Raw genomic sequence first — 72,089 nt, 5'->3', positions numbered from 1 at the left:
TTATTTATATAGAAGGTGCGGGTTCAATTCCCGTTGGCGGCATTTATTTTTACTCGGGAAATATTTTCAATATGTATTGATATTTCAGGCGACTAATAATTGCTTATAATTATTTGTTATCCTTTGTGCTATGCATAAAACCTTGTCTTATAAACATTAGTTTATCATTAAAATTAGTTTATCATATAAAATGCTTGGTTTCGTGCTACGTCTAAGTAAAATATTCAGTAATCCGCGTACAATTGTAATGTTATATTTCGCATTAGTCAGAAGTACACTGGAATATGCATCGCCTATTTGGAATCCGCAATATAAACTTTACATAGATAGTACCTATAGAACGAATCCAAAACAAATTTATAAAATATATTACCCACAGATTCAACAATAATTTTGAGTGTACATTTGAAACTTTGCAGCGAAGACGAGCAGTAGCTGACTCAATATTTATACACAGAATTTTAAACAATGAGATTGACTGTTCTGAACTTCTGTCCCTTATTAACTTTAACATACCTTTGAGACGTACATGACATACAGTGCTATTCCACACGCTAAATTATAAAACAAATGCAGCATCTAATTCAACAATTAACCGAGCTCTTCATACTCTAAATAATATTTGTCTTAACTCTAGCATTGACATTTTTTCGGATTCACTGCCCAAATTCAAACATGGCATCATGTCAATAATTTAAAGAATTCAATGCGCATACATACAGACACACACACACACACACCCTCTCACACATACATTACACACGTCACACACACACCTATAATCTACACAAGTCACCTGGTAATTAAGGAATAAACATACCACTTAGCAGACATTACAAGGAAACATATCATAGGTACCCAACATGAAGTATCTTATTTCTGTATATTGTTTCATCTCTGTAAATCATGTACTGTTTGTTTCAATAATATAAAATAAAAAATAAAAAATAAGACTACTTTTCGAGTTTTGCGAGCGCAATCATACACAGGCTGAGTTTATATATATTACTATCTGACGTGTACCCAGCGTTTCTGGGGATTATCCTTAGGAGATAGACATATACTGTGACAGACTTTTCTGTAGGCCTTTTTAAGATCTACAATTCCGCAGTACATTATTTTGATGTATCTCATAAGGTTTAGCCAGCGTTACCAATGTAAGCGCCCGAAAGCGACTCTTTTATGTGACACCTCATAAGTGCGCCCAAGACTGTATAATGTAAAGGCAGGATAGCTATTTCGCCACCCAGTTGGGCAGCTTTGTGAGGCAGGTTAAGATAGGGATTTTGATACTTGATTACAAAATATCGTCTTATCTCTACTATCCATAAATATAATACGCATGTTTATTATATATATATATATATTTATAAAACATGGTCTATATATTAAACATGGATTTGAAGCTCCATCTCCAATAAACAAACAGTTTTTACAAAATATACAAGAGAACTGAAGTCAAGCCACTGAAGTTTGTTAGGCATTGAAATTCTTCTGCATTCTTCATCTTCATTGGAAATGAAGTTTTAATATCTTAAAATTAATTAATGTTAGGAAGAAGGGGAGAGGAAGAGGAATTTAGGAAGAGGATAGGAGATGCTCCCGGTACATTCCATACTCTCATATAAATAATCGATCGTACGCACTACTTCATATCGATATTTCTTTAGGTTATTACCAATAATGTCAATTAAGTGAAATTTTGTATTATATTGTGCGCATACACGAGGAATTGTTTTACACGAGGGTACATACAATAAATCAGATTGTCGGTTTGATCTATGCGGAGTATGAAAATTTATTAAATTTGTAAGTTCTGGTGAGTCCAGACCATTGTTTAGAATTTTAAACAATAGGATTTGATCGAAAATAAGACGTCGTGTTTGGAGGGAGTTGAAATTATGAAATTTAATGGATTCGGCTAAGGAGGTTAAACAATCAGTTTCCTCACACAGCCGTCGGGAAAGGGTGGGTCCCTTCCAATGGTCATACTTAAGTTCGAGTGGTTATACTTTATAAAGTTATCATATTTATTAGATATAGTTTTAAATTTCAAGTTTATGCAACCAATAATATTATAACCTTCTATGGCTGTTAATAATCAGTTTAGTCAATTTCAGTTTATTGGTAAGGTTTTTACAAACACGATGGTTAGTTAAATGTGCGAAATTTACATCATGTATATTAGAGAGGCTGTTTGTGTTTCATAGTTTTATACCTTGTGGCTGCCGCATTTCGAGCCATTTAGACATTGTTTGAAGACTAGCGATGTTTGAATACGCTAGTTAGTATAGAGGGTATAGGTGCTGTTGGCGCAAGGGTCGACTACCACTTTACTTTCGGGCGCGTCGCGTTCTCCACGCGTTGCAGGTTCTCCACGCGTTGCAGGCTCTCCACGTGATGCAGGTTCTCCACGTGATGCAGGTTCTCCACGCGTTGCAGGCTCTCCACGTGATGCAGGTTCTCCACGTGATGCAGGTTCTCCACGCGTTGCAGGTTCTCCTCGTGATGCAGGTTCTACGTGTGATGCAGGTTCACCACGTGATATTGCTCACCCCATTGGGGCGACTCAAACTTTTCCCACATACTTTGTTAGATAGTTCACAGTAAAATTATAATCTATATAAAAATATGGGGTGCAATACTGCACAGTACTAATCCTTCTCAAGTATGCACAGATGTCACAAATAAAAATTAGTATAGACAAGGTATTTTACGCATAGCAAAAAGGATAACATATTACTTTAAAGCAATTTTTTTTTTTTGATTTTATGGATTCTTTCGTAATCCTCTAACTAGCTAGCGCTTATAGCAATACCCTTTCATGTTTCTAGCTGACTAGTACTGCGGCTCACTTGGCCTTATTAGTATCACCATCTGATGATTGTATTTACTTGACTGAATTTATGTTACATTAATGAGTTTTATGAGGAAAAATTCTTAACTGGATAAAAAACCTCATACAAATGACAAGAAAAAGAAAAACAATAAGTTCTGAACTTTTTACGCTGTTTTACCTTTGTGATTTACTGAATGTAAATATTTCATTTTTTCATAATTTGGCTGCGTCCTTTTCGCTTCGATGGTCCTGCACATCTACCTGCGGGGAGAAAAACATTTAGTTATATTAAAAAAGGATACTTTACGCTAATAATCATCGTCCTCTTCTTCTGATTCTTCACTGGCGCTGTCGTCATTCTCATGGAACTTCATGATGAGGTGTTTGGGCATCCTATGTTTGTAGTTAGTTTAATTAACGGATTATCCGGGTTCAGAGTGTTGGTGATGTGAGTTGGTATGCGTGCTCCTGTAATGTGGGTATATCTTCTCGTTCGTGTAGCCTTTTGAGGTTTTTCAAACCAATAATTACTAGCCTGTAACACCTATATAGAAATACAACCGTGCCGCCGACTGGTATTAAACCTTCCGATTGCGCACCTGACAGGCAAGGCTACGAATTCTCTTCCCGTCAAATCGGCCGCATGTATTTTTTCTAGGAAGATTTTTCAAATTATGTTGGTATTTCAGTCTACTTATTATTAGATAGAAAATATATATTCGATGAAAATTCATAATCATTAATCAGGCCAATTACTTCAGACCATTGATGTTAATTGAGTCTATGCTTCATACATAAAAAAATGAGACGAAAGAAAATGGTAATAAAGTAAAAATAAAAATTCAAATCTCCATTTTGAAATCGCAAGTAAATAATTTATTTCTCTTCAAAAAAACCTGAAAAACAAAACTCAAAATCATTGAACATAAGCAACTATTATTATACTATAAACGGAATCATCAAACTGTTGTTCATGTTCTTACAATATAAAATAATATAATATCTTCACCCTACAATACAAACATTAGTCGAATCGACTACGCTTAAACATATTTTTATATTTGGCGTCTAGTGCAAAATATTGTTTAACTTTTTTTCTATTTTTTTTTTTTTTTTTGGTTAGTGAGAGTTAGAAAATAAGTCATAATTTGCTCTTTGATGGCACTAATTTAATTATTTTTGGAAAAAAAACACTTCATGTAAGTTTTGCTTTAAAATATTGAGAAGAAATATTTGTTTACGTATGTGCATATATTTGTAATAGCTCCAATAAGGAAGCCCTGAGGAAAAATAAATTCACTAAGGTACAAGGCGATGGGTCAAAAGTTCACGCAATAGATGGGAAGACGCATCCGCCGCCAAGACCTTGACAAACCTTACCCCATAAACCTGGGTACCCCTTCTAAGTCACCAAACGTAGCGTACCACAAAACTCAATTTATTCAAGACAGGCATTCAAATACAATATAGTATCGGTGATTCAATCCAATATTTTGTCTGTAAGCCTTTCTTGAAAGAATATAGTTTTTATACGGACAAAACTATTAATGGTGCCGACAGAGTACCTACGCTGTACGCATCATGGCTTGGCCTATTTCAGTATATCACTCGCCACACAATCCCAATGAGAATATATGACGAGTTACGCTAAAATAAGCCACGCGACGTGGATATAGCGCGCTTATGGCGTGGTCTGTCACAGGATTTATTCCAATTCACGTTGCAGTATGTACTGGCGCAAACAAACAATTCTCCTTTATGTTTTGAAGCATGTATAATTTAAAACACGCGTCGTAAAAATGACGAAGATACATAAAAAGAGTTCATCGGTTAACTCGTCAAAATGACAATTCAATACACCTTTAAAAAATAATATAAAGTCATGAAAAGTGATGACATATACACTAGGTTAAATAAGTTCCGTAGGTTAGTTTTTTTAATCGCTTCTGATGACTTTGTATCACATTTTAAAGGTTTGTTGAATTGTCATTGTGTTGAGTTATCCTGGAACTATAACAAGTACATTATAAATAGCGTGTCTAATCAGGATTCAACGAAAGGATTTGAATCAAGGCATCCCTCTGTAGGGGGTAGACTGTCGCGGCCGTCCAGAGGTCCGACGTCCGTTCTGCCGCGCAGTGGTCCGTTGTGGGCTCGTCTGTATAGCTGACAGCTCGGGGATTACTGTCACCGCTATCCAACACAAGTATATTAGCATTAGAGCACATTAACTTACAAACATTAACCCCACAGTAACCGCATTGCCCAGTCTATATAATTTCTCCATAACAGAATTGAACACGAAGTCATTGATGTGAATTAATATATTCCATATAGTATGTTTCGGAGGTACATGTAGTGATACCAAATTTATAGTTACATTCAAAACGAACGTCGATCGGTAAATGCACCCCAGATATTTTCAACAGAATTCTCGCAAACTTTGAAGGCCCTAGCAAGTGCCTTGCTAAGCCCGGGGTAATTTATTTTCCCTACCGTCACCTTTTACTGCGGGCAGAATGCACTGTTTCAACAATCACCAGGAACAGGATTATATGGAGATAAATTATGGACTCGCCGAACGTCACAGCAGTGCTGCCAGGGTCTCTTATCTGTGTGAGGTGTCCGCGCTTTACTAGCAGCAGACACATAACTGGACTGTGAAAAACCTCGTGCTGGCCCTGTTGGTGGACGCGATAGACTCTCTCGCTGCAGCAGCTGGTCCAGTTTCCTCACAACCTAGGATTCTTATTGCAGAGTCTCCATCTTCTATCTTCGTGCCATCTGTTCCTGTACTTCATCTTACTTAACATAAAATTCACTTTATTTGTGTAGTATTTATATTTTTTGTAATACCTGCATCAACTGTAAATCGCCCCTGTGGTGATATCTAACAAAAGCGGCGCTATACAAATTGTCCAATAAATAAATATGTGATCAGGAATCACCGGTTAAAATCCTTCAGTGCTAGTACACCTTGAATATAAATATATTCTAGTTAAGACTGGTTCATTTACCTTTTGTGGCCGGTTCGAAGGTGGCAATCAAATCGGATATGAAAGAACTATGTTCGAATACGTCGGTGTATAGGGCCAGCTTGCTGGGGGAGCACGGGTTGGAGAGGTTGGTGCTGCGCGGAGCGTTGCTGAGCACGCCGCGCAGGTACCAGGTGGGAGCGTCGCCCGCTTTGCGCACCAGCGGGAACACCAGCCCGCCGCCTCCGTCGCCCGGGCAAACTGCCGACCCTGGAAGTAACAGTAATAATAGTGTAGTTTCACTACGTCTTACTCAAAATACATAATACGGGGCAGTAAGAACGGGTTAGTAGAAAACGTTACTCATAATCACGCCCATGCGCACTGCGTATACCGGCCTTATCATGGCTGTATTAGTATTTTACAGATTTTTAAATCACCTGACCCCCAGGTATAGGAACGTATTACGATGGTTGTAAGATGAAGGTGACGGTCTTTGTTAATACTCTGGTTGATGTGCTTAGACATACGATTGACCTTGTATTTAGTATTTATAGATCATCTGTTGTCCCAATGATCCCAAGTTGGATAGGGTTGAATACAGGTAAAATAGAAGTAACTTGATAAAACAGTTTTTCGAAAAGTATTTCTGTGAAATCAATACATTAGGTAGGATTAAATTAGGTAAGGTCAGGTTGGGTAAGGTTACTAACCATTTTTGAATCCTGCGCAAATCTTGTCACTAGTGATGTACGAGACATAGTTTGGGGGCATCTCTCTAAAACAGTCCGGGTCCGAGACCACTGGAATCGTCGTGATTCTCAAAACCTGCGCCGCCTCTGGACTGCCCCACACATTTACCTATACAACAAACAACTTGTCACTAGTGCTGTACGAGATATAGCTTGGGGGCTTCTCCGTCAAATATTCTTCCATAATAATATTTGACAAGTCAAAAAAATTTCACCTATAAATGAAAATATAATATGTCTCGACGCCATCTAGTGAAAAATTTTGCAATAATAAAGCCTTTCCTATTGGTTGAGGTTGATTAGGGTACTAGTACATATTGAATTAGTTGGCGGGTTCGAAATAAGCCGACATAGCTCAGTGGTTTCAGAGCACCGGACCAGAAAACAGAAAGCACGGGTTCAATTCCCGTTGGCGGCATTTATTTTTCCTCGGGAGATATTTTCAATTTGTATTGATATTTCAGGCGACTAATTATTGCCTATAAATAACAGGTTGTTCTTGTTCTTGAAGCCAGTGGGAGATAATATTAATGAAGAAGATATAAAGGAAAAGAAAATTACCAAGGAACATATTTATAAACAAGAAAATCAGATTTAAACACGTTTCTATGGCAGCAAACAAAACAAGGATAGCTTTAAAGGCCTTACACATCTCTCTACAATTGAAGGCGATTCAGGGAGATTGGTGGCAGGGAAAAAGTTGGCGTCTTCTCTACACACCCCCCCCCCCTGCCACAGCGTGAAACTGATCGTGCAGTTCGTCGGTCAATATGGCGCCAACACACTCATCAGAAAATAGGAACTGCTCAGGCACTTTCTTTCCAACCTGACGATCGTGGGATTGCCGGTCCTGACTTAGAAGTTAGTGATCAAGGAAGCGATATTGCCTCTGATTGTAGGGAAGTGTTTAGTGTGGTGTAAGGCTTTTTAGCTTCTGGCGCACCACGGGCAATCCCAACAAGAGACAGAGAGCAGTGGGACGGGAAAATGGTCCTTCGAACCCTTCACACACTCTTCGAACACACGCACAGACGTGATGTTATGAAAATAGTTAATTTAAACATAACAATTGTAATCAGGTACTGATTATCACTTCAATTATTGTCTATGTGTTTTTTTTGACGGCCACATATGAGCGCAACATAGGAGAAAAGGAATTATTCTTGCGTTTTTTGGCACTTACCCACAGGGCCCAGTTGGGCTCGGACTCTGAGGGAATGTCAAAGTGCCAAATGGATAACGATTGTGAATTTTAAAAGTCGAGCGAAGCAAATGCTCGAATAATTTGATCCAGGCATCCGATCCTGAAACGCGGATTATTGCGATCATGGGCAACATCGCGAGTAAATACGATTAATTCACGATTTAAATCTGAACCCGGGACAGTGAAACGCGGTCAATGGACACCGGGGTGCGAGATTCCGTTTCGAGAATAATCCTCAAAAAGGGCGGCAATCCTCACTCGCTTCGCGTGTAATACCCGACAGGAGCAGGCAGTAATTGACAATTTATCGGTTGTGTATCATATTTGAGAGCAGAATCGCCTATTTTCCGCCTTACCACACACGCCCAGAGGCGGATTTGCCCTTAGGCCTATGTAGGCCCGGGCCTAGGGCGGCCAGATATTAGGGGCGGCCAATCGTGACAAAAAAGTCACAAATGATAACAAGAAGTAAGAAGTAAGTACCTAAATATTCTACGTACGAAATAGCGATATGCAAGAGCGTGTTCACACACAGCGCGCCCCCACGTCCCGCAGCCGCCCTCGCCACACCTATCATGCTCCGTCGCTCGCCCGCTCGCGTATTTCCAATCCCTACCGTGATTCAGTTGCGCTAGTGACTGAACCGCGTTAGGTATTGTTATGCATAATAGCGTGTTCACACACAGAGCTATAATATGCGTGGGATGGCGTATTTCAGCATATCGCTCGCCATACTTTCCAATTTGGAATGAATGGACATACGTATGAATACATCCCTCCAACTGCGGTGCAAGGTGATGGGTCAAGATAGTCCGGCTGGAAAAGTCAAAAGGCCTCCCTCACCCAGTCTCTCTCGATCCGGCCCGCCACGCAGCAGGTGGGCAGACGTATCCGCCGCCAAGACCTGGACAAATCTCACCCCATGAACCATGAATGATAATGGCAGGAAAATTAAAACGGTTTTGACCCTAGGAACTTACTGAAAAGTTTGGATACTCCTGGTCAATATGATGGGTACTGAGAAAGGGGCGGCTACATGGTCTGGGGCCTAGGGCAGCCAAGACTACAAATCCGCCTCTGCACACGCCTTGCGGTCTTCGCGAATACTCGGACGGATGGTAACCGGAGGCCATTGCAGAGGAACTGATAGTCCCTGGGCTGGGACTGAACGAGAGACGGAGCTGGCGGGCTGGTCGCCCGCGCTGAAACAGTCGCGGACCCTTGAAGGAAGGCGTCTCCATCCATCCTCAGCATAGCTAGTTAGATAGGGTTTTGGTTTACGGTCTGTGATGGGGGTAAGTTTTATATAATATCTTTTCTGTAAAAACCACTTATGTTTGAAATTGAGATTATTGGTCCTATCTGAGATTGGCTTTCATTAATACTCATCAGATCTGCTTGCAAATAAGCACCCTATGCCCATCCCTGGAGAAGGGTTTGATGTGTCTACCACAGCGCTCGGCATACTTTGTCACTCAAAGTTTGGCGTCCTAAGTTTCCTACGGAAACAAACCCACGTATCAGTGACCTCTATGAAGACGGTAGGAATGTGCAAAAGAAACTTCTGAAGAACTCTGGGGACTAAGTAATTCACTCACTGAGAAAACTACACTGAAAAAAGTGTAAAATAGTACCTTTCCGAGGAGGCCGGGACTGGTCTGCCAATGGTTGAAGTCCCAATCCACCAGATCGAGGCAGACGGCGCGCACTGCACTAGACAGGGTGAAGTTGTTCTTTAGGATGACCACCGCGATATCATCTTGCCAGCTTCTCTCACCCCCTCCGTACGCATCTCCGATGTGGACGTTAAGTACCTGTGCAGATACACAACACGAGGGATTAAACTATATTTCAGTATTGATGAAACTTTAAACCACTTTATTGACTTATATAGGTCGACCGGTTTCGGTTACACTTCGGTTAATATAATTATTTATACAATGATGGTTGCGAGTCGTACGACCTACAGATAGATAGGTGACTACTGTCCGGAGCCCGCGAGACTGTTGATAAGATGAAGGTCAGGAAGGACATTAACATTAGTTTTACTACATACCTGCGCTTCTTGCCTGTTGGGATCTTGGGAGTAGTACGACCTATTGATAGATAGGTGACTTCTGTCCGGAGCCCGTGAGACTGTTGATAAGATGAAGGTCGGGAAGGACATTAACATTAGTTTTACTACATACCTGCGCTTCTTGCCTGTTGGGATCTTGGGAGTAGTACGACCTATTGATAGATAGGTGACTTCTGTCCGGAGCCCGTGAGACTGTTGATAAGATGAAGGTCGGGAAGGACATTAACATTAGTTTTACTACATACCTGCGCTTCTTGCCTGTTGGGATCTTGGGAGTAGTACGACCTATTGATAGATAGGTGACTTCTGTCCGGAGCCCGTGAGACTGTTGATAAGATGAAGGTCAGGAAGGACATTAACATTAGTTTTACTACATACCTGCGCTTCTTGCCTGTTGGGATCTTGGGAGTAGTACGACCTATTGATAGATAGGTGACTTCTGTCCGGAGCCCGTGAGACTGTTGATAAGATGAAGGTCGGGAAGGACATTAACATTAGTTTTACTACATACCTGCGCTTCTTGCCTGTTGGGATCTTGGGAGTAGTACGACCTATTGATAGATAGGTGACTTCTGTCCGGAGCCCGTGAGACTGTTGATAAGATGAAGGTCAGGAAGGACATTAACATTAGTTTTACTACATACCTGCGCTTCTTGCCTGTTGGGATCTTGGGAGTAGTACGACCTATTGATAGATAGGTGACTTCTGTCCGGAGCCCGTGAGACTGTTGATAAGATGAAGGTCAGGAAGGACATTAACATTAGTTTTACTACATACCTGCGCTTCTTGCCTGTTGGGATCTTGGGAGTAGTACGACCTATTGATAGATAGGTGACTTCTGTCCGGAGCCCGTGAGACTGTTTATAAGATGAAGGTCGGGAAGGACATTAACATTAGTTTTACTACATACCTGCGCTTCTTGCCTGTTGGGATCTTGGGAGTAGTACGACCTATTGATAGATAGGTGACTTCTGTCCGGAGCCCGTGAGACTGTTGATAAGATGAAGGTCAGGAAGGACATTAACATTAGTTTTACTACATACCTGCGCTTCTTGCCTGTTGGGATCTTGGGAGTAGTACGACCTATTGATAGATAGGTGACTTCTGTCCGGAGCCCGTGAGACTGTTGATAAGATGAAGGTCAGGAAGGACATTAACATTAGTTTTACTACATACCTGCGCTTCTTGCCTGTTGGGATCTTGGGAGTAGTACGACCTATTGATAGATAGGTGACTTCTGTCCGGAGCCCGTGAGACTGTTGATAAGATGAAGGTCAGGAAGGACATTAACATTAGTTTTACTACATACCTGGGCTTCTTGCCTGTTGGGATCTTGGGAGTAGTACGACCTATTGATAGATAGGTGACTTCTGTCCGGAGCCCGTGAGACTGTTGATAAGATGAAGGTCAGGAAGGACATTAACATTAGTTTTACTACATACCTGCGCTTCTTGCCTGTTGGGATCTTGGGAGTAGTACGACCTATTGATAGATAGGTGACTTCTGTCCGGAGCCCGCGAGACTGTTGATAAGATGAAGGTCAGGAAGGACATTAACATTAGTTTTACTACATACCTGCGCTTCTTGCCTGTTGGGATCTTGGGAGTAGTACGACCTATTGATAGATAGGTGACTTCTGTCCGGAGCCCGTGAGACTGTTGATAAGATGAAGGTCGGGAAGGACATTAACATTAGTTTTACTACATACCTGCGCTTCTTGCCTGTTGGGATCTTGGGAGTAGTACGACCTATTGATAGATAGGTGACTTCTGTCCGGAGCCCGTGAGACTGTTGATAAGATGAAGGTCGGGAAGGACATTAACATTAGTTTTACTACATACCTGCGCTTCTTGCCTGTTGGGATCTTGGGAGTAGTACGACCTATTGATAGATAGGTGACTTCTGTCCGGAGCCCGTGAGACTGTTGATAAGATGAAGGTCAGGAAGGACATTAACATTAGTTTTACTACATACCTGCGCTTCTTGCCTGTTGGGATCTTGGGAGTAGTACGACCTATTGATAGATAGGTGACTTCTGTCCGGAGCCCGTGAGACTGTTGATAAGATGAAGGTCGGGAAGGACATTAACATTAGTTTTACTACATACCTGCGCTTCTTGCCTGTTGGGATCTTGGGAGTAGTACGACCTATTGATAGATAGGTGACTTCTGTCCGGAGCCCGTGAGACTGTTGATAAGATGAAGGTCAGGAAGGACATTAACATTAGTTTTACTACATACCTGCGCTTCTTGCCTGTTGGGATCTTGGGAGTAGTACGACCTATTGATAGATAGGTGACTTCTGTCCGGAGCCCGTGAGACTGTTGATAAGATGAAGGTCAGGAAGGACATTAACATTAGTTTTACTACATACCTGCGCTTCTTGCCTGTTGGGATCTTGGGAGTAGTACGACCTATTGATAGATAGGTGACTTCTGTCCGGAGCCCGTGAGACTGTTTATAAGATGAAGGTCGGGAAGGACATTAACATTAGTTTTACTACATACCTGCGCTTCTTGCCTGTTGGGATCTTGGGAGTAGTACGACCTATTGATAGATAGGTGACTTCTGTCCGGAGCCCGTGAGACTGTTGATAAGATGAAGGTCAGGAAGGACATTAACATTAGTTTTACTACATACCTGCGCTTCTTGCCTGTTGGGATCTTGGGAGTAGTACGACCTATTGATAGATAGGTGACTTCTGTCCGGAGCCCGTGAGACTGTTGATAAGATGAAGGTCAGGAAGGACATTAACATTAGTTTTACTACATACCTGCGCTTCTTGCCTGTTGGGATCTTGGGAGTAGTACGACCTATTGATAGATAGGTGACTTCTGTCCGGAGCCCGTGAGACTGTTGATAAGATGAAGGTCAGGAAGGACATTAACATTAGTTTTACTACATACCTGGGCTTCTTGCCTGTTGGGATCTTGGGAGTAGTACGACCTATTGATAGATAGGTGACTTCTGTCCGGAGCCCGTGAGACTGTTGATAAGATGAAGGTCAGGAAGGACATTAACATTAGTTTTACTACATACCTGCGCTTCTTGCCTGTTGGGATCTTGGGAGTAGTACGACCTATTGATAGATAGGTGACTTCTGTCCGGAGCCCGTGAGACTGTTGATAAGATGAAGGTCAGGAAGGACATTAACATTAGTTTTACTACATACCTGCGCTTCTTGCCTGTTGGGATCTTGGGAGTAGTACGACCTATTGATAGATAGGTGACTTCTGTCCGGAGCCCGTGAGACTGTTGATAAGATGAAGGTCAGGAAGGACATTAACATTAGTTTTACTACATACCTGCGCTTCTTGCCTGTTGGGATCTTGGGAGTAGTACGACCTATTGATAGATAGGTGACTTCTGTCCGGAGCCCGTGAGACTGTTGATAAGATGAAGGTCGGGAAGGACATTAACATTAGTTTTACTACATACCTGCGCTTCTTGCCTGTTGGGATCTTGGGAGTAGTACGACCTATTGATAGATAGGTGACTTCTGTCCGGAGCCCGTGAGACTGTTGATAAGATGAAGGTCAGGAAGGACATTAACATTAGTTTTACTACATACCTGCGCTTCTTGCCTGTTGGGATCTTGGGAGTAGTACGACCTATTGATAGATAGGTGACTTCTGTCCGGAGCCCGTGAGACTGTTGATAAGATGAAGGTCGGGAAGGACATTAACATTAGTTTTACTACATACCTGCGCTTCTTGCCTGTTGGGATCTTGGGAGTAGTACGACCTATTGATAGATAGGTGACTTCTGTCCGGAGCCCGTGAGACTGTTGATAAGATGAAGGTCGGGAAGGACATTAACATTAGTTTTACTACATACCTGCGCTTCTTGCCTGTTGGGATCTTGGGAGTAGTACGACCTATTGATAGATAGGTGACTTCTGTCCGGAGCCCGTGAGACTGTTGATAAGATGAAGGTCAGGAAGGACATTAACATTAGTTTTACTACATACCTGCGCTTCTTGCCTGTTGGGATCTTGGGAGTAGTACGACCTATTGATAGATAGGTGACTTCTGTCCGGAGCCCGTGAGACTGTTGATAAGATGAAGGTCGGGAAGGACATTAACATTAGTTTTACTACATACCTGCGCTTCTTGCCTGTTGGGATCTTGGGAGTAGTACGACCTATTGATAGATAGGTGACTTCTGTCCGGAGCCCGTGAGACTGTTGATAAGATGAAGGTCAGGAAGGACATTAACATTAGTTTTACTACATACCTGCGCTTCTTGCCTGTTGGGATCTTGGGAGTAGTACGACCTATTGATAGATAGGTGACTTCTGTCCGGAGCCCGTGAGACTGTTGATAAGATGAAGGTCAGGAAGGACATTAACATTAGTTTTACTACATACCTGCGCTTCTTGCCTGTTGGGATCTTGGGAGTAGTACGACCTATTGATAGATAGGTGACTTCTGTCCGGAGCCCGTGAGACTGTTTATAAGATGAAGGTCGGGAAGGACATTAACATTAGTTTTACTACATACCTGCGCTTCTTGCCTGTTGGGATCTTGGGAGTAGTACGACCTATTGATAGATAGGTGACTTCTGTCCGGAGCCCGTGAGACTGTTGATAAGATGAAGGTCAGGAAGGACATTAACATTAGTTTTACTACATACCTGCGCTTCTTGCCTGTTGGGATCTTGGGAGTAGTACGACCTATTGATAGATAGGTGACTTCTGTCCGGAGCCCGTGAGACTGTTGATAAGATGAAGGTCAGGAAGGACATTAACATTAGTTTTACTACATACCTGCGCTTCTTGCCTGTTGGGATCTTGGGAGTAGTACGACCTATTGATAGATAGGTGACTTCTGTCCGGAGCCCGTGAGACTGTTGATAAGATGAAGGTCAGGAAGGACATTAACATTAGTTTTACTACATACCTGCGCTTCTTGCCTGTTGGGATCTTGGGAGTAGTACGACCTATTGATAGATAGGTGACTTCTGTCCGGAGCCCGTGAGACTGTTGATAAGATGAAGGTCGGGAAGGACATTAACATTAGTTTTACTACATACCTGCGCTTCTTGCCTGTTGGGATCTTGGGAGTAGTACGACCTATTGATAGATAGGTGACTTCTGTCCGGAGCCCGTGAGACTGTTGATAAGATGAAGGTCAGGAAGGACATTAACATTAGTTTTACTACATACCTGCGCTTCTTGCCTGTTGGGATCTTGGGAGTAGTACGACCTATTGATAGATAGGTGACTTCTGTCCGGAGCCCGTGAGACTGTTGATAAGATGAAGGTCAGGAAGGACATTAACATTAGTTTTACTACATACCTGCGCTTCTTGCCTGTTGGGATCTTGGGAGTAGTACGACCTATTGATAGATAGGTGACTTCTGTCCGGAGCCCGTGAGACTGTTTATAAGATGAAGGTCGGGAAGGACATTAACATTAGTTTTACTACATACCTGCGCTTCTTGCCTGTTGGGATCTTGGGAGTAGTACGACCTATTGATAGATAGGTGACTTCTGTCCGGAGCCCGTGAGACTGTTGATAAGATGAAGGTCAGGAAGGACATTAACATTAGTTTTACTACATACCTGCGCTTCTTGCCTGTTGGGATCTTGGGAGTAGTACGACCTATTGATAGATAGGTGACTTCTGTCCGGAGCCCGTGAGACTGTTGATAAGATGAAGGTCAGGAAGGACATTAACATTAGTTTTACTACATACCTGCGCTTCTTGCCTGTTGGGATCTTGGGAGTAGTACGACCTATTGATAGATAGGTGACTTCTGTCCGGAGCCCGTGAGACTGTTGATAAGATGAAGGTCAGGAAGGACATTAACATTAGTTTTACTACATACCTGGGCTTCTTGCCTGTTGGGATCTTGGGAGTAGTACGACCTATTGATAGATAGGTGACTTCTGTCCGGAGCCCGTGAGACTGTTGATAAGATGAAGGTCAGGAAGGACATTAACATTAGTTTTACTACATACCTGCGCTTCTTGCCTGTTGGGATCTTGGGAGTAGTACGACCTATTGATAGATAGGTGACTTCTGTCCGGAGCCCGTGAGACTGTTGATAAGATGAAGGTCAGGAAGGACATTAACATTAGTTTTACTACATACCTGCGCTTCTTGCCTGTTGGGATCTTGGGAGTAGTACGACCTATTGATAGATAGGTGACTTCTGTCCGGAGCCCGTGAGACTGTTGATAAGATGAAGGTCAGGAAGGACATTAACATTAGTTTTACTACATACCTGCGCTTCTTGCCTGTTGGGATCTTGGGAGTAGTACGACCTATTGATAGATAGGTGACTTCTGTCCGGAGCCCGTGAGACTGTTGATAAGATGAAGGTCGGGAAGGACATTAACATTAGTTTTACTACATACCTGCGCTTCTTGCCTGTTGGGATCTTGGGAGTAGTACGACCTATTGATAGATAGGTGACTTCTGTCCGGAGCCCGTGAGACTGTTGATAAGATGAAGGTCAGGAAGGACATTAACATTAGTTTTACTACATACCTGCGCTTCTTGCCTGTTGGGATCTTGGGAGTAGTACGACCTATTGATAGATAGGTGACTTCTGTCCGGAGCCCGTGAGACTGTTGATAAGATGAAGGTCGGGAAGGACATTAACATTAGTTTTACTACATACCTGCGCTTCTTGCCTGTTGGGATCTTGGGAGTAGTACGACCTATTGATAGATAGGTGACTTCTGTCCGGAGCCCGTGAGACTGTTGATAAGATGAAGGTCAGGAAGGACATTAACATTAGTTTTACTACATACCTGCGCTTCTTGCCTGTTGGGATCTTGGGAGTAGTACGACCTATTGATAGATAGGTGACTTCTGTCCGGAGCCCGTGAGACTGTTGATAAGATGAAGGTCGGGAAGGACATTAACATTAGTTTTACTACATACCTGCGCTTCTTGCCTGTTGGGATCTTGGGAGTAGTACGACCTATTGATAGATAGGTGACTTCTGTCCGGAGCCCGTGAGACTGTTGATAAGATGAAGGTCAGGAAGGACATTAACATTAGTTTTACTACATACCTGCGCTTCTTGCCTGTTGGGATCTTGGGAGTAGTACGACCTATTGATAGATAGGTGACTTCTGTCCGGAGCCCGTGAGACTGTTGATAAGATGAAGGTCAGGAAGGACATTAACATTAGTTTTACTACATACCTGCGCTTCTTGCCTGTTGGGATCTTGGGAGTAGTACGACCTATTGATAGATAGGTGACTTCTGTCCGGAGCCCGTGAGACTGTTGATAAGATGAAGGTCAGGAAGGACATTAACATTAGTTTTACTACATACCTGCGCTTCTTGCCTGTTGGGATCTTGCGAGTAGTACGACCTATTGATAGATAGGTGACTTCTGTCCGGAGCCCGTGAGACTGTTGATAAGATGAAGGTCAGGAAGGACATTAACATTAGTTTTACTACATACCTGCGCTTCTTGCCTGTTGGGATCTTGCGAGTAGTACGACGGATCTTCTGTTCCGGCAACTATCTGGTACGCACTCACAATAACGGGTTGAGTATTAAATGATTGAGAGAAGCAATGTGCAGCTGCAATATAAAGAAAGACATTTCATCGATGATAGTTGAAAGGTTTTAGTGAAATGTTCGACATAAAAAACTTGCTTTACACAACACCTTTCCAAACCGATCCCCATACGGAAACCATATAAGGACCGTTATGGAAAATGTTTGCTTTACACGATTACTATTTTCATGCTTATAATATAAAGTTGCCATAAAAAAGAAACAACATTTGAGACGGTACTTAATGGTCATTTTGGGGATGATCTATTTAAGGTATTTTTTATGGAAAGGAAAGAGAGAATATTCTGAAAATTAAAAAAGTGTGAACGATGTATGAATCCATCCCTTCCAATGCAGTGCAAGACAATGGGTTTGCCCATGGCGTTTATAAGAACATGCATTTTGTTTTACTTAGGACGCGTTGTTTCACAGAATGAGTCGGTAAAGAATGGATTTTTATTCACTCGGTTTTCCGAGTGGTTATACCAAGCGCCCACCGATCGATATATTTGAATTGGGGCCTGGAGGTCTAGCACAGTCGAATGGATCGCATAGCTACCGATGATTTTATATCGATTTCCCGAGCACGGTTGCGCTGTTGATAGTCAGGCCGATATTGATAATGCCACAAATTATAAATCGATATACGCTGGCAAAACTAGCACATATCTCTACGGCTACGTATTAGTTAAAAATACTAGTAAATTGACAATGTCGAAATGAAATATTAATATAAATTTGCAGTTTCACAGAAATTGCATAGGACTTTCAAAAATCCTTAATATTATCTTTGCAATTTGATGAATTGTACAAACTCTGTGTAAATATCATTAACTGATTCCGCATAAAAGCCAAACTTCGTTTACTCCACAGTCTAGGTAGAGGGACCTATACACGAGAGACTGTAGATTTTATATTGCTAACCGAACCTAATAACTTACCAGTTATGACGACATTACTTCGCACAATGCTTCCTCCACATATCAGAACGATATTGCTTCTATTATTGTATCCTCGATCCTCGTAGATAGCCACATGCCAGGGAAACCTGTTACCAGCCACCTCTGGGCTGGCTCCCCTGACTATCGGGTCAGCGCCTTCCACCAATCCGCACTCTTAAACAATAACATGAAACAACATCATGACACAATAACATGAAACAGTACGTAGATAGCCACATGCCAGGGAAACCTGTTACCAGCCACCTCTGGGCTGGCTCCCCTGACTATCGGGTCAGCGCCTTCCACCAATCCGCACTCTTAAACAATAACATGAAACAACATCATGACACAATAACATGAAACAATACGAAGAAACAATAGAATGAAACAATAAAATAGCACAATAACACGAAACAATAGCAAGAAACAACAGCATGACACTAAAACGTGAAACAATAACAAGAAAGAACAGGATGACACTACAACACGAAACAATAACAAGAAACAACAGGATGACACTACAACACGAAACAATAACAAGAAACAACAGGATGACACTACAACACGAAACAATAACAAGAAACAATAGTGTGGAACTTAAGAAATACTAATATTGAACTATAGCAAGACCTATATTGAACTATGTATGGATAACCAACACACCTGCCATAGGTCACCTTGAGTGGTTTGCTACGTTTGATGACTTAGCAGGGGTGCCCGTGTCCGTGGGGTGAGGTGTGTCTAGGTATTTGCCCGCCTGGCATGGAATGGCACGATCAAGTGAACCAGTAACTTGATTCGGGCCGTGACAAGAGTAAAGGAATAACAGAAAAGTATGTATGAGACGATGTATGAATGAGACTTGTGTGCCAAGACCGAGTTGTATAGCGATCCGTCCTCTCTGCCTACCGCTGCGGTGAACGTCGGGATAGTTTGAATAATTAATTAATTATCTATTTACCTTTTACAAGTGGGTCCCCGGAACATGAAAGCACGAAGCACGTTATAAAGAACAGTTTGTAAAACATGTCAGCAAACGGATTGATTCACGTTTGTCCTCTTTAAATCTTCAAAAGAACTGATCTACCGATATGTAGAAACGTGTAGAGAAGGTATATATTATTAGTCTCAGGGACTTCGCTTTGGAACCGGTTCCTTTCGGAATGTTTTATATTATATTATATGACATTGTGCAATTTGTAGTTATCTTCTCGAGGTACACAAGCAAGATAAAAAATTGCCAATCTTAATATATTCTGCCTGCTTATGTTTGTGCTCGCAAAAATTGAAAAGTAGTCTACCGATATCACTGAAAATTGCAAATTTTGAGAGTGGTTTGAATGGTTGGAGAAGTCGGGGACGCCCGAGAAATACTTGATGCAGTACCTTTGCACCGTAAGTGAGTTACGGAGTCGAATTATACTATGAATTATCGAATAATATTGTGATAATCATTAATGAATGGTGAAAGAAATTAAAGAGGTACGAGAATATTCACTAGTTATTTACATATTGTTTTTTTTTATTTTATTTCGTCTGCTTTAGATATGTAACAATTTCTAGACATTTTGATTTAGAAGAGTTTTATTTAAATTTATGTAGGAGATTTATTTACTTTTAGGGTATTCTTAAAAGACTTCATAACATGCTATTTTACTGATGGCGCTAATTTCATTGTTTTCGGAAAAAAACACTTTTAGCAAGTAATGCTTTGAAATATTTAGACGAATTGTTTATTTGCGTATGTACAGACGTATGCAGATTATTAGATTCAATTATACACATACAAATCATAACAATTCTCTGAAGAAAGGAATACAATTCTTTAAATGTAGGTCCTCTTAAATTGACGAGACTGAAGCTCCGATATACAATTTTAAAAAAATAAGCGTTAGTCGTTTATTCTACACCAATCCTCAATTATGTGTATTTTTAGGTATTTTATAAAAAAAAATTGTCTAAGGAGATATTTAACAATTAAAAATCTTTCAAAATTTCACCGAATTCTTTCTGAATTTTTAATGTGAATGTTTTGGTGAAATGAGGTGACCAAATGACAGAATTATACTCTTATTTTTGGTGAGGTGAGGTGACCAAATGACCGAATTATACTCTTATTTGTGGTGAGGTGAAGTGACCAAATGACAGAATTATACTCTTATTTGTGGTGAGGTGAGGTGACCAAATGACGGAATTATACTCTAATTAGCTACGAATTAATGAGACAAATGAAATGTTCACAAAAAGAAGTGAATTAAGGCTTTTAATGGTTCTTCATTAAAATGTGAAGAAAGACAATTAATTTGAAGAATATTTTTGTTATTCGGAGCAAAACATAAGCGAACAAATAACGATAATGTTTTTGTCAAAAATAAACATTTTTTTTATATTTATTCACATTTAAACCCGCTAAACTACTTGTGTAGTTTGTCAGCAGGGACATAGAGACAACATTTATACACTCATAAGATACAATTTGAACGGTACATAATTACATAAATTGGTTACATTGCAGAAAAGTTTAAATAGCAGCATAAAAGCCTTATATAATAAGCAAGTAAAAATAAATGTATGAACAAATTAGTATTATCAACATAAAACATAAAAGCCTTATAAAATAAGCAAGTAAAAATAAATGTATGAACAAATTAGTATTATCAACAAGTACATCAATAGTTTCATAAATAGAGGTAGGTAGTCAGGTATTACAAAATAATTGTTTTTCCATTTTCTAAGAATATGAATTCCATTTCAGGGGCATCAGTATAGATCATTATTATCCAATAACCATTTCCTTAGATTATATTTAACATTAGCAGTATACATGTTATTATTTTTAATTGTCATTGGTAATAAGTTAAACATTTTGGGTACTATATAGTTTAAAGTTCTTTCACCATATTTATTAGTACATTTCGGAACTACCAGTCCTTCATTTTGAGTGAATCTTGTGTTATGTTTATGGCAAACTCTTTCCAATGAATCAGACAATATAACATGTTGACTTACAATATTATAAAACAATAATCCTCTGACAGGTAAAATATTCAGAGACTTGTATATTAATTTAATGTTACTTCTGTGTTGATTGTCATATTTATGGATTAACAATATATCTGTCTATTTTTAAATGTGTTCATTTTTATTATAATATTATCCTGGCGACAAGACTTTTCGTTTTGAAATATGTCGATCCTTTTTGATTACATAGCGGTGACTGAAAAAATTGTTTATCATATTTAAAATAAAATGACACCGCACAGTGATTTTGCAATTACTGAAGCATTATGATATGGTTATATATTATATAATATAAAATTTGTCAAAGGTATCCCATATAAATAAAAATCAGATATGTTTATCCGAGACACAATCTAGGTTACAAACCAATTCATTGGAAATTATGGATCATTCTGTTTCATGCTTAGTTTAGATTTGTCAGTATTATCTTCTTATTCAATGATAATTTATTACGAATTTACAGAGACACGTAAAGAACTGGAACTGCGGTGACAGGCCAGTTCAAGTCTGTACCATCTCTAGAGCTGAGATCATGTCGTATTATCAGTTCGCTCGAAGTGAGGTCAACAGTCAACATGTCAACTCGCTAAAGGAAAAATAATTGCTCGAATCGGCGGATTATTGTTATTTATAAATAAATATAACAATAACTTATTATATAACACGCTTTGCTTTACAGCCGTTCAGACTACGACAAGGTTATTTACTTTACTTTGTTCTTAGATATGATATAAGGGGTTAAAGTTTGTCGATTTCTCATTATCTATTAACAGATTTTTAATTTTGGGGTTGAATCTTGTGTTAACCTTTCAGTTTGCAATGTTTTCTGTGTATTTCAAATGCGCTATATACTTCTTATTTATTTCCAATTCCGTAAAAAATACTGTTTTGGAATCTAGACAAAATTATCTTTCCGGTGTACGAATTTAAAGTAAATATACTATTTCTAAATAATAAGATTTTAATATCAAAAGTAAAAAATTTTATCAAAACGCTAACTACACTTTAACTTAATTTTTTACTCCAATCCTAGAAAAATTAATACACATTCGTTTTGTTTGAGAATTTGGCTTTTTTTGGATTTTGCCAATGGCATCCATTATAAATATTTAAGACAAACTGGAAAGAATTATCATTTCTCTTTCCAAGGTCAAAAAATTACGTTTTTCCGTATGATAGAAATAAAGTTAAATTTACGTTTATATAATATGGACGCCCGGTCATATATGACCCTAAAACGTTAGAGGGGTTAAATGTGTTAGTAAAACATATAAATCACTATTTTTATTAATCTTTATAACGAATTGATGTGCATTATGGACACCTAAAAATATGCTTTAGATAAATTGAAGATTTTCCTATCGCTTCGCTTGAGTAGAATACAAATAAAAAATAAATTACTTACTAAAAAATATAAATGTAAAGTACTAAAAAAACATTTATTCAATAGAAATGTATGAACGCGTAAAGGAAAAAATTAATCAATAAAAAATATAAATGTAAACGAATAAAATATTTTTTCAATAGAAATGTATGAACGTGTAAAGGAAATATCTTTTAAAAAATGCAGTATTATAGCTAAGATTATCTGTGTCAGTTTCACTTGATTAACTTTTTTCATTTCTTATAAAATTATTTACAAAATAAGTAAAAACTAGTTTTTTGCTTGAAATCGAACGTTTCTAGACTCAGTTTGTCAAACGATTCTAATGCCTATTACCTATAATTTTATAAGAAAGCAAAAAAGTTAATCAATTGAAACTGTCACAGATAATCTTAGCTATAATACTGTACTTTTTAAAAAATATTTCCTTTACACGTTCGTACATTTCTATTGAAAAAATATTTTATTAGTTTACATTTATATTTTTTATTGATTAATTTTTTTATTTTATTTGTATTCTACTCAAGCGAAACGATAGGAAAACCTTTAATTTATTTAAAGCATATTTTTTGGTATTCATAATGCACACCAATTCGTTATAAAGATTGATCAAAATGGTAATTTGGCATTAAGCTTCGCCTATATGAGAACGGGTTTTTGAGTTCAACAGCTCGGCTGAGGAACGCTTTGCCGGCCTCTGTGTTTCCTCCATTTTACAACGTCTCTTCACACAGCATCCTCAAAGATGACATAAGATGACGGCCGGCATAGTCCAATGGTAACGCATTGGACTGCCATTCCGAAGGTCGCGGGTTCGAACCCGGCGTGCGCAAATAAATTTTATTTGATTAATTTGTGTTATTTCACAATTAATTAATTAAAATAATATATAGTATATTTGCGGCACGTTCCAGAGTGGAAGATACTACCAGTATCGCCCTGGTGTAAGACCACCATTCAGAATTGAAACGTTGCTCCAAATGGCTTTAGCCGTGTTTAGTGACTAGATCTGAATAGCCAGGTACTTCCCCACCTTCCTCTTTCCCTTCCCCACTTACCTTCAGCCTCACAACATCCCCCAATTGGGGATGCCATAGTCTCACTGGCTCCAGACGGGAGCAGTTGGAACTCTTGTGAGGTATTCACTATAAAAAAAAAAATAAAAAAAATAAAGGGGGGGGGGGGATATTGTGGGGAAGAAGAAAGATGGAATCGGGAAATATCTGAGTATTCAGATCTAGTCACTGAACACGTTTGTATTGTGGTGGCGGTCTTCACAAGGGCGATACTGAGAGTATCAGCCACTAAGTATCGTGATGATGAAACGTTAAAATAATTCAGTAAACATTGAATTCAATAAACAGTGGCACAGAAAAATAACACGACGTCACAGTTCACCGATAACCTGACCTCGCTCAGAGATAATGCAATATCGGCATTGGACTCGTTTGCATACTAATATGTTACGTACAATATTACAATATTAATATTTCAAGGTTAACCCTCCAGGCCTCTGGCATACTACCACACACATATCTCATTAGACAAATGTATTATTAACGTTTATGGTTCTTCACTTTTGTATTTCTTGTCTTACACCATTACTAGGGCAGTAGTGGGAGTATCTTACACTACGCAAATATACTATATACACGGTGTCCGGAAACTCGTAGTACAAGCGGGAAACTGGAGAATCTACACCAAATGGGGAACCCAAAAAAACATAAAGTTTTTTGATTTGAGCATTTTCAAAAAAAAAAAAAACCAAAAAAAAATATTTTTCGGCTATTTTAGGGTTAAAGTTTTTTCTGGTGTTTAGGGTTGAATAACAGATGTTTTAACCCTGCAGAGCAGAAATATTTTATGATTACACCGGGTTAAATGAAGGGTGATTTCAAAATAATGCTTCAAATCCGAGTTTCTTCATTTGTTTTACTTTCAAATAGTTTTAATTAGTTGGGTACTTTGATCTTCAGTAATAATTTATAAGAATTTGATTAAAAAAAAAAAAAATCAACTTCAAACTCGATTTACTCGATAACGAAAGCTCAAATAAAAAAAAAATATACTACAAAATCGACTCCAAATGTGATGTAGATTCACCAGTTTCCCGCTTGTACTACGAGTTTCCGGACACCCTGTATAATGGATGTTAGTCGTAGCGTCAAACGCCTGGGACATATTGTCACAGACGACCTGAAAGACATCGAGGATATGGAAAGGCAAAGAAGAGCGATATCCGTTAGAGCAGGTTTGCTGTCAAGGCGTTTTCACCTCTGCAGTACAAACGTGAAAAAGATACTTTTCAACGCATTTTGCACTTCGCTGTACACGTCAGAACTGTGGGTGGATTACACTGCATCCCAATGGCATAAGCTAAAAGTCGCTCACAATAATGCTTATCGCCAACTATTCCGCCTACCGAGATACTGCAGCGCCACGGAAATGTTCCTGGAGGGACGAGTACACTCTTTCAGGGCGCTTCTCCGCCATCACATGGGAAGCTTATGGCGCAGACTGCGCCAATCAAGTAACGCTATCATCACTGCCATGGTTGCCTGGATGTAGTCCCCTCTGATGGCCCGACAGGAGACGGGAGATGTGCAAATATCCTCCATAAACGGCTGCTCACACTCATTTTTGTGTTAATATTTCATGTTTTTTCACTTAAATTCCGATTTTTTGTGCCTATCGGAATCAACTATATATTATTATTATTGTTCTAATTCTAATTATGTATATTATTTCAAATATGGAATGTTTTGCATTGCACTACCCCTGCATACATTCTGGAATAAATTATTATTAATATTATTATTTTAAATGAGAAATTTGAGAAATAACACATAATTAATAAAGTAAAATTTACTTGCGCACGTCGAGATTGCCTTGCTAGTTGAAAGCCTTACCCATCGACCAAGGAAGCTCTACACTGGTATGCGATACGTGGCCAAACTAAAGACGGTAGTTTTTTAACAGAAACATTATGGTATACGATACGGGTACATGTCAGCTACTTCTTTCCAAACATCAATTTCTCTATCGAAGTCCGCAGATACTGCAGAGGATAGTGCACGACTGATCAACTGTCCCTGTACAAATCACAATTAGTGCGTCCCACCGTTAAATTTAGCGGCCACCTCTGGTCTGAAGCCCTAATCCCCTGTGAAATAAAATCTGTGCAGAATCGGTCCAATCCATTTTAACAAACGGACTGCAATCTTTAGAGCACAAGCGTGAGGTAGGTACGCTGATCTTGTTATACCGGTATTACAATGGAAGATGCTCCGAAGAACTAGGTCATTGATCCCTTCGGCACCGGTTCATACTCGGGAAACACAACATTATGTACAAGGTCGTGAAAACAACAGCTCGGTTGTGGAACGATTTATCGGTCTCTGTGTTTCCTCCCTCCTACAACATGTATCTCTTCAAGACACATGCTCACTTCAAAAAGACCCGCCACACAACATTCCCAAAAGTGACGTAGACCTGAGAGAAATTCTGTCTGGAGTTAATGTAAAAAAGGTTGCACTGTTCTGACTTATAAAATTATTTGCACATTTGTATATGTATGTTGATAAAATAAAAAATCTTTAAAGAAAATGTATCCACTGTACAATTTCCTTTACAGTACATTTACTTACTAATAAAACCGTTTACCAGTGTCCGTGAAGTAAAAAAGTTTGGCAGACACTGGTTTCAATATTTGTTACCAAGACTGCACATTATGTTATTCTCGGGAAGTAAAACTATAGTTGTTGGAACGAGATGTTTGTGTAGAATTGTATTATTTTTCCAGTCGTTCGTTTAGTTACATGTGTATTCATTATATGCAGGAGTTCATAACAATTGATTTTAGAATTTAACAATTTCAATAAAAATGTAAGGTAGTTAATTTCGTGTATGTTTACAAGTTGGGAGGCGGGTTTAGTTACTGCCGCCCCGGAAACTAATTATTGGATAACCGACACCTCTGCTATAAGTCATCCCAAGTGGTTCGCTACGTTTGGTGTTTTAGCAGGGGTTCACGTGTTCATCGGGAGAGTTTGGTTTGGGGAGACTCTATGACCTCTCCAACTGGTTTCTCGACCCATCGCCTTGCGCCGCAGTGAGAGTGATATATCCATACGTCCGTCTCTCCTGGATACACTGATCTATAGATTCCTACCCAACAAACAGTCAAACCTTTTTTATTCCTAGAACTTCCTCTTTTCCTCTCGCGATAATATACTAAACGTTAATCGGGAAACCTATCAACTCATTCGTTAAGGTCGGCAATCCCACTTTTTAACGGATTACCGAATAATTCGAAGAGATTCTCAATAAATTAGAAATGCTCACTTTTCTCCGTGCAGGTTAATTCCATTATTTCCTTAAAAGGACCCTCTACACATCATATTATCCAAATAAAAAGCCCTAAAAGCATTCTGTATGGATTTCAGTGGCTCTAATAACATAAGTTGCGCATCACTGCTCCGTTTTTCCAGTCTTTAAGTGCTGTTTAATGGCTGTAGATCTGTGCATTGGTCATTCAGTGAAGTCAAGTTAGCGACGTGCATCAAACTGTCAACATGCCATGTTTTAATCAACTGTTCTTATTAGTGTGCGCGATATTGTATTGTGCTGGCGATCAGTTTGAGGATGGTATGTATCTATAATATGCATGTGGTCTTACTAAAAAACGTTGTGAAAATTGTATTCAATTGATAAAAGACTGCATTTGACAACATTATTAATAAAGAAACTGATAAAAAGTAGTTCAAGGATAGATATATACATATATACAACACAGCCGTAGGGGTTTGTTTGAAATTTGATATTTGTAAATTGGAATATTATAATTTCAAACACCAAAGAAGTTGATTTGAAATTTTAAAATCCCCTTGGTTTTATTTAGGGAAACTGAAAAAAAATTGTCACCTCACTTTTAAACTCGTTTATACAATAAAAAAAATATTATAAAAATTCCCAGAGAATGACAACCACAAAAATAAGATTTTAAATTCATTGGTAGCGGATAATTAAAGTTAATTTTTATGTTTACTACATATACATAGAAAAATTTGTGTTATAAAAAAAAAGTAACAGTCAATTGAAGATTAATGTGTCCGAAATAACCTACCTTTTTCAAGTCATGACTTTAACGTGTACGTTTGCGGAAAATCTAACGTTGCCAGTTCTTTCAGAGCCCAATTAAAGATATATTTTTTAATTAGTACCAACTCGATTTAAAACTTTTAAAGTCTTTACACAATGTGAAACAAAAACGCCGTTTAACGAATGTTACGTGGATTTTTTTACTAAAGATGATAATGAATTATCAAATAATTCCGTTTTTTTTCCCAATTCATTACATCAGTCAGTCGGTACAAGATTCTTGTCGTGAATAAATACGAATTGAACACAGGACCTTAGCCTTGCCGCGCCGCACAGTGGGCTGAAAATCGCCTTTCATAGACATAGAGACTTGAATTTTCAAGGGTATTTTTTTTGGCTAGAAATGGATTCTGCTGATCATTACTATGCTATAAAATGTCGTACGAAGCAATTGCGTGTACAAATGAAGGAGTTATAATTTTTTTAAGAAAAATTTGTATGGCGCTGACATTAAAAATGAGGCTATCTCTGGAATCATAAGGTTGGCCGTTCTATCCTTACACACAGATAATATTACTATTTATTTGTATTTTTTTGACATACTTCATATTGTGGCGCAAGGTGCGATTTTTTTTTTTTAAATCTTCCAAGTAAAAAAAAACCATTTTTAATGTTGATGATTCATTTTAATGCTTAAATGCTTTTAGGCTCGCAGTGTAAATAACATATTGTAAACTAGACAAAGCATACTCATATGTAAAGCATTTAAGCATTAAAATGAATCTTCAACATAAAAAAGTTTTTTTTTCAACTTTGAGGATTTCAAAAAAAAAATCACAAGTTTCGCCACAATACGAAGTATGTCAAAAAAATACAAATAAATAGTAGTATATTTGTGTGTAAGGATATAATGGTCAACCTTATGATTCCAGAGATAGCCTCATTTTTAATGTCAGTTCCATACAAATTTTTCTTTAAAAAATGATGACTCCTTCATTTGTACACGCAATTGCTTCATACAAAAATTGATAGCATATTAATGATCAGCAGAATCCATTTCTAGCCAAAAAAAATACACATGAAAATTCAAGTCTCTATGTCTATGAAAGGCGATTCTCAGCCCACTGTGCACAGTGTTTTGGCTTGCAGTGTAAATAAAATATTGCAAACTAGACAAAGCATACTCACATGTAAAGCATTTAAGCATTAAAATGAATCATCAACAAAAAAAGATTTTTTTTCCACTTTTGGATTTAAAAAAAAAAAAATCGCACCTTGCGCCACAATATGAAGAATGTCAAAAAAATACAAATAAATAGTAGTATTATCTGTGTGTAAGGATAGAACGGCCAACCTTATGATTCCAGAGATAGCCTCATTTTTAATGTCAGCGCCATAAATTTTTTTCTTAAAAAAATTATAACTCCTTCATTTGTACACGCAATTACTTCGTACGAAATTTTATAGCACAGTAATGATCAGCAGAATCCATTTCTAGCCAAAAATATACCCTTGAAAATTCAAGTCTCTATGTCTATGAAAGGCGATTTTCAGCCCACTGTGCGGCGGGGCGCTGCTTTGAAGCAATTAGCTCAGTGGCGAGGCATTGCTCCAGCAAGGCTAAGGTCTTATATGCGATCGTAACTAATATTTCTAATTTTTCTTTTCGATAATATTGTCTTCAATGATTCATTATGACAGTTTGAGGTTTTACTCATTACGTTATTCCAAAAATACAAATAAACGCAAGTCTAATAAATAATTGTTTTTGTGTTTAATTCATGGAACTCCATTTATTTTAAAATTAAATGGAAATCAAATTTAATGATGTTATTACTAATTTCTGCAAGAATTTCAATGTTTTATTATTGTGACAGCTATTTCGGCGTTCAATGCCATTTTCAAACTGTGGTTAGGCCACGTTGAAACGACTTATTTATTTGATTCTATTTCAATTTCAATTTTTTGATGTCAAAAATGATTTAATTTAATTAGGACTATTCATTGATTTCCAAATGTTCAAGATAATTTGATCTTACACCTTTTATTTATATATGTGAGGTTTTAGTCTTGTTATTGTCAAGCGGAATGTGATTATTCACTAAGAGATGATCTGCAAGTGCTTTTATCATTATAACTACGTTATATTTACTTTGAGTCTTGTTGATTTAGCCCTTCCCGCCTGTCTAGGGTTGCCATCCGTCCGGGTTTCCCCGGATTTGTCCTAGTTTAGAAGGCGTCCGGGGAGCGTCCGGGCGGGGTTTCATTTGTAGTCCGGGTTTGCCAATGGTTTGCCAACGTGGAGAGAATATTCTCATTGATTTCACAACAATGGACAAAAGAAAGAAATTTACTAAACGTAGAAACAATCTCGCCAGTAATTAAAATTAAATTCAATTTAAATTTGATTTTTATAAATTCCTTTTAAAAAGGGAAAATATTCTAAAAGCTATCGGAAAGAGTGATAAATACAAAAAAACTGAAAAGTAAAAAGGCAAGAGGCTGAGGAAAAATCTTTAATAGCTAGATAATCAAATAATGTACTTACAAGTGCTATAATTTATATTCATTTTTGTAGTTAAAGTAATGATTGTTTTTATTACGTAAAAGAAATGTAGAATTTTAATTTTAATATTTTATTATTTCATAGATTTCTTGAAATTACAATTGTTATGTTTTTTTTACAACCATACTAGGCTAATGCCCGTGTTAAGGTAATATGGCTGTTGATTAAAATTTAAGGTGATATAAATGAGAATAGTTTTGGATATTATATGTTTAAAAAAATAATAATGTAACTTACATTACAGTAAGTCTAAACTTTAAAAAGGGTCAGTTTTTTTGCTTAAGATTTAAGAAGACTGAATTTAGTTCATATTATGTTAAGAGGTATTTTGTTGTGTAAATGGCTGCTGATACAAATTTAAAGAAGATAATTATTATTCAGTTAAAAGAGTTACCTCAAAAATTGTAAGACTGAATACTAAAATGGTCTCAGTATTTTTATGATTTTTGTTTAAAAATTTAATTGAATTTTGTTAAGTTTAATATTTTAATAAGGCTTAGTTTTCATAACAGTATATTAATAATTTTTGTTTTATTTTTATGAAAACAATGTGTAACAAACTGTAATAAGATTCTGTTTTGTTAGGTACATTTAAAATGATGATAAAAGATTACAAAATTCAATTGGTCTGAAAATAAATAAAAAGGTGATTTATGACATTTTAAACTGTTTTTATTACACTGACTGTGTTTAAAAAAACCTGTTGACATGTCCGGGTTATGGGCTCTAAAATCCGGGGTTTTCACGCCTCTTGTCCTGGTTGCCAAATTTTAGAGATGGCAACCCTACGCCTGTCCGATGCGTTAAGTTATCGTAAGTAGCAATACAGTTGGCTTGGTCGCATTTTGATTACTAGAATTAATCAAAATGCGACCAAGCATTTCAAGACCTAAAATTCAGCATAAATTCCTAAGATACATTAATTATAAACTCGGTCTACCTATAGAATCAATAAATTACAATCACTTGATGAAAGAATTAAACTTACTTAAACTCTCAGATAGAAGACTTATTTCCGATTTGACTTTTATTTTTAAAATTTTCAATGGTATTATAGACAGCCCTGATATATTAAGCCTAATTACCTTCCATATACCCACTAGAACCACTCGATCCAAAATTCTTTTTAATTTCAATAACAATATCAGGACTGAGTCATTTAGAAACTCGCTTATACCTAGATTGCATGCAGTTGGCAATGCTTTCTCAGAAGTAGTAGATGTGTTCAACTGCACGGAATATAGTTATAAGAAGGCTATAATAACATACCTCTGTCGTAATTATCAAAGTTATTAGGCATAATACCATTCTATTCATAAGTTATCACAGAACCTAAACTATGCACTTACATCAGATATCAGACAGAAGAGTGTTATCTAATAATTTTATATACTTAATCAAAACTATAATTTTTCCCAAAATTGTTATGAGATGTCTTACTGACAGCCCTGTTTCAATAGAGCTAACTCTTAGTTCTCAGCAAATTCAACCAAATCCAATATTGAAGGTAACAATAACCTCAATACTAAACTACTGTACGGATTGAAAATAAAAATGCTATTGTACCTATGTATACCAGATGTTATTCTTGTTTAATTTTCAACATAATTTCTCAGTAATTATTCTGTTTAACATAATACTGTTTCGCTCCTGTGAACCACTGTAAACATAACTCATGTATATTGTAAAAGCCTTTTACGGCGTCTAAATAAATAAATAAATAAAAAAATAGATCCTAGGATAAACAAGATATCGGCTTGTCATTCAATGGTACCTAGACTCATTAACATTCCCTTAGACCAGGGGTAAGGAACCTGCTGCCCGCTACGTTACTAGAAAGCAGTTCAGACCAGGGTGGGGAATCTGCGGCCCGTTACTAGGAACCAGTTTTAGACACTGAATTGCTGATCCAAAAATACTTCTTTAATTTAATTTAAAATATAAAATATAACTTCCAGATTGCGGGTTGGAAGCGGCCCATGCAAAGCCACTCGTGAAATGGGGACTGGGAGGTGTGATAGCAAACCAGTTCCCGTGGCACGTGGCCATCTTCCACAGGAAAGTTAACCACTTCGAGCAGATATGCGGTGGCAGCTTGGTGCTGAGTAATCTGGTCATTAGCGGTGATTTTATACTTCCAGATTGCGGATTGGAAGCGGCCCATGCAAAGCCACTCGTCAAATGGGGACTGGGAGGTGTGATAGCAAACCAGTTCCCGTGGCACGTGGCCATCTTCCACAGGAAAGTTAACCACTTCGAGCAGATATGCGGTGGCAGCTTGGTGCTGAGTAATCTGGTCATTAGCGGTGATTTTATACTTCCAGATTGCGGATTGGAAGCGGCCCATGCAAAGCCACTCGTCAAATGGGGACTGGGAGGTGTGATAGCAAACCAGTTCCCGTGGCACGTGGCCATCTTCCACAGGAAAGTTAACCACTTCGAGCAGATATGCGGTGGCAGCTTGGTGCGGAGTAATCTGGTCATAAGCGGTGATTTTATACTTCCAGATTGTGGATTGGAAGCGGCCCATGCAAAGCCACTCGTCAAATGGGGACTGGGAGGTGTGATAGCAAACCAGTTCCCGTGGCACGTGGCCATCTTCCACAGGAAAGTTAACCACTTCGAGCAGATATGCGGTGGCAGCTTGGTGCTGAGTAATCTGGTCATTAGCGGTGATTTTATACTTCCAGATTGCGGATTGGAAGCGGCCCATGCAAAGCCACTCGTCAAATGGGGACTGGGAGGTGTGATAGCAAACCAGTTCCCGTGGCACGTGGCCATCTTCCACAGGAAAGTTAACCACTTCGAGCAGATATGCGGTGGCAGCTTGGTGCGGAGTAATCTGGTCATAAGCGGTGATTTTATACTTCCAGATTGTGGATTGGAAGCGGCCCATGCAAAGCCACTCGTCAAATGGGGACTGGGAGGTGTGATAGCAAACCAGTTCCCGTGGCACGTGGCCATCTTCCACAGGAAAGTTAACCACTTCGAGCAGATATGCGGTGGCAGCTTGGTGCTGAGTAATCTGGTCATTAGCGGTGATTTTATACTTCCAGATTGCGGATTGGAAGCGGCCCATGCAAAGCCACTCGTCAAATGGGGACTGGGAGGTGTGATAGCAAACCAGTTCCCGTGGCACGTGGCCATCTTCCACAGGAAAGTTAACCACTTCGAGCAGATATGCGGTGGCAGCTTGGTGCGGAGTAATCTGGTCATAAGCGGTGAGTTTAAGGCACAGACTTCCTTTAATTAATTAATTTATTTATTTAACGCCCAGAGGGCGTTTACATGTACCTAGATCGTACATTTTGATGACGGACAATTTTGAAACAGGAAAGAAATAATATAAATGAAATTACATTAGAAATATATGCAAGAAACAAAAAAAAAGGAAAAATAGGAATAGTGTTGAAATAAATATTTTACGCGCTCCACGAAATTCGCAAAGTTAATATATATATCGACATCACCTAAGTATTAGTTTCCCATAGTGTGAAACCGTTGTATTGGGGAGTTCGCAATATAATTGCGCTTATGTGTGTTGCAGTGGAATAGTGTATTTTGTCGTGTTGTTATTGTAGGTATTTGTAAGTTTATGAGTTGCAGAAGTTCGCAACAGTCGAATTTAGAGTTAAGAATCTTGAATAAAAAAGTTAAGTCGTTTATTTGACGCCTGTCTTTCCAATGTGTGTATTTTTGAGTATTTAATAAGAAATGATATTGTAAGTCTTCTAGTGGGATATTTAATTTAAAATTAACTAAAATTACAGATACCGAAAGTAAAATATTATTTGACAATTCTATAAGCATTACATATTCCCAAAGTTTCATAAATTCTTTTCAAATTGCGGTCCATTTTAATAACTCTGTGTTTTACTTCTGTTTGAATATAAAGCTGGGTTTTTTCTCTTTCTTGGTTCATATTTTAACTATGACAGTGAAGGAGACACAACGATTTCTATGAGACCATATGAACTTCCGAAAAGCAAATAAATTTATTCCCAAATATTCCAAGCCTCTTGTGATTCTAATTAATCATTAATATTAGGAATTTTGAGTTGCAGAAGTTACAAATCTTTTCAAACAGCTGAAGTTGTTGGAATTGGTTTGGTCAGTGGGGGATTGCAGTTTTTAAAAGCATGCTTCTTTCATTTGTTCTTAGCGGCGCACTGCTTCTCCGACCGATCTCACAGCCACCAGGTCCACTTGGCTGACTATCGAGTAGTTGCTGGAATCCGCCTCTCTTCTTGGAGTTCTACAGAGATAGGCAGACAGGAGTCAGAGGTTTTGTTTTATTTTTATAAGCATAGTTTCAAGAAGACGTTTTTCTGTGCATATTTTTTTCCTTTCTGTTTTCCATCTCTTTAATATGTGGAGGCATATACCCATCCTTGCAAGCGTGAAATCACTCATTCTCTAAGTAATATTCACATTAAGGATTCTATCACTACTACACTCTACGTTATTTAAGGAGACATATTCAATGATGAAGTGTTCAAACTAACAATTCTGTAGCCACTCGAGCGATTTTTGGCATATTACGGCAAATTCGCAAAAACGTTTTGACGATCTCTTGCCATAATGTCCCAAATTTATAGAAGTTAAAAATATGGGAAAAACTATTAATTTATATTAATTAAATCGCTCGAGTGGGGTTTTGTTTAATTATTATTTCTTTTCTCCATACTGTGTACTTGCTGTGTTTTGTATTTCATTTTTGCTTATTATTATTTCTGTTACTATACTACTAGCATTTCCACCTAGTTACAACTGGTCCTTGATTTACACAAGTGTTAGTATCAATGTAATTTCATAAGTGTAATAAATTTTAACGCTCTGTAAATGTTCCAAACAAGAAATAAATAAATTAAGGTATTGTTTGATACCACTTTAAGATTTTATCTGGTAAAATTTTAGGATTATTTTATTTATTTTATAAAAACAGTACCAATACATTGCAAAAGTGAAAATTAAAACAACTAAAAAAATTATCTTTCGTGATAAACATATAAATATACAACATACACACATCTGAACTCTCTCATGTAGAGGTATCGTAAAAACATTATCGTAAAAACAAAAAAAAAACATTTTGTATTTTATATATTAGTACATAGACGGATTATACTCCATATCTGATATTCACTGTCGAGGATGCTAAGCCTTGTAACTGCAAGGTTGGTCAACTCCTTTGCATTGTGTAGGACTAAACCCAACTCTTTTGTGAATTACAGATCTTGTCAATATGAACATGAAATGTTAAGCGAGCGTTATAATCAATTCCAAGGCCCTTGCAAGTCGCCATATGCTACAGAGACGTATCTTTCATTTTGTTGGTAAAACCCGAGGAGTTTTCGGACTTTACAGCGACATGTTTAAAAATAATATTGCAGATCCGTGAAGTTCGTTTAGGAGACGAATACGGAGGAAGTATTCTACACTTTGAAGACGACATCGCCATCATTCAACTAATGACGGAGTTGACTTTCTCTGACACGGTGCGCGCAGTCTGCTTGGATCTGGCAGACACAGACCTGTACGCCAGTCAGACCAGCCCGGGCAGCGTGGGCAAGGTAATTATTATCTCATTAAAATAAATGTTGCAGGTGGGTTAGGGTACCGCAGCGTCGGGACCCATTTATAGGATAAGCAACACCTCTGCCATAGGTTACTCCAAGTGGCAAGCTACGGCCGTGTTTTAGAAGGAGTGCCTGGATTCATCGGGTGAGGTCAGTTCAGGATGCTTCAGCCCATAAGCTGCGTGGAGTGCCAGATCAGGAAAGGATGGTTTGGGAAGACCATTTGACCTCTCCAACTGGCTCAGTCCGTATTAGTAGAAAGGGAGACACAACGATTTATATATATATATATTTTTTTTTATAGTGAATACCTCACAAGAGTCCCAACTGCTCCCGTCTGGAGCCAGTGAGACTATGGCATCCCCAATTGGGGGATGTTGTGAGGCTGAAGGTAAGTGGGGAAGGGAAAGAGGAAGGTGGGGAAGTACCTGGCTATTCAGATCTAGTCACTAAACACGGCTAAACCCATTTGGAGCAACGTTTCAATTCTGAATGGTGGTCTTACACCAGGGCGATACTGGTAGTATCTTCCACTCTGGAACGTGCCGCAAATATACTATATATTATTTTAATTAATTAATTGTGAAATAACACAAATTAATCAAATAAAATCTATTTGCGCACGCCGGGTTCGAACCCGCGACCTTCGGAATGGCAGTCCAATGCGTTACCACTGGACTATGCCGGCCGTCCGACCATACTAGCTGTTCCGAAAAGTGAATAGCTGTTTGTTTATTCCTAAAACCGAAGAAATTAGCCTGCGGAGTAAAACAAATATTTTTATGTTAATTCTAAGTTTCACGCGCTCTTTCTCGATACTACTTATTATTGTCCCTGCAGGTGGCGGGCTGGGGACTAACAGAATCTGGTACCAAGGCAGAGATACTCAACTTCCTGAGGGTCCCTGTATTGGCGCGTGTGGAATGCCTCGAGAAGCTGCCGCGCAGCTTCAAGTCATTTTTCATGTCAGATAAGATTTGCGCGGGACTAACAAATGGTAAGTTCACGAATACCGCTATTATCAGTGGTCTCTTATCACGTTGGTGTCAATATTGGCGTCAACATTGGGTGCTAAAACACAGTCACATATTATAACACGTTGGTTGCCAAAACGTCATGTACATGATACTCTCGCTGTAAAGGATTGTGCCATAGTAAATTCATGAATAAGAAAATTACTCATTTGCTCAATGCAAATTGGGTATATAATTAATTTACAATACATGAGTATAACTGACAAATTTGTAACTAAAATAAGTAAGAGAGAGAGTGTAAATCAAATTTCGAAAGAATTTTATTCTAACATACGCCAATTATGATGAAAGTGCTGCGATCATGGTATTTAACTTCCTTGTCTCATTCCTCGACTTCCTCCCGTGTGTATCTCAAGGGTCCGTTCCGAATTCATCCACAACTTGCCGCGTCATTTGTAGAAACTTGCAAACATGAAACATGCTGATTGCTGACTGACGATAGTGAGGATTAGCGAAATCACGTCCCTTCTCCATTCCTTGATTCAGGAGGAATAAATCCTTTGAGCTCGCTCCCCAAGGAATCGCGCGTGGGGCGCGAGCTGTGGGGGCTACGCTACTTTTAAAGAAGTTTACTGGATTAATCGGTTCGTTTGTGACGAGGTTATACGTAACTTTGCGTTCGGACATTCGGACGGCTAGCATTGGGATTGCTTCAGCAGGAGTGGGCTGTCTTGTATCGATTGAATAATAACCTATACGTTACACTCTAAAATGAGACTTTCTATTCCAATTCAGGGTCAGCCGTATGCCCTGGGGACAGCGCGGTGGGCTGGTACTTCTGCAGCTGAACTTTCGCGTGGGAATCTGCCGCAAACCACCAACTAATAATAACCAAAAATTTCCATTTACTTCTAGGATCAGCCGTGTGCCAGGGAGATAGCGGGGGCGGACTGGTATTCAACTCAAGCCGCCAGCGCTGGTACCTCCGCGGTGTCCTCAGCAATGCGCCCTCTACCCAAAACCTGGCAAATCGCTGCCCGTCTAACTTGTTCGCACTCTATACAGATTTATCTAAATACCAAACGTGGCTGTCTTCAAAAATGGCAGACATTCTACCACGAGGTAAATCTATTTTTCAGAATACCTTTTGACAATTAAACGCCAACCATATTAGTAGGTTTGCCAGTTTTTTTACGAACAATGTAATTTTTTTTTTCTTATTATTGTGTTTTATATATTTTTTTAAATTCGTTCAGCCTCATTAGACTGAACAAATTTCTCTAGCCATTGCTAGAGGGAGAGCATTATAAAGACTAAATATATAGCCTAAATAATTTTTCAATTTCGCTGTTTACATTCAAGAAAGTGGAAAATGAATCATGTGCAGGCGCAATTGGAGCAGTCCGCTACGGGCGCTGGTTTGCCAAGGCGCCAAGAAGCTGAGGAAAAAAGGCGTTGATAATATCTGAGCCTAATACAGTATAGGCTTTTACTAGCGCCAGGCACCGTTTATCTTAGGGCTGGCCCTGAATACATGATTTTGAAGGAAATAAAAACATAAGCAGACGTATGATTAGGTAAAATTATAATTGATTTAAAAAACATCATGGTAAAGCCTTCTTGAACCCACCTTCCTTGTACCTGAATAGATCTGCCACCTCTGCGTGTTTATTATTATCTTCATGTTAACTAGGTAAAAGAAGTTTTTCAAGGAAGATTTTCAGTATTGTTACTTGTGCAGAGTTTTAGAATTTTTGATGTTTCTGGCTCTTCAAGAAAAGGTGAATTTATACATTAATTTTGTTTAAATTGATTAGATGTTAAATTGATGAGGAATGGAAGAGATAAGATGTTGAATATGCGGAAGCGAAAGGATTGATATACGAGAGGATATTTGTTTAGCGAGGGATAACCAAAAAATATGGGATCAAAAGTTACAACTTCGAAGGACCCTGTTGGGGCTGTTTGGCTCGCTGCTGGAGCGAGGCCACGTATCAGTCTGCACTTTGCCGGATGTGGTCCTCCGCAGTTGCAGCATGAGACGGGCTCATCTCTCGTTGTTTTGGGCATTCTGCAGAAGCATGGTCTACCAAACACTTCACAGAGCAGTTGCGGGATCCGCAGCCAGGTGAATGGCTTATTCGGCGGAGACGGTCGTCATCCTGACCACCTTAACGGCCGGGAAGCCTTGTGCTCCGAGGTCCTCAGCGATTTCAGCAGTATTCATGCTCCGAAGACCCTTGAACACTGCCTTCTTAAGCTTATCAGCCTCGGCCGTGTAAGTATGGAAGCTGTGAGCCTTTGTTCGCAGCCCGTTGGGCCTGGCTGAGGGCGTCTGGGGGCCGGGCTGGGTCCGGGCTGGGTGACCTCCGGGTCCTCGGGTCCTCGGAGCGGGGCTGCTGGGATGCGGGGACCGTGTAGCGTATGGTCCCTGTTTTCTGTCTGAGTGCCAGCTGAGTTCCAATCCTCCAAAAGCTGGAATTACAGTATAATTTTAAATTATTTTCTGCTTTTAGTTTTAGTGTAGCCATCAATTACCAGATACCAAGTGTATTTATTAATATAAATCACAATTTGACGGTTTACTTTCCCCCTGAATAACAGTTATATGTGTTGATCCCTACAGGAGCCGGATGCAGGGTGAGGGGGTCTGCTGGTGTCTGTCGGAATATCTCCGACTGCCCGATAGCAAATCAAGAGATTTCGCTTGGAATCCTACCACAGGTACAATTATTTTTAATGTTTCAAAAAAATATTTACATTTAACTAAGAATGAGGGACTCCACACAGCAGACTTTCAGGAAAATAATTTTCATCAATGCCTATGTTATTTTTGGGGATGCTGTGTGGGGGTCCTTCTGAAGAGAGGAAGGGGTGAAAATGAGTCTTGAAGAGACCCATGTTGTTGGAGGGAGGAAACTCCAGAACAAGTCGTGGAATGCCCCATATATGTCAACCATGCCGAAGGGATCAATGACCCTAGGTGAGTTCCTAGGAGCATCTTCCATTTAATTACTATGCTAGTGCTCTATATATTGCATTCGTTTGTTAAGATGAGGGAATCTATCGAACGGACCGCTCGTTACTATTCTAGAGTCAAAGTTTTTAAAAGTATTTTGGGGCTCCAGACCAGACGTGGCATTAAAACAGTAGGGCATATATGCGCTTTATGAGGGTTAGCAGTTATGTGTGCACTATCTGCGGACCCTATTCAGTTCGCCCAGATTCTGAGAAGCTAACTTGATTCTGTCTTCGATATAGCTCCCGTTTTTGATCTGGTCACTTAGAGTTACACCAAACATATCAATGGAATGCATATTGTGAAGATTGCTTCCGTTGAGGGATATTTATATTATATAAGATTATCATTTTTTCCCAGTACTGCCCGCCCCCTGGTGAAGAAATCTGCTGTGAGGAGCCAACTTGCCCACCTCTGCCACCTTCGACTGTCAGCCAGCGGAAAACTGGATCAAAGGCCAACGACTGTAAGTTACATTAGACTGCATTTATTATGGCCCTTCTTATAATTCCCACATTTGAGATAACTTATTTCCTATTTATGTATATCATCACAACCTCCCTCCTCTAGTGGAGCTGTGCTGGGCATGTGACATGACCTACAGACGACCGTCGAAAAATAATGTTTTCTCGTTGTTTGCAGATTGCGTGGATCTTGCTGAGAAGATGTACCCTTGCCTGAAGAACGGATCCAGCTGGAGCAGAAGTGACCTCTGCGGACCGGAGCCGAATCAACGGGAATCAGGGTACAAGTTGATCCTACTCGCTAAAGCAAGACCCTCGGAGGTCCAAAGATATGTGAGTAATATACTTAAATTGAAATAATACAGTGCTAGAATAATATTATTTCCACTATTGAAGACAATATTAGCGACTTTTATATGACAATTTGAAACAGAAAAATCCGATAAAGATTCTGAAATTATTTCCCCGAGCCTTTTTCATCTTTGGGTAATGCTGGGTGGGGGGTATTTTTAAATAAAGGAAAGAGAGGAAGTTCAGGGAAGGAAAATAAATGAGGAGTGGATAGAAATCAAAAGGTCAGTGTGTCCAGGAGTGACGTATGTCTCACTGCGGTGTGAGGCGATGGGAAGAGAGTTCAAAGTTCTCGGTCTCTCCTGATCCGGTCCGCTATGCAGCTGGTGGGCAGACGAATCCGCCGCCAAGACCTGGACAAACTTCATCCCTGTTAAGCCCCCGGCAGCCGTAGCTTGCGTTTGGGGTGACTAATGGCAGAGGTGTTGGATAGCAAAGGTTCCTGGGGTGGCAGGCAGTATTCAACCTCCCAAATATCATATTATTATTAAATATTATGTAACGTTTTTTTCAGGCATTGGATGAAGGTGTGCCTTTCTTTGGCGTCACTGTTTATCTGGTGAGTGAGCGCTGGCTCCTTGTCACAGGAGCAGCCTTGGACGAAATTCTAGGGTAAGTTCCAGTAGTAAGTTGCAGCGTGCTTGTGCTTGTAGGGTGGACTGATTATTCTCGGAGATGCAACTTATATTCCTCTGGCTGGTACCACTAGTACTGCACATCTTAGATAATTTACACTTTACAAATTTGAGCAAACCGTTTTCCTTGTCGGATAATAATTAATATCCAGAATGCATGTCAGTATTGCTAACAATCACTGGAGGAGATTAGGGTGTAACAGGGTATCCAGCACGGCCAATCCGTAAACCCTTTATCAATGTCATATTGACCATCTACTGTAGCAGTCTCTCATCGCTGAAAGCATTCCGATTGTCTGAGTTTCTATCTGTGTAATAAAACACACTACTAGAAAAATATAAATACTAATTCTTGTGAATTGGGTTGGCTGTAAGAAATAGGAAGTACCTATCAACTAAACCCCTTTTCTGCATACCAGTACAATGCATTTAAATGTGAATATTGATTGAATCTATTTAATTATATGATGGTTTGGATAGAATAGCTCACTGTGTTTTACTTAAATCATTACCCAGGTCAAGGGCTGATGTGTGCCGGTGCTCATACAGTCTTTTCTTGTACAGGCAAACACGTCTCGTACACCATTTTAGGTTTCTTTTATGTATTCAATAATGTTATTATAATTCCATTTATAAAATCAGTTTAATCATAAATGAGAAGGCAAAACAGCTGTCCCGCTTAATAATAATTTCACCATTTAAAATTGGGTAGCTATCGCTCGAATGGTTCGAAGAAGTCTATTCCTTAGAAAACAATGAGAGCCCAGATTTGAACAGTTGACATAGCAATGTGTTTGCACAGGGCAAATTTAGCCCTTTAACTTACCGTGGTCGTTTACTAAGTCTAATCAAATGTCAATAATTGAAAAATTGTATTTATTGGTTGCAGTTTACCTGGTGAGAATAGGACCTATCCTCGAGAACAGGTGTTCACTATTACAAGGAGAGTGCCGCATCCTCATAATCTCCTTTGGAACACCACAGTCGATGATGTAGAGCTGGTGGAAATGGATAAGTCGTAAGTATCAAACATCTTCTATTATAAAAGAGATGTTGGTTAAATAACTAATAAAATTAAACATAATAAGTTAAATAACTCGACCAATTGTTGTCAAGCATCAAACATATTCTGCAGTTTTAATTCAGGCCTGAAAGGGGTATACGTATAGTAATTATTATTATTACTTGTTCATAGTGAATTAAAATAATGATTATTATTCCAGGACATGAGGAAGTTAGTACAATCCCACGCGTCTTATATATATTTTTAATAAAAACAAGTAAATCTAAAAATAAACAATTACGACTGTCGGACGTGGTCTTGAGTGAGCTGGGGCCCAGCGCTCTTTCAGGAGTGGCGCTTGGCGCTGGTAGACTGCGGTCACCACCATGTTTTTGGAGGCCAGAACCGGTGTCTCTTACCACTGTCGAGCGTAGCCTTGAGTGAGCTGGGGCCCAGCGCTCTTTCAGGAGTGGCGCTTGGTGCTGGTAGACTGCGGTCACCACCGTGTTTTTGGAGGCCTGACCCGTTGTCTCCTACCACTGTTGAGCGTGGTCTTGGTGAGTTCGGGCCCAGCGCCCCCCTTCAGGAGTGGCGCTTGGCGCTGGTAGACTGCGGTCACCACCATGTTTTTGGAGGCCAGAACCGGTGTCTCTTACCACTGTCGAGCGTGGCCTTGAGTGAGCTGGGGCCCAGCGCTCTTTCAGGAGTGGCGCTTGGCGCTGGTAGACTGCGGTCACCACCATGTTTTTGGAGGCCAGAACCGGTGTCTCTTACCACTGTCGAGCGTAGCCTTGAGTGAGCTGGGGCCCAGCGCTCTTTCAGGAGTGGCGCTTGGTGCTGGTAGACTGCGGTCACCACCGTGTTTTTGGAGGCCTGACCCGTTGTCTCCTACCACTGTTGAGCGTGGTCTTGGTGAGTTCGGGCCCAGCGCCCCCCTTCAGGAGTGGCGCTTGGCGCTGGTAGACTGCGGTCACCACCATGTTTTTGGAGGCCAGAACCGGTGTCTCTTACCACTGTCGAGCGTGGCCTTGAGTGAGCTGGGGCCCAGCGCTCTTTCAGGAGTGGCGCTTGGCGCTGGTAGACTGCGGTCACCACCATGTTTTTGGAGGCCAGAACCGGTGTCTCTTACCACTGTCGAGCGTAGCCTTGAGTGAGCTGGGGCCCAGCGCTCTTTCAGGAGTGGCGCTTGGTGCTGGTAGACTGCGGTCACCACCGTGTTTTTGGAGGCCTGACCCGTTGTCTCCTACCACTGTTGAGCGTGGTCTTGGTGAGTTCGGGCCCAGCGCCCCCCTTCAGGAGTGGCGCTTGGCGCTGGTAGACTGCGGTCACCACCATGTTTTTGGAGGTCAGACCCGGTGTTTCTTACGATTGTCAAGCGTGGTCTTGAGTGAGTTCGAGCCCAGTACCCTCCTTCACGAGTGGCGCTTGGCGCTGGTAGTCTGCGGTCACCACCATGTTTTTGAATGTCAGACCCGGTGTCTCCTAGTTAGGTAAAAATTATCGATGCGCTGCCGTGTCTTCTCTATCCAAATATTGTATTGGAACAAATGTTGGGGCATGTTAGACACTATGCTGGTACTTCTCCTTTGTGGTTCAATACCGCCATCATCCGAGAGGTCTTCGTTGATGATGTGCCCTAAGTATTTAATATTCGTTGATGCATTTATTGTCACCCGGGGAGCTATTTTTCCGTGGTGGAATGCAATCAGTTCCATCTTCTTCGGGTTGTATATCATATTGTGCTGCTTTCTGTATTCTTCACAAATATTTAAAAATTATCTCAATCCCTTAATGTGAAATTAATGGCAAAGCTTAATGTCAAATCACTATTTTGATTAATCTTTATAACGAATTAGTGTACATTATGAAAACCAAAAAATATGCTTTAGATAAATCTAAGGTTTTCCTATCGTTTCGCTTGAATAGAATACAAATAAAAAATTTTAAATTAATCAGTAAAAAATATAAATGTAAAGTACTAAAAAAAATATTTTTTCAATAGAAATGTATGAACGCATAAAGGAAACAACTTTACAAAATACAGTATTATAGCTAAGATTATCTGTGACAGTTTCACTTGATTAACTTTTTTGCTTTCTTATAAAGATAATTACAAAATACATAAAAACCAATTTTTTGCTTGAAATCGAACGTTACTAGACTCCGTTTGTCAGGCGATTTTAATGCCTATTACCTTCAATATAAGGTATACCGAGAATATACACATTTTTGGCTTGTAGCTTCCTCTTAATTGAAGAAGCTACGATAAGCGTATCGTTAACAATCGTAATAGATAAAATGAAAATTCTTTTACTTTTAATAATTTTTTAAATATTTATTTTGAGGGATTAGTAGGATTTATAGGCCATGTTAGGAGTTCTACCGAGCCGAACCCTCTGATATGAAAATATCTGGAGTGGGTGAATTATTTTCCCATTTGATCTCTGGTGGGTGACGTGTTGTTCTTGTATTGATTTGTATTTATTAATATTTATAATGCACTTGCATAATGTGGGAAGATTTAACCCGGACATAAAGCCGGAAAACAGAAAATTTATATTAATATTATATTTTTTAAGTCTGGTTTTAAATATATCGATAGATAATGAGAAAAAATAGATTTTCAGTGTAGTAGAGGAAATTTTTATCCCACCAGTTTTTCAATAATTAATATTAGTATTTACTGCAACAGTATTCCAGTTTGCTCCATGAATTATTATAACATTAAACAGGTCTGCAAATTGACATTTTTGAATTTATTTTTATATGGTAATGGTTGAATTATATGTTTTGCGATCCATCACGTAAGGATTTTCCGCAAAACGCAAAATACTGTGGGATTGCCTATCTTAAGGCGCAAAACGAAGTTTATTGCCTTATGCTTATGGTAACTTGGCATTGATCTTGGATAAGTTAAATTACAAGGAATTCGAGTGGACAGTGTGTGGGGATCTTAAAGTAATTTCTATGATACTTGGACAGCAAGGTGGTTACACAAAATTTCCCTGTTTTCTTTGTGAATGGGATAGTTATGCCAAAGCTGAACACTGGAACCAGAAAGTGTGGCCGAAAAGAATTTTTTTAATAATTTTCCCGAATTCAGCAACCAAAGATACATGGGAATTACCTCTTATTTCAAAGAAGAAAAAAAACGTTGCAGACCTGTAATTATCGTCAGCATAAGTATTATGTTTTAGTTTGTCTTTTATACGAATTTGTCATTCACATAGATGATCAACAGCAAAGGTACCTGTGCAGTACCTTGTTATACGCCGAAATTACCACAATTTTGCGTACATAAATGATTTTTTCAATGGAAGAAAATAGAGCTAATATTAAATGATGTATGAGTAACTCTGGCGCGTTGTTTTAGCTTCCCGTTCAATAGAAGATTTATGCCTGTTTGCCTCCACACGCCCCAGGACTCCGTGGAAAGCCTTACACTCAACAGGAGGGACATGTTTTCTACTAATAGCGTAAGTTTACTTGTTTCATTCCAATTTATGAATAATCAATCATGTTTCATCTATATAAATACAAGCTACTAAAATTAAGTTAATAAATCTGAAATTAACAAAATATAGGTAAGAATCCACGAAACTTAACCCGTCACCACCACCAGTTTGATTTAATTTCAACCTATTGGGCTCGAATTTATATAATAAGACTCAAATTAACATATCTCATTCCTTTTTGTCTTCTCCACTACCCCCTCCGGTACCTGTTGTGTTCCCACAATCAGTTCTCCAACTCGTCGTGGAAGGAGATTTTAGAGAATAAGTTCTCTATATTAAATCAGGGATTTATTCAATACTTCGCGTATTACAAGAGTGACTTTGATGGCGACCTAACTAGGAGCTGGCTAAATGAGATCTGCAAACACCATGTTTGTCTGGAAGCAGCCTAACTGGCCCTAGTGACTACTGACTACTAGCTGCCATCTTCCAAGAAAGCTCCTTGCACTGTCCTCTATGAGTGCATCTGTTCAGCTCTTAGCTAACTCACTTCCCAACAGTGCCCCTCTCCTCTCTTGCCACCATAATGATGATTGACGTGTTTGTCATTTGGAAAAATATAAAACGCTTTGGATCCCTATATCTCGGACACCCTACGACGTCGTCTAAGACAACGAAAGTCAGTGAAAATACTGTATATTCCCTTTTGTATGTACATGTTATCTACGACGAACGTGTTACGCGTCCATTTACCATTGCTTCCCAAATGATGTGACCATCATTTAGTTGTTCCCAAATAACAAAACATTTTCGCGAGGGCCAAATAGCTTCTATTTCCCTGGTAAACGATTGTTTGCTAAGATTTGGCGGTCAACATATTGCTAAAATAATAAGGCTGTCTTTATTTGGAAGAGTAATTACTCCAAAAACAGTTTCAAAATAATACGATTCCTGTAGTTTTTGTTTGAATAACAGATTCTTGTAACCTGGAATCTCGTGCATATTAGTTAGGTCAGCTTGTATGTTCATTTTGCTAAGCATTAAAACATCTTCATTCTCACAACAAGTATTTAAGTATACATGTCCCTTTATTTACATTTGATTTAATATTTACAAGAATACAAATTAAATCCTATTTTTTTAATTCGAATCTACCTCTGAAGATCATTGGTCCTTATAAATTCTACTTCCGAGTCTTCTTCTATATAATTAGTAATTGCCATGTTTTCCTGTACATGTGCTATTCATTTGTTAGTTTACTGCAGCCTTTTTTGGTTCCTACATCTAAGTATTTAACAAAATAATAGTAAAGTGCTTCAAGGAATTAAATAAATATTAAGTAAAACAATATATTTTTCAGGAATCTTGAATTTAAATGAAAACAAATAAGATTAATTGTGTGAATTATAACATGAATCAGTTTAACAGTGAATGAGTCGCTAGATTGGTTTTCCCACACATTAAGAATAACAAGATTCAATAAATCTTTGGTTTGTGGTTAAAACTGTAATATTAACAGTTTTAAATATGTTCATAAAATCCCATGTACAAATGGGTGATAAATTTATTCTTATAATATGTAAGGTTTTCTTTTACTTTTTCAACTACCATACTAGACTAATGCCCGTGTTAAGTAAGTAAGTAATATAAATTAATTTAAAAAGACTTGTGAAAATTGAACAATGTTTGTTATAAGTTTGAATCCGTTCAATGATCTACAGGAATATATTTTTAATTGAGTTTTATTTTCCAATGTACATTTGTTAGGTAGATTTGGTTTACTTTGGTACCGGTAAATACAAATGATTCGATTGTGGACTTTCCCTATTATCTTTGTTTGTTATGTTGATGATATTTTTGTAATTTGGTCAGTTGTTGGCATCACACAATTAGATACTTTTATTAATAACCTTCATCAAAACCTTAAATTTACACTAGAACATAATGACAACAGCAATTTAAAGTTTTTACAGATAAATATTAGTTTAGATAATAATATAGTGATAGACACATTTGCTCATCTCAAATTTTTACGAGAGTCATTTTTGATAAATCTTTATCAGTACACTTTGTTATAAAATACAATCCTATTACACTATCAATCCTTATCTCCTTTCCTCAAGCTGAAACTAAAGCAATTAACTTTAATAAGTTTTGGCCTTATCAGGCATTAAAAAGTTACTTTGTTCAACCATCCTGTGGTGAGATGAGGATGATCACCACTAACTAATGACCCCTATTGAACACATGTGGAAAATGTATAATTAAGCATAATAAATGGAAAAGTTTGTTACCGGTCATATTTTATATTAATGCCATCCAGAACTTTGCAGATTTTCTGCGCGCCAATACTCGGTCCTTGAGTAATGTTCGGGATGGGCAGAGCATGAAACTGTCACCAAGGCATGGGCACACAAAGGATTACAGGTTCTACTAATTGTAGTGAAATGAAAGATGATAGTTTTGTTTTTGCACATTATAAATCATGGAGAATATATTTAAGTTAACATGTTACATATTATGAGTCGGCACTTACCCCCAGGGATCAAAAATTGGTTTTTAATTCTATCTAAACTGACTAACCACTGAATAACGGGAAGTGAGCGGGGAGCTTCTATCCGGCCGGCGGTGGTCTGTCCCAGACGGATCCAGCTGGCACCATCAGGGCTTTGGTCCGAGAGTAACGTTTCCAGGAGACGGGTCCAGCGTCTCCGACAAGGTGACTGATAAGCGATTCTGGAGCGTAACGGGTCTAGCATTTATGGAGCGAATCCATCAATTGAGGAGCTGATCGGCAGATTACTTGAGCGGGTGCCGTCTGGGCGTGTGATTTTATTATCCGTTTCTCGTTTAGAAAAATACGGCTTGTATAGCGCCACTTGAGGTAAATGCTTCAATTCGCGGAATCCGCGGAATACCGATTTGCGAGGGATCGCGTATATAATCTTCAGTAGAACATTTGTGATTTTCACGAGCACACACACGGTGAACCATTATACGGACGTTTATTTAAAAGAACCTGCACCGACTTGGTTTTTGTAAAAAAACCGAATAACCCGCATCAGGAATACTGATGTACACGTTTTTAATACGATCGCCCATCCAGGGTAAAAATGAATTATAATCTAATTGACTGTGCGGTCAATACACGGCCGCCCCGCTCGTGTAACAATTCCAGAGTGCCCAAAGAAAAGGAGACGGAAACAAACAATAGACTCCCCGGCGGTCTATGTGTTGCCAGACCGTGCTCTCTATAATTTTAATCGAAATTAATGCTAACAATGGTACTTGTTCTGAAGAGGTGTTTTAAATAATTACTTTTAAATAAGACTTAACACCGCTTCATAACATTACCCCCCGCGCCACACAAATGTTTGTCCCCAAACATTAATACAACCCTAAAAAAAACTACAACTGCAATAACTAAGCTTGAAAAGATCCTCTGGGTTTCTAAAAAAAAACAATCAACAATTATACATGAGCATCATAATTTGTAAGATAAGTAAGGAATAAGACAAAATCTACGATTTGGATAGCAAAACTTATGATGAATGGGTGTGCCGCAGCTCCAATCGCACCCATCGAGCGTGCAGCCGGATGGTTGAGCCTGCGATTCAGCCATTCTAGAACTTAAAGATAACTTAAGATTAATGTAACTTAATTACAAATTTTAGAAGATATTACGTGAACGGAGTCTGCAAGCACCCACAGTATCGGAATACCGGGTGATGATAAATTGACGATTGTCGAAGACTGCCGTTAGCGTTACATCTGTTACGGAAAATATTCTTAAATAAAATTGTAGGTAAACCTGTAGGTATATAAAAAAAATATTATTGTTCTTCTCAACACATCTAAACAACTTAAGCGTTAAAGCTTCACTGGCCCTTTAATAGGGCGATAAGCCACTCAGGCAACACTTTTTTAGGGAGGTAAACCAACCCTCACTTTTCACTGAGTCTACTTCTCCGTTGGAGATAAAACACACTTCGAAGAAATTCTATCTACTCTACCTGACCTGGTTATTGGGTAAGTTTTTCGAAGAGAATTTATACAATAAGACAAAATAATCATCCTTGGAAAGCATTATTTCGTAATAGTAGAAAAACTTTTAACCTTTACACGCACGCAGGTGTGTAAGGTGGTTTAATCGAGTGGAACTGTCAACAACCAATCTTATAGATGTGGTGCAATTAGTAGTAGTATACATCCATTGTTGTAAATGGTGTCATTGGTCGAAGATTGTATACATCCATTGTTGTAAATGGTGCAATTGGTAGAAAATTGTATACATCCATTGTTGTAAATGGTGCGATTGGTAGAAAATTGTATACATCCATTGTTGTAAATGGTGCAATTGGTAGAAAATTGTATACATCCATTGTTGTAAATGGTGCAATTGGTAGAAAATTGTATTATTGTACTAATTTATAGATAAAACCTACTTTTACTTAATATAACTAAAGTTATAGAAGGAATTTACGGAAAAGACATATGCTGAACCAGCTCTTATAATTGTATCATTAATTACTATGAAATTATTAAACAAAATATCAAGAGTACTACCATAAGTATACCATTTCCAAACATGACAAGATAATTATAATAAACTAAACAAAAATATATTTGGTAAAATTCAATTCTTAATAATAAAATTTTAAAAACTGCTTAGAAAACAAAGATGTACTGGACCGGTACATCTTCACTTTCTAAGTAACGGGCGAACGTATACAATATGCACATAAGTATATATTAAGAAACCTAGAATATACGGGGATAGTGGGAAAGTATCACCGTGCATTCCAAGATTTGGGCAGTTTATATATCCCATGCTACCTAACTTTCACTTGTTTAGTCAAAGCCATATTTCACGTCGTTTTTTTTTTTTTTTTTTTAATTATTGTCTTATAAGCTTATCTGAACAACATCATTGTCGTGTAACAAACTCGAGTAGGATACTAGAGTGTTATACTAAATTTATTATGTTTCTTTCTATTATTTACCGATTATACTAACCATTTTACGTAATTTCTATATTTTCTAAAAGAAAATTAACTAGGACAGGACTAAAGACTGTCATAATGCTGGGTCGCTCCAACTCGGGTGATCAAGCCGCTTTGTGCTCCCGTGCATTGAAAAATATTTGAAATATTAATTAATTGAGAGTACTTGGTAGGGTGGCCAGACCCACCAAAGCACTATCGGAAACATATTAATCCGGTATATTTTCTGACTTGACGATGTCTTTCACGTGAAAGTTACCAGTTTCCTTACCTTTGAGGTCTGCTAATGTATAGATTAAGTCTGATTTTTTCTTCACGACTATATTTTGCACAAAGCGTGGAGCTAGTTTCTGTGCAAAGTAATTTAAAGCGTTTGATTGGACGAAATTTCTACGCCAAACCCTGTCTCCGACTTGAAAACTAACATGTTTTCTCCGCAGGTTATAATGGTTTGCTCCTTTTTGATAAGCTTTTAGTAAAGCATCTGAGACTTGCTCATAAACTGATGACAGTTCTTCTAATTTTTGTGCGTAGATTCTCTGACTAGTACAATTTTGTGAATTAGATTCCGTATCAGCTATAGGGTTACGATGCAAATCGCCGTCTAATATTTGCTCCCGACCATGCATTAGAAAATAAGGTGTAAAACCCGTAGCGCAATTTACGGAATTGTTCATAGCTGATTGTATTTGTGGTAAAAATTTTGACCAATTACGGTGGTCTGATTCAACTAATATCGATAATGCGGTGCCCAAAGTTTGGTTATATCTCTCTACCACATTATTTTGAGGGGTATAATAAGAGTTATAAAACGGAGGTGGTATATTATAATTATTTAATAAGTCCTTAAATTCTTTGGATACAAACTGACGGCCGTTATCACAAACAATGGTGCGCGGTACGCCATGTACAAGAAAGATACTTTCTTCTAAACTCTTCACAATGCTTCGCGCGGTACCTTTGCGCAACGGGAACAGCCAGGTAAACTTTGAAAAAACATCGACACAGGATAAAATAACGGTAAAACCAGAGTAACTTCTCGGTAATGGACCTACCAAATCCAATGATAACATTTGCATTGGACGTGTAACTTTTTTTGGATGTGATGAAATACCGTTAGGTGAGGCCGTACTGATTTTGTGGGCCTTACAGACCGTACAGCGATTTACAAATTGTTTAATGTCTCTGTACATATTTGGCCAAAAATACCGTAATTGTGCTTTTTTATAAGTTTTAAAAACGCCGGGGTGACAAGATCGAATAGACTCGTGAACACTACTTAAAATGTCTAATCTTTTTTCTTGAGGAATTACTTTTTTCCACGCAGTGTCTTCACACAGTGCTAAACGAGTTTTCGTGTGACGAAATAGTTCGTTTTCCCGAATTTGGAAGTTCTGAAAACGTTGGGGAAATTCTTGACAACCCTTCCAAATATTTTGATACCACTCATCTTGAATATTTCCTGAATCTATAATGGAGATTTCGGCAAGATCCATTCGCGAAAGGACATCTGGGACTATGTGTTGAGTACCTTTACGATGGATTACATCAAACGAGAATTGGGATAGGCGTGAACTCCAACGCGCGAGACGACCGCTGGGGTTGGACAGAGAACCTAACCATTTTAGACTTGAGTGGTCGGTTACAACTGTAAAATGAGTTCCTTCAATGTATGGTCTAAAGTGTGTAACGGAGTCTAGTACGGCTAAAAGTTCACGCTCAGTTATTCCATAATTACGTTCGTGAACGTTTAAGCATCTCGAAAAATAAGCAATAGGGTGCTCCTGTCCATCTATAGTTTGAATTAATACCCCCCCAATGCCTACGGAGCTTGCGTCACAGTGTATAGCGAAGGGTTTCGAAAAATCTGGACAACTTAAGACTGGGGCAGAAGTAAGTGCTTGCTTTAGTGCAATAAATGCGGATTCAGCTTCCGGTGACCATTTAAAATTACTAATTCCCTTTTTTGAACCAGTAATACTTGTTAAAGGAGCTGCAATGCTTGAAAATCCCTTGATAAACCGTCTAAAGTAACCGCACAGGCCAACAAATGCCCGAATTTGTTTAGCATTTTTCGGTATAGGAAAATCTTTAATACTATCTATCTTACTTGGATCAGTGCGAAGTCCCTGGGAATCTACCATATAGCCCAAGTATTTAAGCTCGGCTTTACAAAATTCTGACTTTTTTAAGTTAATGGTGAGACCCGCGTCTCGTAGACGTTCGTACACCCGATTTAACAAGTTTAAATGTGACTTCAAGTCTTCCGATACTAATATAAGGTCATCTAAATAGCAAAAAACATTATCATCGAAATCAGGTCCAAACAATGCATCCGCTAGTCTTTGTAATTCGCTAGGAGCATTTTTCAAACCAAACGGCATGCGAGTGAACTCAAAGAGGCCCCGCCCAGGAACAACAAATGCTGTCTTTTCACATGATTTTTTGTCCAAGGCTATTTGCCAAAATGCCTTGGAGAGGTCAATCGAGGAAACATATCTGGCACCGCCCAGTTTATCTAGGATACGCGCAATATAGGGAAGAGGGTAACTATCACGTACCGTGACGTTATTAATTTTTCGAGAATCAAGGCAAAATCTAGCTGTTCCGTCTTTTTTTGTTACAATTATTACTGGACTGGACCATGGTGAACGAGAAGGTTGAATAACCCCTAATTTTAGCATTTCATCAACTTCTGTTTCTAATTGTTTCTGCCGTGCGGGTGAAAGAGGGTAATATCGCTGTTTGATGGGTCCTGTTGTAATTATTTTGTGTTTAACTAAGTGTGTTAGACCTAGCCCCTTTTTTTCAAAAGAAATTGACTCGAATTTTTTAACTATTTTAGAGAGTTCCCTGTTCTCTTCAATAGTTAGGGATGAGGCTGGCCGAATAGCCCGCAACCCACTAATATTTCCTTCCAAAACAGGAAGAGTAGCTTTCGAAAACAGTTCCGGTGCGATGTGGAACTCCTTCCAAAAGTTAACTCCTAGAATAATTGAAGGCGACAATGTCGGGATGACGTAGAAAAGAATTTCCTTTGTGGATGATTTATACGTGACCGGCAATGACATTGTCCCTAAGACTGGTTGGTTTGAACCGTCCGCTGTATAAACACTAAACTTAACTTTAACTAACTTAATACCTATTTCCTTAAAAATTTTATAACTATTGCCTCCTAGACATGACAATGAAGCGCCGCTGTCTAGCATTCCGCTGTAGAAATTATTTATAATATGTACATTAGTATAAGGACGGTTATCATTTTCAATAGCCATCTCCCGTGGCAGCGGGCCCACTGTTCCGGTTGATGGGGATGAAAGAAATTTATCAACTATTCGGAGCCAACTCTCCCACTCGCTTTTCCTCTGCGCCAAGGACGGCTTGTAGCAAGAGAGACTCCGACCTAGTTTTTTGACTTTTTATGAGCTTTGTCATTGATAGCTCCCACTTTAGGATTGTTAGACCTTGAATTTTTCTTCCTGCAATCTTCTATAACGTGTCCCGATAGTTTACAATATGAACAGAATGGTTTATTGTAAAACGTTCTAGAATTTTCGTGTGCAGTTTTTGTATATGTGTTAGAAGTAGAAGAAGACGGTTTATTGTATTTATAATTATTATCTCTGTTTCCAAGACTAACTTTAGTATAGTTGTTGGAATAATTGTTGTTATTTGGTTTTCTGTACTGATTTTGGCTATAACCTTGGTGTCTATGAATATTATTATTATTAGGTGTTTGTCTAGCAGTACTATCAAATTTCTCAGGTTTATTAGTGACAGGTAAGTCTACTTTTGGTTGAGAAACGTTGAAAGATACGAAATCATCCGACAGTGTTGCATAAGATTCCAAGTTGCCTGCATGAGTAGTCAATTGATCGAATGTCGATATATCTCTTGAGACTAGTAAATTTGTATACATAGGCAATAAAGCTTTTTTTGCCAACCGCAAAAGTTCTAATTCCGGTAGTTTAGCTTCAAGCATATTGTTTAATGACTTCATTCTGAGAGTGAATTCTAGCACTGACATACCTTTAGGTTGTGTCATGTTAAATAGTTTTACCTTAAGATCTGTTTGAAGGTCGTTTGCTTCAAATTGTCTTATCAAAAGTTTTGAAAGATCGTCCCATTTCAAATCCTGAGTGTAAATAGACCTGAACCACAGGAGTGCTAAACCTTCTAAAAGATCAGGAAAAACGCGTACAAGATGATCCTGGTTAAAATTTTTTGTCCTACATTTCTCCTCAATTAATAGTAAGAATTCCCTTACACTACTTTTTCCGTCATATTTCAGTTTCCAACCGTCTACGTTATTTGAGTGTGAGTCTCTATAAATAATCTTCGTTTGTTTAATTATGTGGGCTTTCTTAATGGTTGTGTCGTCTAATTCAGAATCCGATGATTCAGAATTCACTTCACTTATAGCAGGTATTTTAATCTCTTTATTATAAGCGCGCGCCTGTAAACGTAACTCATGAGAAGTCGACGATGGATCAATATTCCTGTCTTTAAGTTCTTTAATGAGAACCTCCTTCGAAGCCCCATTGATATTTGGTATTGGTATTGGTGAAGACATGATTACGTTCTTTGATGTTCAGATAGAAAGAAAGAAGTAAAGGAAGAGAAAAATAAAACAATTATTGTTAAAAAAAAAAATTAAGGTATTTAATTTTTTTTTGTTTTTGTTTATAAAACAAAAGAAACTCTTCATTGACGGCTGTAGTATCATTAGTCGTAATAATAGCTCAACTTCTATTGCACAATTGTGAAAAAAAAACAAAAAAAAAATTGTTAAAAAAAATATGCTCCACCCTAATGAGAATTGCGAAAAATGGACCACCCTATTATATTGTGAAACGTTATTAAACGTCGGCCTAATGTAATTGTCAATCAAAGATATCATTTAATTTGGGCGAGAAAAAAAAAATGACGTAGGTATGTATATAAATAATATTGAGTGTTTGTTGACTTACGAGTAATTAAAACGCATATCGATTGTAATGTGGACTTATAATTTGTATTGTAGAACGCCGACATAAATGTTTTTAATATTATGTATATTAGCGTTAAAATCTAATAATATTATAAAACGCAAATATGCCTTGATCAAACAAGTGAATGACATCGTAAAATAATCGTAAATAATTATGAATTAGACAGTTTGACATAACCTCCCATATAATCATCTTGTTTACCAATTAGTGTTGACATAAAATTTGACAGCTACAAAAGCATAGATAAATCATAGATTTCATGAAAGATGAAAGTTTACGCAAGATTTTACCATAGAATAACGCAAATTATGAATTATCGTTACAAGAATACTGAGTGTATTTGAGGTTATGAAACAATATTCAAATCACTAGACATATGTGATACAATATTATGTCAATTAATCATGAAACATTTCACCAAAATCAGCACAACAAGCAATCACCACGAGCCAAAACACGTTGAGGCGCCAATTTGTTACCGGTCATATTTTATATTAATGCCATCCAGAACTTTGCAGATTTTCTGCGCGCCAATACTCGGTCCTTGAGTAATGTTCGGGATGGGCAGAGCATGAAACTGTCACCAAGGCATGGGCACACAAAGGATTACAGGTTCTACTAATTGTAGTGAAATGAAAGATGATAGTTTTGTTTTTGCACATTATAAATCATGGAGAATATATTTAAGTTAACATGTTACATATTATGAGTCGGCACTTACCCCCAGGGATCAAAAATTGGTTTTTAATTCTATCTAAACTGACTAACCACTGAATAACGGGAAGTGAGCGGGGAGCTTCTATCCGGCCGGCGGTGGTCTGTCCCAGACGGATCCAGCTGGCACCATCAGGGCTTTGGTCCGAGAGTAACGTTTCCAGGAGACGGGTCCAGCGTCTCCGACAAGGTGACTGATAAGCGATTCTGGAGCGTAACGGGTCTAGCATTTATGGAGCGAATCCATCAATTGAGGAGCTGATCGGCAGATTACTTGAGCGGGTGCCGTCTGGGCGTGTGATTTTATTATCCGTTTCTCGTTTAGAAAAATACGGCTTGTATAGCGCCACTTGAGGTAAATGCTTCAATTCGCGGAATCCGCGGAATACCGATTTGCGAGGGATCGCGTATATAATCTTCAGTAGAACATTTGTGATTTTCACGAGCACACACACGGTGAACCATTATACGGACGTTTATTTAAAAGAACCTGCACCGACTTGGTTTTTGTAAAAAAACCGAATAACCCGCATCAGGAATACTGATGTACACGTTTTTAATACGATCGCCCATCCAGGGTAAAAATGAATTATAATCTAATTGACTGTGCGGTCAATACACGGCCGCCCCGCTCGTGTAACAATTCCAGAGTGCCCAAAGAAAAGGAGACGGAAACAAACAATAGACTCCCCGGCGGTCTATGTGTTGCCAGACCGTGCTCTCTATAATTTTAATCGAAATTAATGCTAACAATGGTACTTGTTCTGAAGAGGTGTTTTAAATAATTACTTTTAAATAAGACTTAACACCGCTTCATAACAAGTTACTGGTAAACACTTTACAAATTTTTGGTTTTGGTTATTTCAATATTTCATATAAATTACAGCGCCCTTGAAGTAATTTTGATATATGTTCCATTTGCTATCATTATTTGTTCATGCTTAAATTTGTGCGAGTATTTTTAAAGTTAAGTTAACATTACTAACTTAAATAAATATAGAAAAAATCTCATGTAATTACTTAACTTTACTTCGTATGTTTAGAAACACCCAGTCGCTTGCATGATACCTACCTACTACGTTTGTTTGGAAACACCCAGTTGCTCGCATGATACCTACCTACTACGTATGTTTGGAAACACCGAGTCACTTGCATGATACCTACCTACTACATATGTTTGGAAACACCTAGTCGCTTGCATGATACCTATCTACTACGTATGTTTGGAAACACCCAGTTGCTCGCATGATACCTACCTACTACGTATATTTGGAAACACCCAGTCGCTTGCATGATACCTATCTACTACGTATGTTTGGAAACACCCAGTTGCTCGCATGATACCTACCTTCTACGCACCTCTGCGCGGTGGTGAGCGCTGACACGACGCACAATACTACAACACATTAGTATGATTAGTATTATGCCAACGCTGACGTTGGGCGCACTCTCATTTTGTGAAGGTGTTTCTAAAATACTGAAAAATTATGATTATAAATTATTTGAACCTCACCTACATGATGACGTATGGAAGGATAATATGACTGAATACTTTCGATTTCCATACTTTAAAAGCCCATACGCCAGAAAAATGCATGGGGTCGTCGGAAGACCCAATTGGTTACAGACGTTTGGCATCCTGGTCTGTCAAGAGTTAACGCTTGGGAAGTGTTTTTTTATTAATAAGTCTGATAATAATTAGGTGCTTTGCTTCTTGTATATAGTCACAGCCAGCGGACCTCATGCCCCAAGAGGAATGCAGCAGGCTCTTCCCTCCTGGCAGTCGACGCGCGCCTGAAGGAGTCACGGACGGACACCTATGTACCATCGCCAATACGTGGCAGTGTGTAAGTATAATAAACTCCTAAAGCCTCTGACATTTTGAAATGTACTCCACAATCTCTGTGATTCGTCAGAAGTTAGATTACGCGAAAATTTTTTTAAATTAATTGTTATCAAGTTTGATTTTTAGAACTCCATGTTAATAAAAAAAAACTTTTATATATTCAATAGTATTATTAATAAATTAAAAAAATATATATATAAGTTCTGATATAATTATTACTACGCTTGACAGCTGTTTCACCCTCTGAAAGCATTTTAAAAATATTACCAAAAATACCCTTTGATAATGCCTTTATAGGGCGAAGCAGATATCGTGCATAATATTAATTACACATTGGAGGGGACCCACCCTTTCCCGACGGCTGTGTGAGGAAACTGATTGTTTAACCTCCTTAGCCGCACACGTCAGGACTCTAATTTTTTTTTTGTAAAAAGAAGCTACATTTATTTTAAAACGAATCTAGACCCTCCAATGTCCCTGCATTCATGATTGTTAGTACGAAATAATGTATGCATACTTACATTAATAGTAACACAAAATAAGAACACATATGAAATGTGTTCGCCTGGTGGTTTGGCATCTAAAATTAAATAATAAATAAGGAGCCCAAATTTTATAAGTGGAAGTATGATTGAAACATAAAAAATATACAAGCCGCGTATCGAGGGCAGTTTACCCCACTATCACGGGGCAGTCCCGGCAAGAATGAGCGTGGCAAGCGGCCTGGCCACAACGATCCCAAGCACCCGCGTCCCTTAGCCAGTTTTCCGAGAGTACCCTCGAAGAAATGTAAATGGGGGGAGGGGGGGAGATACTCCCAAAGACCCTAGGGAATGAAGTGAGCCTCAGGTCACCTGAGGCAGGACGGAAGGGGACCGGGCTCGCGCAAACATTCCCCAGGCCCGCTCATGATGCCGGGGGAGGCACCCGTGGTTCGTGGGACAGCCGCCCCGGATTAATGTCACCTTACTGGATGCAGGAACAGGGTCTATCCGCCCCCGTGGTGGGGAAACGAACAATACAGTACGATAGAGTTCAGTTCGACAACCTATTCATAAACCAATTTGTTAGGAATAAATAAAAAGGCAAATAACAAACGTAGAAAATAAGTTGTGATCAACAACAAATTGACCGTTCATAATAGAAAAAAAAGAAGGGAAAAAAGATTAACATAGTATTAAAGAGCTAAATCACAAAAATAAACAGTATTATCATTATCAACGCGTTCCTAATAAATAAATAAGGCCCAAATTCAAAAGTAAAAGGAAGAATGTGCATAAAAAAAAAACAGTGTAAAGAATTGGCAAAAACGGTGTAAAAGCCAGTATACACAATAAATGAATAAGAAATAATAAAACAAACAAATAAAATAATAAATGCATTGCGATCATGCCATAAGACAAAGAAAGTAAAACCAATGAGTATATAAAAATAAAAATAAAACATAAAGCAATCGCGCATAAACAATATTAAATTTGTTATAAGAGGAGTAACCGTGGAGTGACAGGAACAATACGCTTGGCACCTGAAACAAAGATGATTTTAATCTAAATCAGCAACTCTAAGCACAGGCCATCTCTCTACCCAGGACTTTACAAACTTTTTGAAGCATTCAAAATTTTCTCTGTTCAACACGAGATCGGCATTCCATGCCGGTCTTGTAATTCCTCTCAAGCCATCCAACATTTCCTCTCGGGCATCCTTCATCAACTCGCAGTGCCACAGAATGTGCTCGGCTGTCTGGTTAGTGTCACCACATGAACAGTTCGGATGAGGAGACAAGGCGAGACTATGTAGCCGCCCCCTGAGCTCCCCATGACCGGACACCAATTGCGTCATATAGTGATCCAGTTTTATGTGCGCCCCTTCCATTCTGCTTTTAACTGAAGGGAAGAAAGAGAAAGTCAATCTACCCTTCGTCGACCTATCCCATCGCTCTTGCCATACACTCAGCGTTCTATCTCGCATGGCTTTCAATAAGCCAGGAAGGGACACCGCTCCACCGGGTGTCAGTTCGACTCCCAGGTGGACAGCGGCCTTACCTCTTGTCAATGCCTTTTTTGTCAAAACTTCCCTTATTTCCAAGTCAATCGGCAGTGTACCAGCCAGAACCGGTAATGCATCATTAGCCACAGTCCTATATGCGCCCGAAAGAGCCAACAGGGGAGTCCGTTGGCCCCGCTTGAGGGCCAAGTGGATCAATGCATTATCCAGCCGGTGCTCTCACACAGAAGCTGCATACGAGACATGCGTCACGTAAACACCCCTATATATGAGGCGAAGTGCCGGAGTCCGCAATCCCCACTATTAATTACACAGCAAAACTTTTTTTAAATAAACATTTTTTTGTAAGAAACTAATAATTAATAATATTGATAAGAGATGACAATAAATCAAACCCCCGCCACTGGAAAACACGCCAACCAGACCTCTGCATTGGTTCAAACTCTACGATTGCGTTCAAGCTCCCATCAAAAAGGCTGACTTTTGGAGCAAAAGTCAGTTCTACAGAGGCTGCAGACTCCAGGAGTCAGAGTCAGGAACCAGCACTGGAGATTATCCACCGCTTACCCGCCCTGGTATAAGTAACAGATGGTTACTCCTGCAGTTACCAGTAGTTAGCAGCCAAAACTACCACGGACTGGCATTACTGTTTTGCATTGTTGCTACATCTCTGCTGTTCCGTAAGCCTATTTACTACCGGGCTTCTTGTCAATATATTATTACAAGGTTATTTATTTAACACAGGTGGTCGGGGGGAAAAGTGCACAAACTTTGGGAGACAAACTAAGATTTTGGCTGCGTGGGACTGGCATTACTATTTTGCGTTGTTGCTACATCTATCGCTCCGAGCCTAAACACTGCTATAGCCTATTTACTGCCACTCTTCGTGTCAATAACTTTTATTTTATTCGCAAAGGATACCATAATTTAATGTATCAAGCTGTTTTAACTTTAAAAACTTGATTGTTTTAATCAAAACTTGTTAATGTAGTGTGTCTGTATCTCGTGTGGATTTATGAAGACTTGAAGTGTGTTAATTTGTGCGTAATTACTGTGACAATACCTTGCTTGACCAACGAAGATATTCACTAGGTTTACGGGCTAAATGATGTAAGTGCATATGGAAAGTGGACATTTTAGTTGAATTAGAAAAAAGTAACGATATTAGTGAAATTAATAATAGTTAAATAATTGTATCGTCCAATGTAACTAAATTTGGTTACTTTTAATTCAGTTCTCTTTTCGAATTTGGTTTAAGACATACGATATTGTAGCATAATTGAAATTGTGAAATATTCGGTCAAATATTATGTTTACGTGCGGCTTGAATGGACATGGGAAAGTTTATACTTCACTCTAAAGATTTTTAGAAGTTATATCTTTTTGAATGGGAAAAAATTGGAATTTCTTAAAAAGTTAATTATCTTTTTTACTCCTATCATTCTGCAAAAATTACCTGAAAAAGTAAGTGCACTTTACTCCCTGATTCCCACTTGATTCCCTGGTAATAAATATGTTATGTTCGTTAAAAAAATTGTAATTCTTAATCATTCTTTCTTGTAAACTTGTGTATAAAGGCTTATTTGGTTTAACCCTCTTGTTGTTTAACAATTTCTATAATAATAGAAATACCTGTCCCTTAGTAGATGTATATTTGGTGGCTAGTTTGTGTATTGGTATAGTCCCATTACCTTACGGACGGCTCTTGTGCTGCGCTCACCGCTCGAGCCACCGAGCTTTTCTCTGCACAAAGGCATCGCTTATTATTATATTCCGACTCTAATGTGTGCATTGCAGGGTGGCTATGGGTTCTTCCTGACTGCTAGCAATGGACATAGGGTGGCCTGCACACGGCTGCTGGTGGGGAAGGTCGTGAATTCTACTGCTAACAATATTGAAGACTTAAAAAATAACACCTGCGAACAACTGTACTTCCGCATTTCCCCCTACGTCTCCTGGGTGGAGAGCGTCGTATGGCCGTGACTTCGTGACAAATAGAAATGGACATAAGGTGGCCTGCACACTGCTGCTCGTGGAGAAGGTGAAGAGCGTCGTATAGCCGCGACTTCCTGACAGCTTGAAATGAACATAAGGTGGCCTGCACACTGCTGCTGGTGGGGAAGGTGGAGAACGTCGTATAGCCGCGACTTCCTGACAGCTTGAAATGGACATAAGGTGGCCTGCACACTGCTGCTGGTGGGGAAGGTGGAGAGCGTCATATAGCCGCGACTTCCTGACAGGTAGAAATGGACAAAAGGTGGCCTGCACACTGCTGCTGGTGGGGAAGGTTGAGAGCGTCGTATAGCCGCGACTTCCTGACAGCTTGAAATGGACATAAGGTGGCCTTCACACTGCTGCTGGTGGGGAAGGTAGAGAGCGTCATATAGCCACGACTTCCTGACAACTAGCAATGGACACAAGGAGGCCGGAATGCAGCTTCTGGTGGGGAAGGTGGAGAGCGTCATATAGCCGTGACTTCCTGACAGGTAGAAATGGACATAAGGTGGCCGGCAGACGGCTGCTGGTGGGGAAGGTGGAAAGCGTCGTATAACATATACATGTACAACCATTAATGTGATGCAATTGATGCCGAAAATTGTAACATCACCGATAGCATTTTTTAAAAAAATTTTTTAATATATTTTCTCCACACAGGAGGCCCTGAAGAAAATAATTTCCCTCTATGTCATCTTTGGGGATGCTGTGTGGAGGGTCTTTTTGTGGAGAGGAAGGAGTGAACATGGGTCTTGAAGAGTCTCATGTTGTAGGAGGGAGGAAACACAGAGGCCGGCAGTTCATTCCACAGCCGAGCTGTTGAACTTAAGAACGAATCTTAGAAGCGACCCGTTCTCATGTGACAAATGTCAACTGTGTACAAATGTTGGGCGCGCGTTTGGCGTGTATCCCGACTACGCACCGGTGCCGAAGGGATCAATGACGCTAGTTCCTCAGAGCATCTTCCATTGTAATACCGATAGAACAAGGACAGCATACCTACCTGACACCTGTGCTCTAAAGATTGCAGTCCGTTTGTTAAGATTGGGGAATCTATCAAACGGACCGCCCGTTTTTGCACAGAGTCTAGGGTTTTTTCAGGTATTTAGGGGCTCCGGACCAGAGATGGCTGCCAAATTCGACAGTAGGGCGCACTGAATGTAGCCGTGACTTCCGCCTGTCCGCCCGACCACCCGACTTAGATTAGATTGTTTACGATGTATTTTGTCAGTGTTGTGATTGCATGGAAGACCGTACCCATTTTCAATGGGAATGATTAGGGAAGATTATGTCTGTCTATGTAATTTATTTTTGCCTTTTCAAGCATTTCGTATTTTAGAAATGACATAGGTCTGTGATTAAATATAATCTTAATTGACATTGTTCTGTGATTAGAAATACCTTTAATTGACAAAGGTCTGTGATACCCTTAGATCGCCCTTGTTCGCAGTATCCTGGAATAACGGTTGTATAGAGAACATTAATAAATAAATAAATACAATGCTTTTCTTCCGAATCGAACCCAGGATTTCTGTTTTACCGGGACAACGACTCAACCAACTCGGCCATTGGGACCTAATTATTTTAATATAACCAAGTTTTCCCATATTTTAGTCTTCTATCTGTTTCTGTACGGAAGAAGTACTAGTACGGCAGAGATCCTGAGTTCGATTCCCAGTTGCGACCTTTATCTTTATTTAATTTTTCTGTGTCTTGTAATTTATGCGTGTTTTTCGGTTTCATGTTTTATTATCTTCCAAAGTTATTCCCATAAAATTGATTAAAATCTTGAATTATTTTTATTTTTTAATTTTTTTTATAGTTTTTCACGTTGTCTTAGAATTAAATACTAAATAATGTATTTATTAGCAGATATGATAATTTAATATTTGTGACATTTCTCTTATAAACTAATGATGTTGCAAACTCGCCAATTCCTCGGCAACATGGTTTAGCAAATGATACCGCCATTTTTAATGTAACAAATTCGATGTGTAAAACTGAAACAATTTTTTTTTGTGAAGATATTATTTCGGATAGTTTCAGTTTATAATTCTTATTATTTTTTAACCAATTGTAAGGAATTTATTTTTGCAACCAATGTTCAACATTTTTTAAATTATTTTATTCAATGTACTCAAGTAAATTATAATAGAAATGAAAATGTAAATGATCTTTTGACACAACCTTGCATTCGAATACGCGTGTGTTTTTACCTGTTTTATATAGATGTCACTTGTGACAGGTAAAAATATGCTTTTTTGAAATACAGCGCTACATGTTTTGCTTTTTTGAAAAACAGTGCCATCTGTTGGACCAACAGAAAAAAGAACACGCGCTATTATTTATTTTCATTCACAAACATACTGAACCGCAGCATCTCGTAGCAGGTATAGCTAGTAGATAAATAAATATTATAAAAATGCTGTGAAAATCTGTTGTAAATAAATTGCATTTACGTTTAATTATTCTCTGAATTTAACTTATTTTGCCCTAATCCAACTTATTAGCTTCGTCTCATCTTTGGGGGGAGGATACCTTTTTAAGGTAAGGAAGTTCTAGTAAGGAAAAGGGTTTGAGGGATGGGTAGGAATCTGGGGGTCAGTGTGTCCAGGAGAGAAGTATGAATCCATCCCTCTCACTGCGGTACGAGGCGAGAGAGTTTGGCTGGAGGGGTCGAAGGGTCTCCCTCAACCAGACGCTCTTGACCTGGCCCGCCACGAAGCTGGTGGGCAGACGCATCCACCGCCAAGATCTGGACACGCCAAGACGTCACCCCATCGGCCGTAGACCACCCCTCGGGTGACCTATGGCGGGGGTGGTCTCCTTCCTCTTGTTGTTGTCTTCTAGTGATTCCCTTTACTTCCCGACCTGGCCCGCCACGCAGCTGGTGGGCGGACGCATCTATCGCCAAGACCTGGACACGCCAAGACGTCACCCCACCGGCCATAGTTCGCCACTCGGGTGACCTATGGCAGGAGTGTTCTCCTTCCTCTTGTTGTTGTTTTCTAGTGATTCCATTTACTTCCCAACATCTTGTGTTATTGTTTCACTGCAAGTCCCTAAAGGCCTTTCCATTATCTGTACTTAAATAGTACTTAATAAGGAATATGTATTTATTTAAATACAAACGGTACCTACGACATGTGCCATTAACATAAATATAAAAATATAGTTAAAAACTACAAGGTAAAAAGTAAACAGCATGATAAAACATTAGTAAAACTAAAAGTACCTGTTAAGTTTTAGGGTCCCTTCAATAAAAATACCAGTTTTATTTTACTATGGAACAATCATATGATGATTTTAGACTCGATGCCGCTTGGTAGTCTGAGGGAATTGCTTGCTGTGCGGTTATAGCGAAAAAAAAAGATTCTAGGAAGCACAACGTATTTATTAACTCCATATATTTAAATAAACCCTTTGAGCTTGAGCAGATCTCTGCATACATTTATGCAAAGAGATTTGGTCAAGTTTTAAAAGCTTGCAACCTAATAGATTATAATACACTAAATATTACACCGACGGAGGGCGGCGTTTACTTAATTTTAACACTACCGATACAATAATCTGATACTACTTAACTGTGTCTGGTACTTGAACTTCTCTACCTGTAATATCTTTACAAAAGGGAATATTAACCTTTAAGCATGGATGGTACTTTGTATTAACACTACCCCAGTCTTAAAGGCTCATCCATTCACATTTTTTTAAATGATTCCGAATCGCTACAAAATTATTAACTCAAAATTATAGGTATCTAATAAAATCGATGAAATGAAATGAAATAAAAGTGTATCTATTATAGGACTTCCTTTTCGAAAGAAGTCACAATCGAAGAACTTATTATATTAAACATCATTCTATAGAGCGATGAAGAGCTTTAAAAAATACCGACCATTATATAATAGGTTAAAACAATAACAAACGGTCTAATTTATGAGCGCATCAGTTCTTACTAATTAGGGTGAGAGATGCTATCGGTTAGTTTTTACCGGTCGCTCTGGCTTACAGATATGATCCCGGAATGTCACGTTTTGCTCTAAAATGTTAAGTTGTGTAACTCTGCCCACCTCTGGTAGGCTTGGCTCAAGAAACGCTCCGTAAACCGTCTGCTTCGGAGATCAGCTGACCCCGAGAGAGAAAATACTCATTGAAACCCTATTGATAAAACAAAGCATCTTTTTTAGAAAGCAAAGAAAGTTCTGTGAAGGAAAAGTATGAGGTTTGGTAGGAATCTGGGGATTAGTGTAGCCAAGAGTGACGGACGGATAAATCGATCCCTGAGGGAATTGTTCTGTTTTTTTTTGTCTGTAATGATCACATTAATCGATCCCTGAGGGAATTGTTCTGTCTGTAATGATCACATTAATATCAATGAAAGACTCCGACGCAAATTTTTAACATTAATTTCAGAATTGGAATTCTTTTGGAATCAATATTATGGTTTTTTAATACATTCATAGAACATTCGCTAACTACTATACATCGAGACAATTCTCATCCGTATCTGGAAAAATGGTTTGATAAACTCTAAACAAAAAGATATACATACGAGGGTTGGTCTGAAAAGTTTCTGACCTAAAAATGAAACAAGAGTTTTTTTCTTAAGTTTTTTATTTATTTTTCTACATAGTCTTCTTGTACACACTTCTCCCAGCGATGCTCCCATCTCTCTAACCCATCCAAATAGTACTCAGCGTTTTTCTCTGCAAAATAATTGTTCACAAAAGTGATTGCTTCCTCATTTGACGAAAATCTCTGTCCTTTGAGCGCAGTTTTTAGATTAGGGAACAAAAAGAAGTCAGTTGGGGCTAGATCTGGTGAGTAAGGCGGATGGTCAAGCAGTTCAAACCGTAATTCGTGGATTTTTGCCATGGCAACCGCTGATGTGTAAGACGGCGCGTTGTCTTAGTGAAACAGGATTTTATTTTTCTGCAAATGTGGCCGTTTTTCCGCAATCTCTGCCTTCAACTTGTCAAGTAATGATGCGTAGTGTGCTCCTGTAATATTTTTTCCTTTTTGAAGATAACTCCATGACTATCCCAAAAAACAGTCGCCATCACTTTCCCAGCCGAGAAAACAGTTTATGCTTTTTGGAGCCGCGCCGGTTCCCCCTTTTCAGTCCACTGTTTTGACTGTATTTTTATTTCGGACGTATAATGGTGTATTCAAATTTCATCTACAGTAATTAATCGGCGCCAAATATCCGATTTATTGCACCTAAACTGCGCCAACAGAGCGCTGGAAATGTTCATTCGAATATTTTTTTGATCTAACGTGAGCAGACGCGGCACCCAACGCGCGGACAGCTTTTTCATGTCTAAATCTTGATTTAATATGTGACAGACACGTTCTTTGGACATTTTCATAACCTCTGCTATCTCTCTCACTTTAATTCGGAGCTCGTCTAACACTATTTGGTGAAGTTTAGCAATGTTATCGTCAGTAGTAGCAGTTTTTGGACGTCCCGAACGTTCAACGTCTCCCAAGCTCCTATGGCCACGTTTAAATTCAGCTGCCCAAAATTTCACTGTGGTAAATGATGGTGCAGAATCCAACTCATCTTTGATTTGCGTAGGCGTATTGCCTTTCAAAAACAAAAATTTAATAACACCTCGATACTCAATTTTTTCCATTTACAAAAAACACACACATCGCCCGTCCAAAATGGCCGAAACTTTGGTTGGTAACTGTCAAAAGATACACAACCTACATTCCCTAGCTTTTATTGACGAGTACCGCCATCTTTGCGTTGAGGTCGGAAACTTTTCAGACCACCCTCGTAAACGCTACTCAACGCATTAAATCTATACCACCACAATTTTTTTTCTTTAAGGAACCTTTTTTTATATTAACTCCACACAGGAGGCCCTGAAGAAAATAGTTTCCCTCAGGGCCTATGTCATCTTTGGGGATGCTGTGTGGGGGTCTTTTTGTGGAGAGGAAGGAGTGAACATGGGTCTTGAAGAGTCCCATGTTGTAGGAGGGAGGAAACACAGAGGCCAGCAGTTCGTTCCACAGCCGAGCTGTTGAACTTAAGAACGAATTGTAGAAGCGACCCGTTCTCATGTGACAAATGTCAACCGTGTACAAATTTTGGGCGCGCGTTTGGCGTGTATCCCGACTACGCACCGGTGCCGAAGGGATCAATGACGCTAGTACCTCAGAGCATCTTCCATTGTAATACCGATAGAACAAGGATAGCATACCTACCTGACGCCTGTGCTCTAAAGATTGCAGTCCGTTTGTTAAGATTGGGGAATCAATCAAACGGACCGCCCGTTTTCGCGAGGGGGCCAAGGGTTTTTTCAGGTATTTAGGGGCTCCGGACCAGAGATGGCTGCCAAATTCGACAGTAGGGCGCACTTGCGATTTGTACAGGGTCAGCAGTTGTGTACTATTAAAGTATCTGCGGGCCCTGTACAGTACGCCCAGCTTCTGAGAGGCCAACTTTACTCTGGCTTCGATGGAGCCCCCGTACCTGAGCTGGTCACTTATAGTTACACCAAGCATATCAATGGAAGGCCTGTTCGGAAGATTGTTTCCGTTGAAGGATACTAGATTATCATTTGGATCCCTTTTAGACGTAATCAGACAGGATTGGGTCTTTGAAACATTAAATCGAACGAGATTATTTTTACCCCAGGAGGAAATACTCTCGAGATAACCGTCCATTCTCTGCTTCAAAGCCCTCCGAGCCGTTGGAGTTTATGTGCCCTTTGGGGGTTTGTCAAACAAAAAGCTAGCATGAACTGTACTGTCATCCGCGTAGCAATGAATCGGTGCACATGTCAAAAGTTCATTGATGCGCAACAAAAACAAAGTCGGAGACAGAACCGATCCCTGTGGGGACGCCAGCATTTATGGAGTGTGAGGAAGAGGTGAAACCGTCAGCAACCGCCTGAATCGACCTATCCCTTAAAAAGTCAGCAATCCAGCAGTCAGTCAGTACACAGGGATGCGGGATGTCCGTAAGAAGGCAATTTGTTGACAAGTCCTCGGTGCCAGACCCGATCAAGGGCCTTGGATATGTCTAGTGCGACCGTTTGGGTCTCACCGTGACGTTCCAGGCACCGCCCCCAAACATGCGTCACATATGCGAGAAGATCACCGCACGAGCGGTTCCGCCGGAATCCGTATTGACGGTCGTTGATAATTTTGTTCTTCTCGAGGTATGTGAGCAGTTTGTCGTTGATCACACGTTCCATCACTTTGGACAGAACTGATGTGATCGCTGTGGGGTGGTAGTTGGCCGGGTTGAAGCGGTCACCTTTCTTGGGAATAGGGTGAATGACCGCTTTTTTCCAACCAGAGGGCATAGTGCCACACTTCAGGGACATTTTGAAGAGCTTTGTCAAAACTGGAACTATTTCCGCAGCACACCTCTGCAATATATCGAGCCCCCGTATAACGTGGAGTATATCCCGATGCCGGATCCTCAGCTTTTTCATATAGAAGCCGCAGTGAGGAACCGACGGCGGAACAGCACCTCCGTCGTCGAGGGTCGAGTTTTCCGCAAACATTTTCCCTAATAGGTTAGCCTTTTCGGTGGCGGTGTTTGCTAGTAAGCCGTCAGGTCTGGTAAGAGGTGGCAAACTGGGTTTGCAAAAATTCCGAATAATAAAATATGAAGCTATACCACAATTTAAAGTTTTTCTATTTAAATATCAATCATATTAGTACAAAGATTAATTATTTTTTACATTCATTATTAAAAATTGTTTGACACCATTGATACGTTTCATTTACTTTAGAGTCGCTTCAGTATTTGTTGAGAACTATATTGTGACTCTACTCTACTTCACTCTAGTATTATTAGCCGGAGTTTAAACAAGAATCTAATGTATCCACATATATATGTCACTTTAACTCGCAAATACCAGATAGTTTATCATATGTTTCTTATTTTTTTTAAATGATAAACTAATGTTTATAAGACAAGGTTTTTATGCATAGCACAAAGGATAACAAATAATTATAAGCAATAATTAGTCACCCGAAATATCAATACAAATTTAAAATTTTATTCGGTAGATATTTTCAATTTGTATTGATATTTAGGGTGACTAATTATTTGTTATCCTTCGTGCTATGCATAAAACCTTATCTTATAAACATTTGTTTATCATCAAAAAAATTATAATGATATTTGACAAGTCAAAATATTTCACCAACAAAGGTAGATATAATATGTCTCGACGCCATCTAGTGAGAAATTTAGCACTAACAAAGCCATCCCTACAAATATAAAGTTGGTTGTTTACAGGTGGAAAAATATAATGAGCAGTAATTGTTGATTGAAGTACTAAGCACATAATGATTTATTTGGCGTATTGGAAATAAGCCGTCATAGCTCAGTGGTTTCTGAGCACCTGACCGGACATCAGAAGGCACGGGTTCAATTCCCGTTGGCGGCATTTGTTTTTACTCGGGAGATATTTTCAATTTGTATTGATATTTCGGGCGACTATTATAGCTTATAATTATTTCATATGTTTCTTATTTGCTTATCTAGTAATACAGACTCACTTTGGTGCTACATAAATATATAATATTAAAAACTACTTATTTATTTTTTATATATTCTATACTCCTAACTATGTTTTATTCTGTATTTTTTTAATTCTTTTCAAATTCCTCTACATTCCAAACTTTTGATAGATTCTTTCAAATTATTTTAATGTACTTACATAAACACGGACGGGTTGTTTCGGAGAATTTGAACAATTCATCAAATTTCAACGCTCATTTTCCAGTTATGCGAAAGATTTTTTCAAGTTCTGTTTTTATTTCAGTTCTGTCAAGCCACTAGCCTATAATGATATAATAACAGAACTTGAATAGGACTTTCACAGAACCCGGAAATGAACGTTGAAATTTTATGAATTGTTCAAATTCTCCGAAACAACCCGTCCTAACTCAACCATATAAAATATCAACAGTTTACTTTTTTCTCATTAGTTCTTAAATTGATTTCGTAAATTGAATTTGTATATTTTTGTATTTTGAAAAATTCTATTATTCATACTTAATATATTCTTTTAATGTACCTAGTTCATATATTTAAATATTGAACACAATATTAGCAATTTGTAAACGAATATTTGAAACAGAAAAAGATACGGTCACATCTAGGACTCGAATCCAGGAACCTCGGCTTGCGTGACCGTACCCTTTTCTGATTTTTCTGTTTCAAATATTGGTTTAGGAATTGCTAATATTGTCTTCAATAATTAAATATTACAATTTGAGGTTTTACTCACTAACTTATTCCAAAAAAATAAAATACTTTGTATATAATCAACAACCACAACAGGTGCCTAGCTTGGTCGTCTAAACATTCTTAATGACTGTAATAATCAATGCACTGAATAAAGAAAAATATTATTTAATCGTCGAAGTTAAGAGGGTAGCAGAGATAACGATTTTGTCGAAATTTACTAAAATAGTTCAAAAATTGGTCAACTGTGTCGCCCTCATCGTATTTTGTAGACAATTCCGCCAAAACGTTACTGAACAAGTGGTTTGATGCTAATATCCGGGCATAAACACCCGAGGTCTCCCGATCGACAACAACGAACATTCCCGATGACAAATTAAAAATAGCGTGTTTTATCTTAGCCGTTTATGTGGTAGCTGGCTTTCAATTTTTCCCTACAATGTGGGAAT

The 72,089-nt window shown here is 38.8% G+C and overlaps 2 protein-coding genes across 2 annotated transcripts; one reads left to right on the top strand and one right to left on the bottom strand.

Moving 5' to 3' along the window:
* Positions 1 to 3,693: 3,693 nt before the first annotated feature.
* LOC149408990 (chymotrypsinogen B-like) lies at positions 3,694 to 18,983 on the bottom strand. Its single transcript, XM_089650244.1, has 8 exons — positions 18,977 to 18,983; positions 18,571 to 18,630; positions 18,314 to 18,487; positions 17,275 to 17,396; positions 9,405 to 9,584; positions 6,528 to 6,675; positions 5,857 to 6,084; positions 3,694 to 5,032 (listed from the first exon to the last, which is right to left on the bottom strand). The coding sequence occupies exons 1-8, from the start codon at positions 18,981 to 18,983 to the stop codon at positions 4,908 to 4,910; spliced, it is 1,044 nt and encodes a 347-aa protein (XP_089506370.1). The 3' UTR covers positions 3,694 to 4,907.
* An 18,956-nt stretch (positions 18,984 to 37,939) lies between these two features.
* LOC149408989 (serine protease persephone-like) lies at positions 37,940 to 64,551 on the top strand. The gene is made up of 9 exons (XM_089650251.1): positions 37,940 to 38,059; positions 39,564 to 39,661; positions 40,317 to 40,422; positions 40,599 to 40,753; positions 41,286 to 41,383; positions 42,296 to 42,424; positions 45,783 to 45,885; positions 58,297 to 58,419; positions 62,220 to 64,551. The coding sequence occupies exons 1-9, from the start codon at positions 38,038 to 38,040 to the stop codon at positions 62,403 to 62,405; spliced, it is 1,020 nt and encodes a 339-aa protein (XP_089506377.1). The 5' UTR covers positions 37,940 to 38,037; the 3' UTR covers positions 62,406 to 64,551.
* The last annotated feature ends 7,538 nt before the right edge of the window (positions 64,552 to 72,089 follow it).

The sequence above is a fragment of the Hesperophylax consimilis genome, unplaced genomic scaffold (assembly GCF_061612785.1).
Source record: "Hesperophylax consimilis isolate HC1 unplaced genomic scaffold, BYU_Hcon_1.0 scaffold_39, whole genome shotgun sequence".
Taxonomy (NCBI): Eukaryota; Metazoa; Arthropoda; class Insecta; order Trichoptera; family Limnephilidae; genus Hesperophylax; species Hesperophylax consimilis.
This window is presented reverse-complemented; position numbering and strand designations above follow the sequence as displayed.

Bases quoted from the DNA above. Each gene is read 5' to 3' on its own strand.
- LOC149408990 (XM_089650244.1), bottom strand. The intron at 17,397-18,313 runs GTAAGTTATTAG...TTTATATTGCAG, and splicing joins AAGTAATGTCGTCATAACTG to CTGCACATTGCTTCTCTCAA. The intron at 6,676-9,404 runs GTACTATTTTAC...TTTGTTGTATAG, and splicing joins GTCCCGGCCTCCTCGGAAAG to GTAAATGTGTGGGGCAGTCC.
- LOC149408989 (XM_089650251.1), top strand. From the start codon at position 38,038: ATGGCAGACATTCTACCACGAG. The intron at 38,060-39,563 runs GTAAATCTATTT...TGATCCCTACAG, and splicing joins GGCAGACATTCTACCACGAG to GAGCCGGATGCAGGGTGAGG. The intron at 41,384-42,295 runs GTAAGTTCCAGT...TATTGGTTGCAG, and splicing joins GCCTTGGACGAAATTCTAGG to TTTACCTGGTGAGAATAGGA.